This window comes from Lagenorhynchus albirostris, chromosome 15 (assembly GCF_949774975.1).
Source record: "Lagenorhynchus albirostris chromosome 15, mLagAlb1.1, whole genome shotgun sequence".
In the NCBI taxonomy this organism is placed as follows: Eukaryota; Metazoa; Chordata; class Mammalia; order Artiodactyla; family Delphinidae; genus Lagenorhynchus; species Lagenorhynchus albirostris.
Genome location: NC_083109.1, coordinates 23,904,767 through 23,962,370, shown reverse-complemented (window position 1 = coordinate 23,962,370; position 57,604 = coordinate 23,904,767). Strand labels below are relative to the sequence as shown.

The following is a 57,604-nucleotide window of genomic DNA, read 5'->3' as shown; positions in this document are numbered from 1 at the left end:
AGAAGCCACCGCAATGAGAAGCCCGCACACCATAACAAAGAGTAGCCTCCGCTCGCCGCAACTAGAGAAAAGCCCGTGCGCAGCAACAAAGACCCAACACAGCCAAAAATAAAAATAAATAAAATAAATAAAAATATAAAAAAATAATAAGAGGGAGACTGTCAACTGTAATGGAAGTTATAAAGTAATGAAGTACAAATTAAACAAATAAATAAATAAATACACTTTTTAAAAAATCAAGTAAAAATTATTTACCTGACTCTCCTAGTAAAATTGAAGTCCAGTTGTAGAGGCCTAGTGCTTGAGAAGCCCAGGATCTCCTAGAGAAACCTCCAGAGGCTACCATAGTGTGTTGTCTTGGACCAGTGGTCTTCATACTATTTTTTTCACATACGACCCAAAAAATTTTCATAGATGATGTAACCCCAAAATTAAAAGATATTTCCCTGAAAACTATCAACAAAATGAAAAGGCAGTCTACTGAATGAGAGAAGATATTTGCAAATGATATATCTGATTAGGGGTTAAAATACACCAAGAACTCCTGCAACTCAATATCAGAGAAAACAAACAACTCAATTTAAAAATGGGCAGAAGACCTGAATACACATTTTCCCAAAGAAGACATACAGATGGCCAGCAGACACATGAAAAGATGCTCAACATCACTAATCATCAGGAAATGCAAATCAAAACCACAATGAGATATCACCTCACACCTGCCCGAATGGCCATCCTCAAAAAGACAACAAATAACAAGTGTTGGTGAGGGTGTGGAGAAAAGAGAATCTTCATGAACTGTTGGTGGGAATGTAAATTGGTACAGCCACTGTGGAAAACAGTGTGGAAGTTCTCAAAAAGTTAAAAATAGAACAACCATGTGATCCAGGAATTCCACTTCTGAGTATTTTTCTGAAGAAAACAAAGACACTAATTCAAAAAGATATATACATAGCAGGATTATTTGCAATAGCCAAGATAAGGAAGCAACCTAAGTGTCCATCGATAGATGAATGGATAAAGAAGATGTGTATATATACAATGGGATATTACTCAGCCATAAAAAGAATGAAATCTTGCCATTTGTGACAACATGGATGGACGGACCTACAGGGTATTATGCTAAGTGAAATGTCGGACAGAGAAAGACAAATACCGTATGATTTCAGTTATATGTGGAATCTAAAAACAAAACAAATGAACAAACATAACAAAACAGAAACAGACTCAGAGATACAGAGAACAAACAGGTGGTTGCTAGAAGGGAGGGGGGTGTGGGGATGAGTGAAATAGGTGAGGAAAATTAAGAAGTACAAACTTCCAGTTACAAAATAAATGATTCACAGAGATGAAATGTACCGCATAGGGAATATAGTCAATAATATTGTAATAACCTTGTGTGGTGACAGATGGTAACTAGACTTATTGTGGTGACCATTTTGTAATATATAGAAATATCAAATTACTATGCTGTGCCCCTGAAACTAGCATAGTGTTGTAGGTCATTATGCTTCAATTAAAAAAGGATGTTTCCCTGAAACTGGTATTTTTAATTGTTTCTTTGTCACTTCCAGTATTATTTTTTCTTTCTCAGACTATTTTATTTTATTTTAAAATTTTTATTGCAGTACAGTTGACTTATAATGTGTTAGTTTCAGGTGTACAGCCAAGTGAATCAGTTTTATATACATATCTCCACTCTTTTTCAGATTCTTTTCCCATACAGATTATTACAGAATATTGAGTAGAGTTCCCTGTGCTTTACAGCAGGTCCTTATTAGCCATCTATTTTACATATAGTAGTGTATATATGTTAATCCCAATCTCCTAATTTATTACTTCCCCCATGTTTCCCCTTTGGTAACCATAAATTTGATTTTGAGATCTGTGAGTCTTTCTGTTTTGTAAATAAGTTCATTTGTATCATTTTTTATTAGATTCCACATATAAGTGGTATCATAAGATATTTGTCTTTGTCTGACTGGCTTCACTTGGTATGATAATCTCTAGGTCCATCCATGTTGCTGCAAATGGCATTATTTCGTTCTTTTTTATGGCTGAGTGATATTCCATTTTATATCTGTACCACATCTTCTTTATCCATTCCTCTGTCAATGGACATTTAGGTTGCTTCCATGTCTTGGCTATTGTAAATAGTGCTGCAATGAACATGGGGTGCATGTATCTTTTTGAATTCACTTCCAGTATTTTCTATTGCCCCATGCAATAAATGTATTTTTAATTGCCTCAGGCAATAGATTACCATAGTAAGATTCATGTTGACCCAGGATATGACTTTCTTATGAAGATTAGAAGAATTACAATTATGAAAGAAAAGCCAGCTTGGAGCCTCAACTCCAGGAACTTTCTCAGGTAGAATGCATATGGAAGTTGAGGACCTGGAAATTAATGCCTTTAAAATGATCAGTACATGAGAACCCCATAGAAAGTCTTCCTATACCATAGGGGTATCGCATACCTCCATTTGAAAGCCAGTGTTGCAAAGGATTAGAGGCAATCTGAAACTACTGCCAGGTTCCTGGAATCTGGAACTGACTGATGGGGTCAGCTGGACCTGATGAAATCAAACCCCCGTTTTTAAATGCCTGAAGGGTATAAGGAGATGCAGAGATAGGGATAGGTGGCTTGGGGGATACTCCAAAGGCTTTCAGGTTCAGGCATCTCCTACCGCTCCAGGGGACCATCTGAAACTATATCACGGCTCTTAGAATCAAGAGCTAGCCATCAGGGCTTGCTGGCCTCAGTGAAATTAGAGTCCAATCCAATTTAGCAACATAAAGGTGAGGTGTAACCATGAAGCAAAATAACTGATTATTTAACACACCCACCCAAACAGATCCACTCCAATTCATTCATTCTCTCAACTCCCAGGTCCTCAGCAATGTAGGAGGTTCTAGGGTTACTCGAATAAGCAAACAAGCATAACCCATAGGCCAAGACTTTGAGAAGCTTACAGGGACAGATTTTTAAACAAATCATCATAATACACTGTAATAAAGAGTTAATAAAACGATGAGCAAGATCTAGGGGAGCACTGAAGAAAGAGTGTCTTGGGTGAGAGGGTCAAAGAAAACTTCCCAAAGCATTTGAGTTATTTCTTGACAGGCATGTAGTACATCAGATGGTGGGGGAAGGATGTGGGAGGCGGAGGAAGCAGCATGCCACTTCGGCAGCCAGTGTCTAAGTTGGCACTCCAAGAACAAAGCCAGCTTCACGGGCATGTGACCTCGGCAGTCACACAGGGCCTTGCACTTAGAAGGGTCCCCGCACTTGTTTTAATGCTCTGCTGTCACCATCTTGGAATTCATAATATTTTTTAAACAAGGGGCCCTGAAATTTCATTTTGCACTGGGCCTGCAAATTACATAGCAGGTCCTGCGAGGGGGCAAGATAAAGGCAGGGAAACCTGTCAGGACACTGTAGCCCAAATAGGAGATAATGAGGGGGATAAATTAATCTTGTCATAACAGTAATATAGATGCACACTGTTCTTTTCAACACCTACCTAGTGTTTCTCTGTTTAGATGTAGCAGTTTCCCCAGTTGGAAAATATTTAGGTCGATTTTGATCTTTTGTAATTACAAAGAATGCTGCAGTGAATTATTTTGTACATCTGTCTGTGTACATATGCAAAGATTATCTGTCTAGGATAAATTCTCAAAATTAGAATTGATGAGTCAAAGTTACGCTCATTTTCAAGGTTGAAAGGCATGGCTAATTTGTGCTCCAAAGCAAGTCTACCAGTTTATATCCCTTCTCAAAGTAGTTTAATCGTGCCCTCTTTAACACTCTGTAATATTCAACTTTTTGATATTTGCAGTCTCGTGGGTAAGAAAGCAATAGCTCATTGTTCCAATTTGCCTTTCTTTGATTACAAATAAGGTCGGACTTTAGAACAAAGAATATAAGTCCATATTTCCGTTTACATTAAGCCCATTTTATCCTTTGTCATTTTTGAACTGGGTAATAGGTCCTTTGCTTCATGGTTTCTAAACAGCTGTCTTACGTTAAGAAAATTAATAATAAATATTTTACTGGTTTTTTTTTTTTTTTACTTTATTTCTGGTATTTTTTTTTGCCAAACAAATGAAGGCCTGAATTTTTGAAACTGCCCACCTAAGTGAACTGCTTTTGCTTATATCATACCGTAATAAATGCCCTCTTTTCAGGGAATTTCCTTTAGAGACTAATACACTTACTTTTTCAAAAGTTCAACTTATATTTATGTATTTTTTTTAATAGATAATATATTCACATGGTTAAAAAGTCATAGAGGTATACAGGGAGCTCTCACCCTGTCCTCAAGCCACATAGTTCCTCTCCGGGTGCCCTGGGTATCCTTCCATATTTGACATGTAAACAAGTAAATGCACACACACGCGCGCGCGCACACACACACACACACACACACACACACACACACACTCTTTTCTTCCCATTATTGCGTAAATAGTAGCATACCATAACCAGTATTCTGCACCTTCCTTTTTTGAATTTAACATCACATTTTGGAAATAATTTCCTAACAGTTCATAAAATACTTTGTCATTTTCTTAAATGACTGAGTGTGTTTTATTGAATGCACATCACTTTGAGGATGTTCTTAAAGGAAAAAAAATCTAAGTGGAAAATACCTTGGAGTCATTTGAGGCTGGATTCTGACACAGAGGCAGCGGATTGAACTGGGGCTTCTCTACATCCTGAACAATCAGACCCTTTCCTTCCTCCATGCCTTCACCCCTATTTTCTTCCAATTAAAACTTCACAGTCTTCCATTGCTTATAACTTTTAAACACATGTGTGGTAATGTTCAGTGTATATTGCATATAAAACAATTAGTTTTAAACATATTACTTGGTTAGATAGGCTCATCTCAAATGCTATTCCTTTTGGAAGGCTTCCTTGATCTCTGATTTTCCCCAGCCAGAGTGACTTCACTCCCTCTGAAATCCTATAGGATGTTGTAATGTGTTGTGGTTATTTGTCACATCTTATGTGTGCTCAGGTCTTAGCTCTTTTCCCTGAAGACAGTCTCACTTGCCACAGTACCTTCCAGAATGGCTGCTTAATAATGTTTATAGAATTTTTGAGGTGATTAATGAATGAACAAAAGAACAAGCAGATAAGGACATAAACTTTAGTGTCAGACACTTGGGCTTTATTCCCACTTTTGCCGTTTTCTAGGTGTATCATTGGGTAAATAGCTTCTCCTCTCACCCTTTCTTTGGAATCTGTCTCATAGGATAACTGTGAAGATTAAGTGATGTAACAAAGATAAATTGCTTTGCACATAATAAGCCCTCATTAAATGTCAGCTGCTGTAATAGGAATTCAGAGGAAGGAGAGAAATCAAGAAGTCTTCCTGAAATGGATCGTGCTCTCCAGCCTCCCATCTATACTTCCTTTCAGACCCCAAATCAGAACTTCACTCTCCTCTATTCACGTTTTCTCTCTTTTATAAAAATTTACTTATTTTATTTATTTTTATTTTTGGCTGTGCGGGCTTTCTCTAGTTGCGGCTAGTGGGGGCTACTCTTCGTTGCGGTGCGCGGGCTTCTCATTGCAGTGGCTTCTCTTGTTGCGGAGCATGGGCTCTAGGCGTGCGGGCTTCAGTAGTTGCAGCACACAGGCTCAGTAGTTGCGGCACACGGGCCCTAGAGTGTGCGGGCTTCAGTAATTGTGGTGCATGGGCTTAGTTGCTCTACCGCATGTGGGATCCTCCCAGACCAGGGCTTGAACCTGTGTCCCCTGCATTGGCAGGCGGATTCTCAACCACTGTGTCACCAGGGAAGTCCCTTCTTTTTCTAGTACCTCATATCCCATACATTGTATGTTTGGTCAACACTACTTTCAAAATCTATTAAGAATCCAACTACATCTCACTATCCCCACTTGGACTTGGGTCCAAGCCACCATCATCTTGCACCTGATGGATTACTGCAATAGCCTCCTAGCTGGCCTTTCTGCTTATGACTTTTCACTTGTTCTCAGCAGCAACCAAAGTGCTTCTGTTAAAGGTAAGTCAGAAGATGTCTCTTCAGTTCTCAAAAGCTTCTATTGTCTTTCTCTCTCAGGGAGAGCACCCCTTCCCTCCATAACCCTCATCTTCTAATACCCTCAACCTTCTTCCACTCCAACAACACTGGTCTCCAAGATGCTCCTCAAACCTCCCGGGCATGCTCTTGTCCCAGAACGTTTTCACTTGCTGTTCCCTCTTCTGAATTCATTTCTCTCAGATGGCTGCATGATCCACTCCCTTCTTGTTCCTTCAGTTCTTTACTGAAAACACGCCTTCTTACTGAGGTTTTCCCTGGTTATTCGATCCAAAATTACACACACACACACACACACACACACACACACACACACACAGCTTTCAGCTTTCATATCCTAGTTCCCTGCTTTTCTCAACAGCTGTTACTATTTAACATACTATATATATTAATTATTTTGCTTGTTTTCTGTCACACCTAGTATAAGTTCCATGAAAGTGGGGCGTTTGATTTGATTTGTTGACTGCTCTATCCCAGCACCTAGAATATGTAGATTATATCTATTGACAATTACCACACTAAAAATCAAAGCTAGGACATTTAAAAATATTTACATATTAATTCATTTAAAATGATAAATGCATCAACATAAATAACATTTTTATGAAAAATAACTATATTTTCCAAAACAAAACAAAAAATTTAGTGAGAAGAGTGGTATTGTTTTACAGTCTTGAAAACCTGTTTAAAGTCTGACTTAATAGAAGATAGGGTTTCACTGGTGGCGCAATGGTTAAGAATCCGCCTGCCAATGCAGGAGACATGGGTTCGAGCCCTGGTCCGGGAAGATCCCACATGCCACGGAGAAACTAAGCCCGTGCACCACAACTACTGAGCCTGCGCTCTAGAGCTGGTGAGCCACAACTACTGAGCCCGTGTGCTACAGCTACTGAAGCCCACACACCTAGAGACCACGCTCTGCAACAAGAGAAATCACTGCAGTGAGAAGCCCGCGCACCACAACAAAGAGTAGCCCCCGCTCACCACAACTAGAGAAAGCCCATGTGCAGCAACAAAGATCCAATGCAGGCAAAAATAAATTAATTAATTAAATTTTTTTAAAAAGAAAACTCCCACAAATCTCAAAAAAAAGAAAAAAAATAGGGCTTCCCTGGTGGCGCAGTGGTTGAGAGTCTGCCTGCCGATGCAGAGGACACGGGTTCGTGCCCCGGTCCAGGAAGATCCCACATGCCGCGGAGTGGCTGGGCCCGTGAGCCATGGTCACTGAGCCTGCACGTCCGGAGCCTGTGCTCCACAACGCGAGAGGTCACAACAGTGAGAGGCCCGCGTACCGCAAAAAAAAAAAAAAAATAGAAGATAGATGTCTTCTTATGTCTACTTCTGCAGTCAATCTGTCGTGACATGTCATAAAACCTCTGGACAATCACACAGTTTACTCATAAGAAAATGAGAGTTAAAAAAATAATGTCTTAGTATTATTAGGAAAATAGTTTTGATCTCACAGACCCACTAAAAGGGTCAGGACCACACTTTGAGAACTGCTGGCTTAGAACATGAAGTCCAAACTCCTTAGCATGGCATTCATATATATCCACACCTTTGTGTATATAGTTCCCTTCTCACTCTACCCAGCAAATCCCCGCTGGTCATTCAAGGCCCATCTCACCTCCTGACAGCTCTAGACAGTTGTTCCCTCCTCTCTACTGCCATAATAGTTTTCTCTTCTCTCTTATAGCACATACTACGTTATCTTCTTGGTGTCTATTTAAGTGTCTATCTCCCCAAATGACTATCTTTCTAAAGGAAGCAACTATAACTTAATTGCCTTTATATCCCCCAGCCCAGCTAACACCCAAAAGATATTTCATAAATATTTGTTGAATAAAGAAATAAGAGAGGAGGTAAAGGGAAGAGGGGGTTCCAGTTTCCCTACAGGGAGCTCTGGCACTGATATAAATAATGATTCTTGATAAGATTATCAATACCTAACTTTTTCCTAACATCGGCTCAGTTAACTATATAGTTTACAAAGTGAATCCCAAGCATTCACATGGTCCTCCCCATGAAGTGGAGAGGGCAGAGTCATTAGTTTTACTTTACAAATGAGGAAACCAAGGCTCAAAGAGATGAAACGACTTGCCCAAAGATGCACTACAAATTAGTGACAGCCAATGTTGAATCCAGGTTTCTGACTCTAAGTCCAGTGCTTTTTCCCTGGAAGAGGAGAAAAGAGAAGTCAGCGCCCTAGTGATTCCATCTTAGGCTGTTACTCTGAAGCCTGCTAAACCTCCTCTTCGGCTGGCTTTACAATGCTCTCTAGATTTTTCCTACTAGGGACCTACCTTAGGGTTACATTTTATAAGCATCCAACCTCTTCCTTCTTTATCATCAATTACCTACAGCCACTCACATCTACCACCTTTGGTAGCTGGCTCATGGCCACTACCACTTGAGCCTTACATTCTCATTAGCAGTTCAATGAGCATTTGGCATTAGGAGTAAGGATATGAATAAGACAGATCTTATTCTTAGATGCTCAGTCCAGTCTGCTTCCTTTCACTCTTTGAATGTACTATTTCCTCCTTCTGGAATATACCCTCTCTCAAATCTTCTAACTTTGAGCAGTTTATTGCTCTTTCCTCAATGTTTCCATAACACTTGGTTCTCATCACTGCCATAATTTATCACGTAACCAAAATGATTTGCTTATGTCTGTCTCCCTCCTAGACTGTGAGCTGTTCAATTCAATGGTGTGGATGCACTCTTCCATCTCTGATTTCCCTGACACTGCCAACCCCTCTCCCTCTCCTTGAAACGTTTCTCCCCCTTCCTGTATACTCCATAACCCTGATTCCTCAATCGTTTTGACCACTCTTTAAACTGAACATGTCTCAACAGGGGGCCCTCAGGCTTTTGCTCTTTCCTACTCCTATCTTTCAGTTTCAGCTATCATATTGACCTGAATGTTTCCAAAATACCTATTCTCCATCCTCCTCTGAACTCATTGCTGTACCCATCTCACGGATCTTGTGGTCACCTCAAGCTCAGCAAGCCTAAAAGCAAAGCCTTTGTCAATTCCCTCAAGCTGGTTCCTCCTTATGACAACGCCATTTCTGTGAAGACACCACCACCCATCTTTCTGGACTTGCCATTACTCCAAACTCCTTTCCCTCTTCTTCTTTGCCCAATGTGTCTTAAATTTGGCTCTTTTTTTCCCCTCCCACCCTTAAAAACCAAAATTGGGTTCTGAGGTCAGATTGCTTCAGTTCTGCCACTTATGAGTCGTGGTTAAATGAGATATAATACAGTAAAGGGCTTAACCCAGTGCCCGATACATAGTAGACATTCAATAAATGCTAATTATGTTTGTTATCATCATTTCCTTGTATGCAGAAGGTTGCAGTAATCTCCCAACTAATCTCTTTGCCTCCTCTGGTCATTATTCTATATACTGGGAGGGGAACTAATATGGAACATCTATTAAGTGCTAAGCACTTCAACCTTACAGCAACTTTATGCAGTAATATCAGCATCATTTTATAAAAATGAACAGAGCCAAGAGATTTGAACATAGATCTGACTCTAAAGCCTGTTCCCTTTCCACACCTCCAAATTACCAGGTAACCATAAAACATCATTTTCCACACACCATCTTGCTCAAAAAAACCTTCAATCACAACCACTCCCATTTCCCTTCAGAACATAACCCAAATTCATTTTCCTAGGGTTTACAGTCTTAGACTATTTCCCTACATCCCAGCACTTTCCTATGGGAACACTGTGCTTCAGAGAAACAGATCTACTGCCCCAGCCATGTCTTGTACACATATACACCCTCATCTTCCTACCTGACATCTTGCCCTTTCCATTCCCCTTCCCTTGTCTAAATCTGGCCTTTCCTTCAAGGCTTAGCTAGAGTTGCCGCCACCCAACCCCTACTGCCTGTCCTGACTTCTCCAGTCCCCCATCAAGCCTCCTCTGATCCCTGGAGCACCTGCCTGTATGCTTTTTGACACTTGGTGTTTCTTTGTACTTATGTTTTCTCACCAAGCTGTAAACATCTACACTTCAGGGAATCAGCCTCTTTTTTTTTTTCTTTTTTTTCTTTTTTTGTATCCCAAGTAGCCCAGAGCCCTACATATATATAGAAAGTGTTCAATAAATATGGGTTGTTTTGGATGAAAGATGATCTTCCCAACTGGTTGATGTCTCTCCCTCTGGGGGTAAGAGAACGAGCTTCACCTTAATTTTACCTGTTGTCTCCAGGGCTACCCCCCTGGAATGCTCTTTGGGTTTATTCTTTAGTTTCTCACCCTCCCTGCCCTCCCTTCTCCACTGCCACCCTCTCAGACTCTCTCCTCCAGGACTATTTCTTCAGCTCATTCCCTCCAACCTCACCATTACCCCAGGGCAGGTCCTCATTCCCCTCCCCCAGGCCCAGACCCCCTCCTGCAGTGTCCCGCCTCAGACCCTCTACCCCAGGACTATGCCTTTGGCTTCGGACCCCCAACCCCGGATATCCTCTCCCAGAGCCGCGGCGTGGTTCTATTTCTAGGATTATTTATTTAGCTTCTTCCCCCTCCCCCTGGGCTGCCACTCAGGCCCCCCTCCTCCAGTTCCACCCCTTTGGACCCTGCCTCCAGAGCGGGTCTTTTGGCCTCTGCGACTCCCACCCCAGGGTCGTTCCTCGGCCAGTGTCTCCGGGCTGGGCCGGAGCCGCCGGCTCCGCGGGTCCCGCCTGGGTGCTGCCCCCGCGCCCCTGGCCGTCCCCCGCCAGGGCGCGGCGCGCGGAGGCGGGGGCGCGCTGGCTGCCGAGGCGGCGGCGGCGGCGGCGGCGAAGACAGGCGGGCCGGGCGCGTGTCCGCGGCGCGGTGACTCGGCGGCTCCGCAGCGGCTGCAGCGGGAGGACCCGGCCGGAGCCGCCGCCGCCGCCGCCGCCGCCGCCGCCATCGCAGCCGGGCGGCCGGGCCCCGCCGCCGGGATGCCGAAGAGCCGGGGCGGCCGCGCCGCGCCGGGGTTGTCGTCGCCGCCGCCAGGCCTGGCCCCGCGCTGGAGCCTCTGGCGGGCCCCGGAGCGGCTGCTGCTGCTGCTGCCCGCGCTCTGCTGCCTCCCGGGCGCCGCGCGGGCGGCGGCGGCGGCGGCGGCGGCGGGGGCCGGGGACCGGGCGGCGCGGGCGGCCGAGGCGGAGGCGCCCTTCGCCGGGCAGGTGGGGCTGGCGCGCCGGGCCGGGGCGGGGGCTCGGGACCTCCGGGCAGGGCGGGGGGCGGCGCCGGGGCCGGGCCTGGGCCGGGCCGCGCCGGCCGCCCGGGGCGCAGAGGTGGAGTGCCGGGGGTCCGCGCCGGGAGTCCGGGCTAGCGGCCCAGGGCGGGGGCTGGGAAGGGCCGCGCCAGGCCCGCGGGGGCCCGGAGCCGCTTCAGCACCGCGGACAGGGGCAGCGGGCGGGGGCGGAGCGGGAGGGTCGGAACTGTGGCGGTGTGGCGTGTGGCCTGCCTGACTATGTGTGAGGGAAGCCGTACAACGCCTGGGAGTAAATAGTAAGCGCAGCCAGTCTGTTGTGGTTTGGGAGAAGGACCCGAGGATGTTCAAGCTGGAGACGAGAGGACAGGGCGGGGGGGAGCGGGGGGCAGGGAGGGCGGCAGGGGACGGGGGAAGGACTCGATCACTGTCTTCGTATCTGAAGGGCTGTCACGTGGAGGAAGGACGGCCTTGCTCTGCGTGGCCCCGCAGGACAGAACTAGGGCCAACGGGGGTGGGGGTAAGGGTCGCAAGAAGGCGAATTTCGCTCAACATGAGAAGAAGTTTGTAACAATCGGAGCTGCTCATCGCAGACATGTGCAAGCAAAAGCTCCAGGAGGGGACTGGATGCATGCATGCATAATACCTGCCTGGATACAAGCATAATAATAACAATAATGCCAGCTAGCATCGACTGAGCACTCACTATGTGCCAGGCCTGGTGCTGAGTTTTATGTGGATTATCGCGTTTAATCCTCGTAACTACGCTACGAGATATTTGTAATTATTTTCCTCATTTTACAGATGAGGATACAGACTCACAGAACTAAGTAACTTGCCCAAGATCACACAGCTAGTGAGTAATGGAGTTGGGATTCTAACCTAGGCAGGCTGACTGTAGTCTCCGCATATTTAACCATGATATTATCCTATGTCACACAAGGGGGGCGGGGGGCAGTTAGACTAGGTAATATCTCTGGTCTCTTGCAACCCACAGGTCTGCAATTCTGATAAGTGACGTTGAGACAGTGTTTTTTTTTGCTGAGGAATATCAGAGTGATTGCCTCACTTATTGTAAGAGATGGAGTGTGTTTGTTGAAGCAATCTATTTGTTCAGAAGAATCTGTCAGAACAGGAATTCTTAATTGGGCATGGGACTCAGGGAGTCTGAAATCTTGTGTAAAATTGTGTTTGTATGTGCAAATGGGTTTTTCTTGGAGAGGATCCCTCGATTTCTTCAGACTCTCAGAGGGGTACATGATCCCCCCCAAATTAGGGTGTGTAGAAAGTCTCTAGTCCTGCTGGTAGTTTTCTTCCAAATGCCTTATAATTGCTGTTGACTTTTAGTGAAAACTTTCCCTAGCTTGTTTGTGTTTTCAGCTTTATTTCCTCTCAGAGTAATGCATTTCATGAGTTTATACCCTATAAAAAGGGTATACTTTTTATATACCCTATAAAAAGTAGGATTCCTTTAGTCTTCCTGAATGCACAGGGTGAGGCTGAAAGACCCTAGCCTGGGATTTAGGTGGCCTGGGCTTCTAATCCTACCTTGGCTCCTGGTGGCTTCTGTGACCTTGAGCCATTTCCTTGCCCTCTCTAAGCCTGAATTTTACCGTCTCTAATACAAAGAGATAGGGCTAAATGATCTCAACTCTGAAACCCTTGTATTCCTATGATATTTCAAGCATTAAGAGGAGGCTTTTTGGTTGAATATGTTAGGATTGGGAGAGAAGGTAATGCTACCCTTATCTTTATCAGTTTTATAGGCTTTGATTATTCCACCTCTCTCAGCCTTTGTCTTTTCATACTTGTTTCCCCCTATAATAGGCCACCTCTAGAATAGTCACATTCATCCTCGTGAATCATTTTAATTATCCTTTTCTAGATATCCTTGGCTCCTAACTTTCAATGGATGTCAACCTGACCATTCTCCCCAGATATGGGACCTTGTCATCTTACACAAAGGAGGATGATTTCCTCTTTGATTTTTAGGTCCCTTCCTGCTTCTGCCTATCTTTTTGTCAGCCTTCCTGATCCCAACACATTAGGACACTGCCTTTAGGAAACAATCCGCAGTAGCTCCCCGATCCCTTTCCTGGGTCAAAACTGATAGCCTGGAGCACAGCACCCTATCTGTGTATTATCCTTACCGGAGTACATTGTTACCTTACATTTCCCACGTTGACATTTAGCTTCCATTTTGTGTCCCACTCAGTACCTTCCTTCAGCTCTCTCTCTCTCTCTCCCCCTCCCTCTCTCTCTCTCTCTCCTTTGGCAGAGCATGTCCCTACCTGAAAGGGCTTAGTATGATCTGCGGTCCTGAAATTTTCACTTTGCTCTACGTCTTCTGGATCACTGATAAAAAATTGAAATCAGACGGATCCCAGCATGGTCTCTTGGGGACCCCTGCATTCTTAATCTCCTTTCATTTAGAGACGTGACCAGCTCCATCTATTTATTTATTTCCACCTATTAATTTATTGCCTTCTATTGTTTATTTCCTTCTACCATTTTCTCTCTGAGTTCTCAGGCCCTCATCACCCTCAGTTCCATAGTGTCTCCATTTTCCATTTCTAATATATTGTCCAAAACTTTCTGAAAGATAATTATATCCACTCCTTCTGTGGACAATTTGCTCACTATTATCCCCTCATTGAATCCTAGTGGATCACGTGATTGAAACCTTATAGAAATATTGATGCTTTTCAGCGAGAAGATAACGTTGCTTAGTCCTCTCTCTGTCTTTTAAGGCCTCTGCAGTCTGACTCCACCCTACCGCCTCACTAGAAGCTGCCTTTCCCCCTGCTCATCCATACACATCCTTACTCCAGACAAGCTTGTCTCTCCTTTATCCTAAGATAAGCTCCCCATGTTTCCCTGGACATTTACACATGCTGTACCTCCCCCCATCCATCTGCCTCCTTTCTTAAAGTTCCAGCTCAAGCCCTGCCTCTCTAGGAAACTCTCCCTGACTTCTCTAGGCATTTATTTCTCTCTTCTCAGAAGAGCACTTTGAGGCAGCTCCAGCCAGCTTGTCATTTAATTTTTTTTTTAATACTTAAACATTATTTTCAGGAAAAGGGTTGTGGTTCTTAGGCAGGGCCTTCCCCAACCAAAGTGCTTTATGGTTTTAGATCCAGCACAGTCCTCAACTCTCAATGTTCGTTGTTAATTACTCAGAAAGCATCCAATGATTCTTCTCTTCATCCTTTAGGCCAAAAAGTTACATGCATCTGAAATAGACACTCATGGGCATGTGGTCTCAAGGTGCCTTCTAAAACCCTTCTTAGGGATAAAACTCATTGCCTGCCTGTCCTTCCTTCAATGAAAATAGAGGCTATTCCGCTTGTCAGTGGTTCCACAATGACACCCTTGAGTTCTTTCATATAGGCTGTCATCAAGTGGTAGTGATATACAATAGAGAGGAATTGAGAGGTACGGTTTAGGGTACAGGTTAGGGTACGACAACGGGTTAGGGTTAGGGTACGTGTTAGGGTATGGGTTAGTGTTAATGTATGGGTTAGAATTAGGGTACAGGTGACCTTAGAGATCCCTAAGTAAGCGCACTTAACAGATACTTTGTAAATTGCCATAAGTGAGTTGCCCAAGGTCACTAAGCCTGACAGTAGGTGATTCAGAACTAGAACTTTTCCCTGGTTTCCTGACTTCTTGGTTGAAAGCGTTTTCACTGTCTTTGGCTTTGATTTCATATTTCTGATCTTTTATTACCAAAAGACAAAGCCCCCGCCAAAATTTGTTCAATCTGTTTTCTCCTTTGCTTTCTTGAGTCTTTCTTTTGTATTTTGCACATTGAGGGGTCCCACTGATTCTCTAATTGGCTTCCTGTGTTTGGTTTATTTAAAGCATCTCTTTCTCTTATTATTAGCTGAGTAGAATGCCCCATAAATAGATTTTTGGCCCTCCTAACTTCCAATTTGATTCTGGGGAAGGTCAGTATAGGCAGAAAGAGACAAGCCAATCAGCACAGGCCACATGAGTGACAGAGTGTGACTCCAGGACCCAGGGCTTAATGGATTCCTGCTCTGTAGACTGGTTTTGAGGGGTCTGCTCTGGGCAGATGGAGAAAGTTCCTCAGTTTGCACCTGTAGTCAAGGAAAGTTAGAGCCCTAAATGAGTTTAGGCGTGGGGTAGGCCTATTAAGAAGCACTAACAGACTCCCAAGCCAAAAATGTATTTCAATGTGATCATGGCCTCCAATATATCTTCATTCTTGTCTGAAAAAAAATTCTCACTCTTAGGAAGTTCTTCCTTTTACCTAACCTGAGTCTACTCTGCTGCATTTTTAAATCATTTTCTCTTATTACTACTATGGTTTTTCCTATCACATTAATAGCCTCATATCTGTAAAGCACTTTGCATTTTCCAGATGCTTTCATGTGCCTGGCCCCACTTGATCCTGGCAACAACACCATAAGGTGGACTAGGAAGATATTGTCCTCATTTTATAGAGGAGGAAACGGAGACTCAGAGAGATGATGTGGCTTGTCCACACATTGTCCAGAGACCCATATGGAGCTAATAAACAGTAAAGCAAGGACCAGAAGCTGGGTTTTCTGTCCTAGATCTGAGGTTTTCCCTATATATGAAACTATCCTATTCTGGATTATTGTAATAGCCTTTTAGCTAATCTCCTCCACTTTCAGGTATATCCCACTCCAGTCATTGAAAGAGGTAGTTTTAGAGCAAATGAATGTAAATTATAGTTGTACCAGAGAGATTAATCTTAGAGATTAAACCTAGCCTTATGATATGGTATAGTTTAGACTCAAAATCAGAGAAAGCAATTCTTAATAGACTGCAGCCAGTGACTCCTCAGGACCTAGCACAGTGCCTGGCACATTCTAGATACTTGATAAATATTTTAAAATCGATTGTATTATCTGTGTCCCCCACCAACTTCCTTCATAGTGCTTGGCACGCAAAAGTCCGTACCTGTTTTGAAGAAAAATCAATGTATGCTAGAGGTTTAAAGGTCTGGGGAAGCACCAAAGGGGGAGGAGATGGGGTTGGGGAAGTTAGGGAATGTTCTAGGAAGAAGGTTCGTATCGAAGATGAACCTTTGAGGGAGGAAACAGACAAAGAACGGTGAGTGGGGCAGTCCAGAGGGAAGGAAAACATGAACCAAGGATCCACACACGTGCAGGGCGTATTTAGGAAATGGTAGAGGATTTGATGTGCCTGAGGCCTTGAGTTATTGCTATTTCCAGTAAGAGTGTTTGAGAAGAGGCTGGAAAGGGAGGCTGAGAGCAGACTGTGAAATTGGCTTTTGTCCAAAGACTGAGAGGAATCATGAAAGGTTTCTGAGCAGAGAAGTGACCTGTTCAGATTCTCAGAGCCGTGTTGAGGGGACGGAGGCACCGAGGCCTGTTCTGAGTTGTTCTGGGAGCTGGCTGATGCCCTGGGCGCTTTTAGCTTTCTTCACACAACTCAGGTCTGTATACCTGTTCTAGTGTGTGGATAAACGTTGAGCACCCCAGCTCTGGCCCTCCCCAGCTGAGCAATTCTGGAACAAATCATTTGGTTTCACTGGCCCTCAGGATCAATTTCATTCAAGTCCTTCCCTGGTTTTTCTTCATCATTACTCCATGCATTCATTTTCAAGGGCAACTTGGAACTAGGCTTTGATGATCTATAGGATAACAGCAAAGCCACATTTATAAAAGATAATATTTTCTCAAAAATCAGACACGTTCTTATAGCAAAGTAGGTAGAGAAAAGCAAGGCATAGTTATTAACAACTCTGTTAGCAATAATTTTTAAAATTTATTTATTTATTTTGCTACACCGGGTCTTAGTTGCAGCACGTGGGATCTTTAGTTGTGGCACGTGGGATGTTTGTTGCAGCACGCAGACTCTCGGTTGTGGCATGCATGCAGGACCTAGTTCCCCAATGAGGGATCGAACCTGGGCCCCCTGCACTGGGAGTGCAGTCTTACGCACTGGACCACCAGGGAAGTCCCAGCAATAATAATTTTAAAACTCACTTCTGTACCACAAACGCTCACATGCATACCATTCTCTGTGCCCCAAAAGCACTGGGCCAGAAAGAGCCATCCTTCAGCTGGTCTTCCTCTCACCTGCCTCAGTAGAATCAGCCGCCAGCCCAGCACTTCCACCTCCTGAACAGATCTTCCCTGTGGCCGCTTCTCTTCACCACTGTTGCCTCTACTTTAGTCTAAACTTCCATCCTGTCTCACCTGGATTCCAGAAACTTCCCACCTGATCCGCCTCTCTTGCCTGCCTCTAATCCTCCTTCCCACGGCAGCCAGAGTGACCTTTTAAAAATAAATCTAGGTGCTCTGTGATGACCTAGATGGGTGGGGTGGAGGGCGTGGGTGGGAGGGAGGTCCAAGAGGGAGGGGATGTGTGTATGCCTATGGCTGATTCACTTCACTGTGTGGCAGAAACTAACACAACATTGTAAGACAATTTTACTCCAGTAAAAAATAAATAAATAAATAAATTTAAATAAATAAATAAATCTACGCAGGGGCCAGTTATATCTGAAGCAAATATGGCAAAAGCCAAGATTTAACAAAGCTTTTTAACAAACCTTTAACAAACCTTTATCCAAGGTTTTTTTGTTGTTGTTGTTGCTTTTATTTTTGGCTGTGTTGGGTCTTCGTTTCTGTGCAAGGGCTTTCTCTTGTGGCAAGCGGGGGCCACTCTTCATCGCGGTGCGCGGGCCTCTCACTATCGCGGCCTCTCTTGTTGTGGAGCACAGGCTCCAGATGCGCAGGCTCAGTAGTTGTGGCTCACGGGCTTAGTTGCTCCATGGCATGTGGGATCTTCCCAGACCAGGGCTCGAACCCATGTCCCCTGCATTGGCAGGCAGATTCTCAACCACTGCGCCACCAGGGAAGCCCCTATCCAAGGGTTTTTTAAAAATTATTTTTATGCCTTTCTGAATGCTTATAATATTTAATTTTTTTAAATTTTTAAACAAAAAAATCTGGTATGTGACTCCCACTCTCACCTTGCTTAAAATGGCTTTTAAGGTAAAGGCTAAACTAATATTACAATACTATGGCCACTTCTCAATTTTTATTATGGAAAAATTTCAAACACACACAAAAGTAGAACAAATAGTGTCACAAGCCCCTCGTACCCAGCAACCCCCCAGGCCGCTTAATCAGGCCTCTGAGCCCCTGCATTACCGAGTCCTCCCCACCTCTCTGCTCCCTTTTATACCAGCTTCTCAGTCAACTCCAGCTGCCCTGGCCTTCTTTCTCTTTTCTTAATAAGTAGGCTCCTTCCCATCTCAGGAATTCAATAAGCTATTCTTTTCCTGGGACACTCATTATCTGACCTTCACCTTCACCTCTTCTGCTCATACACAGGTCTCAGCTGAGATGTCACATCCTCTGGGAGGCCATCCCTGATGTCACAGCCTAGATCTCCTGTCACACACTTTCTTTCCCAGCACCTTCTCCTATTCCTTTGCTTATCACCGTTAGAATGAAACATTTTGTCTTTCCATGTTTCCCTCCCCCTCCAGGCTGTAAGCTCCATGAGGAAGAGCTCAGTAGGAGAGACAGGGATGGAAACCACTACTGATAATGTACTATGAAAGATGCTGTAAGTAAGGGGTGCATATGGGAGCACAGAGGAAGTCCATTTAACTTTGAGATAGTCCTCCCAGGTGAGCTGACATTCAAGTTGCATTTCAGAGGAAATTTATCTATTAGTTCATCAGGGAGAGGCCAGTATCCACGTGGGAAAGGCCTTCTAGGGAGAGGGAATGAAAAAAGGCAGAGAGGAAGGAACTTGCAGGCTGTTTTCAGGCAACAGAAGTAGATCAGTAGCTAGAGGAGGGGGCACTTGGGGAGGGAATAGAAGGGTGGGACATACACGTCGGAGGGAAAGCCTAGAAAGGTGCATTGGCGTCAGACCGTGAGGCTTGCCGAGCGCCGTGCTGAGGAGCTTAGACTTTAAGACTGGCCGTGAGGATCAGCTCCACGCTCAATCCAATTAAGCTAAAGTAATAGAACTTTATATAATTACTGAGAGGTTATCTACTTCAGCCATCTGCCTATTTCAGTTGAGAAACTAAGGCCTGACCACGGTCTCTGTCTTCCTTCTTCCCTCTTCTAAAACTCATCAATAAGTTAAGCCCCATCGGACAGAAAATGATGGCAGATTTGCAGGAAGGCACCGGAAAGGGCAAGGAAGACTAAGGCGCCTCGCTTCTCAGAGAGTGAATGTGCGCATGGCTACCCTCCTGGCCATGGGAGGAAGCCTCCCCAGAATTGGGAAACTCAGACATCCCAGTGTCTGGCTGATCCAAAACCCCAAATGTACCACCTCCCTGGGCATGGTGATTGTCTGGCTTGTGGTGGCCTCCTGGGAGTGGGCCAAGGACACTGTGCAGAGCGCCAGGGAATTCCCGCTGGTGCACTTTCCACCCACTCGAGAGATGGTGGCAGCCAAGAGGCAATGCCGTGCCATTAAGGTGTTTGTCAAGAAGCTAAGTTGGGATTTGTGGGCGATCCTGAGGGCCCTTTTTAGACTGGCTGTGAGTGGGAAAAGACGAAAAATTTAAAAAGACACAGCCTTTGGAGGCAAACCAGAGCTAGCGTGGAGGGTGTAGCACGGCAGAGAGAACCCTCTCTGGGAGGCAGGGACACTAGCCTCCGTTTTCAGCTCCTCCACTAACTTGCTCTGTGGCTTTGGATAAGTCATTTCTCCCTGAGTTTTATTTTTCTCTTCCGCAAAATAAGCGTGTTAAATTAGATGATCCCTAAGTATTTGTTGATGAGTGCATTTTCTAGATACCTCCATGGTTAGGCCTTCACGTTTGAAGTTTTAAAAAATTAGTTATAACTCAGGTGGGTTCAGCAGCAAGGCTGAGACCTCAGTTCGGTGGGTGGAGGAGGAAGTGGGGTGTTGGTGGGACAGGAGTTGGAGGGAACTGCCACAGTGATAAGGCTGATTTCTGAGGAGTCACCAAAGGACACAGTGATTCGGTCCAGCAGTAATGACCAAAGGTGGTGGTCCATGTACTGCTGAAGATGTGGGAGAAAAATACAGACAAAAACATTGTGAGAATGCTTACTATGTGCCAGGATCTGCTAAATGCTTTACATTCATCTATTAGCTTCTTACTGCTACTGAAACAAATTACCACAAGCTTTGGGGCCTATAACAATACAAATTTATTTTCTTACAGTTCTGAAATTTATTAGTTCTTATTTAATATTATCTTACAGTCTGAAGTTTGCAATGGGACTAAAGGGACTAAAATCAAGGTGTCAGCAGGGCTGCATTATTTCTTGAGGCTGCAGGGGAGAATTCGTACCTTGCCTTTTCCAGCTTCTAGAGGCCGCCCGCATTCCTTGGCTTGTGGCCCCCTTTCGACAATGGCATTACTCTGACATCTGCTTCTGCCTTGACGTCTCCATCTCTGACTCTGATGTCCTGCCTCCCTCTTATAAGGACCGTTGTGATTACACTGAGACCACCTGGATGAGCCCGGCTAATCTCCCCACCTGAAGATCCTTAACTTAATCATACCTGTAAAGTCTCCTTTGCCCTGTAAGGCAACATAGCAGGTTTCGGGAATTAGGATGTGGACATCTTTGAAGGGCCATAATTTCAGCTAGTACTGAATCTTACTGAATCATCATCTTACTGAATCCTCCTAACAACCCTTCTTTTAATATCCTCTATGTAACGGATGAATAAAAATGATGGCTTAAAGAAGTTAGGTCATTTGCCCAAGGACACTCAGCTGGAAGGAGCAGAGTTAAGTAATATGTGGCATGTGGTGGCATCTGGGTCCCAAGTGACCTGTCTTTTCAGATACAACCTCACTCAGCTCCCAGGTGTGTAGGGACTAGAGTCTCACTCTCCGGAGGACACTGAGAACCAGGCAGGGAACCTGAGGTCCTGAGAAACAGATTAGTGTCCTTACAATCTCAGCTTAGGACCTGAGTGCCAGCCAGGGAAACTGAGGCCAAAACCCACTTGTAAGGGCTGGCTGAGGAGACAGGCAGGTGAAGGACCCAGGGATGAGAGCAGAGCCGAGGCACAGAGGGCAGGGGCTGGCTTTTGAGCCAACTTTAATAGAAGGCTTTCCTAAATGGCAACATGCTTCCTGTCCTAGCAAATCAGAGGTGATACTGAACACAACATGCCCATTCTTCGTGGCACAGGGTCATCAACTCCCAGCTGTCCTTACTGCGGTGGTTCTCAAACTTTAGTAGGCAACAGAATCACTTTAGGTGCTCTCTTTTTAAAAACGCAGATTCCGGGCTTCCCTGGTGGCGCAGTGGTTGAGAGTCCGCCTGCCGAAGCAGGGGACACCGGTTCGTGCCCCAGTTCAGGAAGATCCCACAAGCCGCGGAGCGGCTGGCCCGTGAGCCATGGCCGCTGAGCCTGCGCGTCCGGAGCCTGTGCTCCGCAACAGGAGAGGCCACGACAGTGAGAGGCCCATGTACCGCAAAAAAAAAAACCCAAAAAACGCAGATTCCCAGTTCCTAACCTCAGAGGGTCTGATTTTGTAGGTCTAAATTCACGTTTGGGAATACGTACTTTTAACAAGTTCATTGGATGAGGTGATGCTGACAGCCCGTGATGCACAAGGACTGCCCAGTGAGAAACACAGCCTCAGTGTTTGGGGCTGCAGTGCAGTGAGGGCTTTAGAGTTGTTTGTCACCTATCAGGAAAATAACAGCCATTATTATTGCTATCTTTTACTGAGCCCTCAATACCACGTATTATGTTATTTAATCTTTACAACCGCTCCATGGGGCACATGCTAAGGACATCATGCAGATGGAGCTTGATGTGAGCAGTAGCCAGGCTGAATAATTTGCTGAGGGTTGTGTAACAAGTAAATGGGAGAGTTAGGATTTGAGCCCAGCACGGTGTGTCTCCAGAGCGTGTACTCTTATCCATACCCTAAATGTCCTCTCAAGCTGCCTCGCTCCTCACTGCTCTCCACACCTCACTACCATTCATGTCCACCTGCTCAGATAAGGAAACCAGCTCTCTCTGAGCCCCATCCTAGGAGGCTATCGACTGAATGCCTAGTGCTTTCCCTAAATGCCTAGTGCAGAATTTAGGGTTGAAAGGACCCTTAGAGAATATTCAAGGCAGCCCTATATGGGAATCCCTTTATAATAGTGGTTCTCAACATAGGATAATTTTGCCCACCGTCGAGGGAACTCTTTGGCCAATGGAGACATTTCTGGTTGTCACAGCTGAGGGGGTGGTGCTGTTGGCATCTTGTTGTAGAAGCCAGGGATGCTGCTAAATGTCCTACGATGCACCGGACAGCCCTGCTACAACAGAATTATCTGGCCCAAAATACCAGTAGTGCCGGGATTGAGAAACTCTGCTCTATAGCAAATTTTGACCAGCAATGACTCATCCTCTCCCTGAGCACTTCAACTTGTTTTATTCAGTAAAGAGGTATCTATGCTGGCCCTGTGCTAGGTGTGGGGATACAATAGTGAAGAAGACAAGACTATGGGCCCCGCCCTCGGGCATTGTGTAGTCAAGCAGAGGAGACAAGCAATTCCATTGCAACGCTGTGTGATAAGAATTGTGATAAGGAGAAGGATGGGTACTGACCAGGGATGTAGAAGGAACTCCTGAGTTAAGGGGTCAAGGAAGGCTTCCCCAGAGAAAGAGAGAGGAGCGTGATCTAGACAGAAGGAACTATGTATGTCAGGGTCTGGAAGAATTAGAACACAGAGTGCTAGGTGGGGAGTGGTAAAGGAGGCTGCAGAGGTAGTCAGGGACCATATCATAAAGCCTCTTGGTTTTTTTAAAACCACTTTATTGAGGTATAATTGACATACAAAAAGCTGCACATATTTACTGCATACAACGTAATGAGTTTGGAGCTAAGTCTACACCTGTGAAACCATCACCACAATCTATGCCATAAACAAATCCATCCCCTCCAAAAGTTTCCTCCTGCCCTCTTTATTTCTATCATCATCATCATCACCACCACCGTCATCATCACCTTGTGCTAAGAACTTAATGCCTGCCCTTTTAGCAAATGTTTTAAGTGTATAATACAGTATTGTTGACTATGGGCACTATGCCATACAGTAGCTCTCCAGGACTTATTGATCTCGTGTAACTGAAATTTTGTACCCTTTGACTAATACCTCCGGTTTCCCCCTCCCTCAAATGCTCTTGACAGGAAGACTTTGAAGCTGCCTCAGGGTATTTACACTTTCTGTTCCCTCTTCCTGGAACTCTCTTGCCTCCTTCAGGTCTCTTGCTCAGATATGACTTCCTCAGAGACATCCCCTGACCATTCTCAATAAAAAAGTTGTCCCATCACTCTCCATCTCCTTACCCTACTTTATTTTTCATAGCACTTATTGCAAAATGGCTCGTCCATTAGACTGTAACTAGAAAGTAAGGAGAGTGTTTTTGTTCGATGTTCTATCCCAGAGCCTAGCCCACAGTGCCTGGACATCGTAGTAGGTCCTCAATAAATACTTATTGAATGAATAGACAGAAACAGATTCGATGTTTAGGAGGTAGAGCCTATAGTTCTTTGGTAAAAGACAATGTCGACCAAGGAGAGTGGGGAGACGTGTGTCATATGAAGCTTCGAGTTTGATAACTGGGTGGGGGGTGGTGCCGAAGCCTGGCGTAGGAATCACAGCAGAAGGGTATTGAGCTCACGGTGATCTGAGATAAGGTACAGAAAGGAGTGTGAGCTGTAGAAAGTCCTGCGAGGGGAAACGGATGCCTGTCCAGTGGTCTGACAGTGTGAAATGCCTGGTTTCAGAGACAACTGGGTTTGAATCCTGCTACTTACTAGCTTTGTGGCTCTGGATGATTATTTAAACTTTCTGAACCTCAGTTTCTTCAACTGCAAATTGGGGATCATAATTCCTACCTTGTGGGGTCGTTGCAGTCTAGACTGCCTGGCACAGTGCCAGGTATATAGTAGGAGTTCTAATAATAGTAGCTATATCCTTGTTACTATAATTAGAACATCTCTGTTAAAAAGCTGTTTATTTGAGTGAGTCAAGATCTATGTCCTGTGATCTCCTGTGCTGGTCTTAGCTTGGCCGTCTGCCAGTCTCCTTCATCCATAGCCATTTGGCTTTTTGAAGACAGTCACGTCCCCTGCAGTCCTCCCCTCTCCAGCCTAAACATCCCTCATCTTTCCTTGTGGGCTATGGTTCCTATGAATGACTCCCTCCCTCTCCTGGCCACTCTCCCTTAGTCATGCTCTAGCTTGTCGCTGTCCCTCTAGAACTGGACTTGGACTTCCCATGCATGTTGAGGTCGATGCCTTGTTCCTGTTACTCACATTGTCACCCTAGATTATGACCTCAGCTGCCCAAACTCTTTGATCAAGATCTTTGATTCTTTCTTTCTCATTCCAGCCCATGCTTCCAAATTTAACACCTTCCTGCCTGTCCCTTCTTTGTAGACTTGCCTCTGGCCTTTCTGACATTACCTTCAGACCCACTGGATTCCTGACCAAACACCAGATCCTAATCATTCCCCTGCTCCTTCTCCAGGCCTCTACAGTATGGTTTGGGTTCACATCCAACCAGATGCAATGCTCCTGAACAGCCCCAGGAGACGCTGTTTTGACCGATCCATCTCTCTCCTCCCCCATGGCCGTATCTGTTTTCCAAGAGCAAACGGCAGCACACCAGTTGATCTGCTACTTGCCGCCTCCATTGACACTTCTAATCTCACCACCGCCTCTGCTGTCTGCCGCTCTCTTCCCTCTTCGGGCCACTTTTTTTCTCCTTGTTATTCTCCGCTCTCTCCTTTGCCTGCCACTGCAGCTAAACATCTCAGCTTCGGCTTCTCGGGAACCAAAATCCCGCCTTCTGGCCAGCGGACCAATCACGCGGTGCTGTTGGTAGTCTCTCCATCTTCGGTTCAGCCCAGCTATTTTGGTCCCTGCTCGCACTCTGAGATCATTCTCACTTTCCTCTGGGTTTACACCTTTTTCAGCACTTAAAGGGTGACAGACATCTTAGAGTTGGTTAACTGATCTGTAAAGGTTAGAATTCTGACACGGCTGGTGATTGATTAATGGATCCAGGTGTAAAAAGACGAAAGGTAGGTCATTCTGTTTAAAACTGAATGGGGCTTTTTTTTTTTCCTTTAGTGGATTTTATCTTTTTTCAAATGGGACAATGGAGCCTCTTGCCTCATCAGGCAAAGAAGTCAAACCACAAAAGATTGAATTTCAGCAAAAACGGTTTTTTCAGTCCCTAATAGATACCAAGGATTGTGTTTGGTACTTTTCATGTGTATGACTCATTAAACCTTCCCAAGATGAAATCCCTTCGTTGGTACCCAGACAGTACCTCCTAGACCAACTGTTTGTTCACTCATTCATTCCTTCCTTCACTCACTCATTCATTCAGTGATTATTTATTATGCCAGACACTGTGCTAAGTACTGTAGCAGATATAAAAATAAATATGACAGTCTCTGCTCCTTGGGAACTCAGTCTAGTGGGGAAAACATATCAACCAACAGGTGTGATACACCATGGTAGTTACATTTAGAGCAACGTTTAGAGAAGTAAGCACTGCAGGAGTAGAGAGGGTGCCCCCTAGCTCTGCCAGGGAGAGTTAAGGAAGGTTTTCCAAAGGAGGTGACATTTCAGCTAGATTTTGAAGGATAAGTTTGCTAACATGCATAAAGAGAATGGGCTCTGTTGGCAGCAGGAACAGCCTGGAAGTGTGAAAGGGCAGGGAATGTTCTGGACTTGGGACTACTGGAGTGTAGAAGACTTCCTTCAACATTAGGAGCTTCTGCTCAGAGAAGTCAGAGGATTGCCTGGGTCACAGAGCAGGTGAATGGCAGAGACAGGGTTAAACAGCAGAAGTTGGAACTGTCTGCTCCCTAATGCATAGTCCTTAGCCTCCCACCCTGTAACACACACACACACACACGCACACGCACGCACGCACGCACACACACACGCACTCACGCACAGCCCGGGTCCAGTCTCAATGCCCCGTTCCCTGGCTTAGAGCTGTCCTTTGATCAGTTCCTCCCCCTCCCATTTCCCCTCTTAAGGGTCTGCCCCTGAGCTCCCAGTGAACTTGGGAGGGAAGCAGAACCCAGAGAAGGCTGATGCATTCCAATGTTTGGCCCTGAACTAGACATTTGCCTAAGACCTGAGTCCTTAGATCCTAACTCCTGACACTGCTGAGAACTTCGTAATGGATCCTGATTGGCTTTGAGATGCTCCTTGCTTGAGTATCCAAAAAAAGGAGCTGGGTAAACCAGGTTGCCCTTTACAGAGGAAGAGCTACTTTCAATTCCCCAAAGTTTTAGAAGGCTGAAGAGAGTTTATGCCAAAAATTCCCTGTTCCCTATCTCCTACCATACGTAGTAATGAGGGCAGGAGGGAAGAAGATCCTTAAATTCCATACTAGCTTGGAGGTAGGTGCTCAAAATTACTCGGTCGGTTGACTGGTTTGTCAGAATTATCTGTCGAAATTTCCCAAATGCTGTAATTCATCCTAATTGGATTTTAAGAGAACTGAGTCCACAGATAGGGAGGTATTGGATTTTAGTTTGTACCACACCTCTTTTTGGAAGGGTTTGAGGCAGTTTACAGAGTGAGGCAATGTTTTTAAGTAAGATTTTTAAGGATGAAACATAACTTGGTGGTTGGAAAGATGAAAAAAGTAATAGCTACTTCCAAGCATCACCGTGTTCAACACTTATGCTATAAATTTGACTGAAAGATTTCTGGCAGAAAGGCCAAAAATGGAAAACCACTGGGTTACCCAGTGTGCATTTTCTGAAACCAGAAAGTATGCAGAATCTCCTGTAGGGAAACCATTTTCCTCAAGCTAAAGCTTGATAGAAAGTGATTGTGTTTGGTCCCAATAAAGCTGAGCGACAGGGCGAAGAGAACAATTCAAGTCAGCTGTCATCTCTCTGAATGCAGTGTTCCCAGTGCCGTGTGAGAGATGTTCATGCCCAGAGGTCACCCGAGAGCAGGTAGACTTGACTGTGACAGATGCACTACCCTCCATAGGACCCACGAGGACTGGCTCTTGGTCCAGGGGGAGGGCAGGATGACTAGATGTCAAAAGGCAGGGAAGGAGTCAAAGACCATGTTTTCCACGTTGATTTTACAAAAGGTAACAGAGACACCGTCCAAAGGGATAACAAACGAATCACTTTTGAGTAATTATATGTCAGGTACATTTGATCATTTCACCTTAACAGCAATCCTGTGGAGGAAGGTCATTGTTTACATTTTACAAAGAAGGAAACTGAAGCTCAGTTTGTCCAAAGTCACACAGCTGGCAAGTGGTGAAGCCGGGATTCCATCTCAGGACTGTGTGCCTCTTTCCCACTATACCGCTCTGTTTATTCAACCCAACAATTCTTCATTGAAGTTTCTGTAAAGAAAGAACGGAATGTGGCATGCTGGCTGGGAGGGGCTGAGGAATACTGTGCAGGAACTTAATGCTTTGATGACATAACTGACCTGGGAATAGAAACTGGAGCTGGATGAATAGACAGGTACCTTGTCAGTTGCCCTATCATGTCCATTTCCAGATGCTTTAAATGAGCTTTTTGGCTGATCCGAGACCACAGTCAAGTCACAAGTGATTCTCTGTAAGTTGCCCACTTTGTGAACAGATAATTAATGGCAAATCATCTCTCCCCACTCCCCTCCTTTCCAATCCTCTCCACTCATCACCACACTCCTCTCCCGCAAGTTCCAGCCATTTTAAATACCGCTCAGAATGTGCTATGCATCCCAACACCTCCAGGCAATTGCACATGCTGTGCAATCCTTCAAGACTTAGCTCCACCTGGAAGCCTCCCCTGAGTTCCCCCTTGCTCCCGATCTCCACCCCTCCATGTGGATAAGGCCCCCCACCTTCGTTCTCCCATGGAACCCTCTACACACCTGATTGTTAGTGCTGTAGTTTCATGGTGGGTTTACTTGTTTGTCTGTGAGCTCCTTATTCATCATTGTATCCCCAGAGCCATGCACAGTGCCCAGCAGGTGGTCAGTGCCCAGTAATGTTTGTTGAATGGAGACAATGATCAGCTACTTTGTCAGGCACTTCCTGGGCACCGGATATAGAGAGATGATTAAAACACAGACCCTTCCCTGGAGGAACTCAGAGCTCAGAGTCTGATACATAAAGTAATGATTAGAGCCCAATATTATAAGAGCTATACCATCTGTAACAGGGGATTTAGGGAGCACAGAAGAGGAAGAAAATAACAGGCTGAGGAGTGAGACAAGTTTTTCAGAGGGAGTAATTTATGGACTGAACCTTAAAATAATGAAAGATTTTTGCCAAACTTAGAAATATGCCAGGCATAGGGACTTCCCTGATGGCACAGTGGTTAAGAATCCGCCTGCCAATGCAGGGGACAAGGGTGCAAGCCCTGGTCCGGGAAGATCCCACATGCCGCGGAGCAACTAAGCATGTGCGCCACAACTACTGAGCCCGTGCTCTAGAGCCTGAGAGACACAACTGCTGAGCCCACATGCCACAACTACTGAAGCCCGCGTGCCTAGAGCCCGTGCTCCACAAGAGAAGCCACTGCAATGAGAAGCATGTGCACTGCAATGAAGAGTAGCCCCCGCTCGCCGCAACTAGAGAAAGCCTGCGTGCGGCAACGAAGACCCAACACAGCCATAAATAAATAAATAAAGCATTTCTAAAAACTAAATAAAATGGTTACAATGGTCAATTTTAGGAAAAAAAAAAAAGAAATATGCCAGGCAGATGGGGGAAACATACAAAGGCATGAAAGAGATTCAAAGTTTGGGAAAGTGCAAGAAGTATTGAAATCCTGTGCCAAAATTTGGAATGAAAAACAGGTTTTGGATCTCAAACATGAAAGAGGTAAGGTTGTCACTCTCTTGTGGAAGTTTTAAGACTTTATTATTCTGACTGTTTTGTTTTTGGGTTTTTAAAAAATATTTATTTATGTATGTATTTGGTTGGTTGAGTCTTAGTTGTGGCAGGCAAGCTCCTTAGTTGCGGCTCATGGGCTCCTTAGCTGCAGCAGGCAGGCTCCTTAGTTGTGGCATGCAAACTCTTAGTTGTGACATGCATGTGGGATCTGTTTCCCAGGCCAGGGATTGAACTCAGGCCCCCTGCATTGGGAGCGTGGAGTCTTAACCACTGTACCACCAGGGAAGTCCCATGACTCTTCTGTTTTTACTCAGTCAGATGGATTTCATCACAAGGCAGTAAAGATGTGATAGCCACCTGGGATGAAATAAATAACAACTTGTTTATAGTTTCTGGTCTGCCTCCTTCCCAAAATGGTTTGATTTGACTGGTAACAGATGCGTCCACAATAAGACTGTTCATATAGAAACAAGAAACAAAACTATAGATGGGAAGGATATAAGCCAGCTTCCTAAGATCTTTCTGCTTCATTAGCTTACTTGATGTTCAAGATAATCCTCTGAGGAAGAGCAGCAGGTCCTGTGTGGTTTAGAGACCAGTGTGTAGGTGTGCTCCTTATAGGACATGCTTGCGGATTCCATAGATATGTGGATATTTCCCCCATTTTCCAATTGGTGCCACAGATATTTCCTGGTGCTGTGATTTCTTCTGATTTCTTCCGTTTCCATCCCTCGTGCTTGTTGGTGGAAATAATCATCTTTACTTTGCTGTCCTTCAGATTCATTGTTTGTTTGAGCTTCTTCATCCAAGCTACTTTCAGACTCTTTTGCCCTTTTAAAGTTTTTCTCCTTCTTTAAAAAAAATGACTCCATGCATAAAACTTAGAAAAGCACAGAAAAAAGTCCCCCAAGATATTATAACAAAGGATATTCAAATTAATTCTTTTTTTACTGAAAAAAATTTTGACATTATTTTAGACTTCCAGAAAAGTTTTCAAGAATAGGACAAAGAATTCCTGAATACGTTTCACCCACATTCCCCAACTCCTAACATTTAACTATATTTGTGGGGTTTTTTCTCCCTCTCTCTCCTCTCCCTCTTTCTCTCTATTTTTCCCCTGATTCTGTTGAAGAAAAAGTTGCAGACATTGTGCACCGTTATGTAAGCTGAAATACTTCAGCATGTATTCCCTAAAAACAAAGAATTCTCTTACATAACCACACTATTATTATGTTATGTGCGCCCTTCTAGGCTTTTTTCTGTGCATATATCTGTGTACTCGTATTTAAATTAAATAATACATTGTTTTGCTTATTTTGTTTATATTTATTTATAATGGCTTGCTCATTTGAAGGATTAGCAATAAAGACCACAGATAATCTCATGCCTATTAATATTCTACAACATGATTCTTCAGCAGACTGTGCCTTTGGACACAGTGGGTTTCTGGGTGGCACAGCGTTTTATCAGGCCAACTGCTTCCGAGAATGAACTGTTCTGGTGCTCTTGCATGTGTAGTCATATATCAGTGGAAAACACCTACATGGTAAAGAGGCAGGGTACTGGAAAGCCTGGAATGCAATTTAATCTTTATTCTGCAGTCAGTAGAGATCCAGTGAAAGTTTTATAGCAGAAGAGTCAGCCAACAAGAGCTGGGTTTTCTGGAGGTTAATTTGACAGTGTCTGCAGGAGGGAATGAAGGAGGCAGGAATCAGAGGCCGAGTCCATAAGTCCCTCAGGTAAAACGATCCCTGGTTTCAAGGGCAAATCTCTGCCCAGGTAGAACAGAGCCTTCTCTCGCGTAATGCATCCTTTTCTTTTCACATGTCTTTCAGAACTGGTTAAAGTCATACGGCTATCTGCTGCCCTATGACTCACGGGCATCTGCGTTGCACTCAGGGAAGGCCTTACAGTCAGCAGTCGCCACTATGCAGCAGTTTTACGGGATCCCAGTCACCGGTGTGTTGGATCAGACAACAATCGAGTAAGATTTGCATAGGACATTGTGCCTTTGAACTTTCCAGACTTACATTTGGGTTCACATTTGTCATGGCCTCATCTGTATACCATGCCCATCCTACCTTCCTATCTTTTACCCCTGCAGTGTCATCCTGGGAGGGAGTACCCCGAGGTGCCCTTTCCTATGTGAGCTGGGGATGTGCTCTGCCGTAAACTTGCTATGTGACCTTGGACAAGACTCTTAACCCTTCTGGGTCTCAGTTTCCTTATCAGCACAATAAAGGGTTTGGTTATAGATGGTCTTAAATCTCCTCTGACACTAATAACTTGTGGGTCTGTGAGTCACCCCTCTGGCATTCCTGAGATGTCCACATCTCACTTGATACAGAGACTCTAGAATAATAATGAGTTGGCAAGTCTTATTCCACTATTCACATTTATCAAGTATTTGCTGAATGCCTGCGTGTGCCAGGCACTGGGCTTGGTCCTTTGATCCCTGCCCTCCAGAGGCTCCCCATTTAGTGAAAAACACCATCTAGCTACACTGGTCTAGAACTCAGAAGGAAACACTGAGGTTCAGGGAGATACTTAGGAGGTAATGACAAGTAAGCCAAGCTACAGGGATGGTTTTTATACTCAGGGAGAGGATAAAGAGGAGGGAGAGAAGAGTGCTGGGGATGGAACTCACAAAATAAGCCGAGAGGGCTTCCCTGGTGGCGCAGTGGTTGAGAGTCCGCCTGCCGATGCAGGGCGCACGGGTTCGTGCCCCGGTCCGGGAAGATCCCACGTGCCGTGGAGCGGCTGGGCCCGTGAGCCATGGCCGCTGAGCCTGCGCGTCCGGAGCCTGTGCTCCGCAACGGGAGAGGCCACAGCAGTGAGAGGCCCGCGTACCGCAAAAAAAAAAAAAAAGCCGAGAAGGAGCAGCCTGAGAGGTGAAGGAAGCCCAGGGCGGGGATGCTATGGCCGTGAAGGGGGATGGTCAGCAGGGTCGGCTGCCATGGTGGTCAAACAGGAGACTGAAAGGTGTCTGCTGAGTTTAGTAACAAAGAGGTTGGCCGTTGAAACCTCCCTGGAGTGGTGGCAGGAAAGTCAGATTGCGGTGGGGAGAAGGGGAGGTGAGGAGTGGAGATGACAAAGGTAGGGACAACTTTCAAGAAGCTGGTCAGTGGGAGTTTCCTGATGGCCCAGTGGTTAGGATTCTGGGCATCCACTGCCATGGCCGGGGTTCAATCCCTGGTTGGAGCTAGAGAGGGATGAATTTTTGTTTGTTTAAGATGGGAGAGAGTTGAGTATATTATATATATTTTTAAGGAATAGCCATGAAAGTTATTAAAGCTGTTTAAGAAAAGCCATAGCTGCCACGAAGGCACGACCAAGAGCTGGAGTGAGTTTCCCAAGCAGTGGGGGAGGGGCAAGAGCCCGAGCTCAGGTGGAAAGAAGGAGCGGGGCTGGGGGAGGATGCAGGGAAGTCAGTGGGTGGAGAACAGGAAATCTAGCCAATTGTGGATCCAGGATCAATCCATCCCTTGGGTGAGTCACTCCTTGAGATAAGCATCTCTCTGGGCCTCATCTTGTTCATTTACACGGGGGTGGGTGGGGGAAGTGTTGGATTTTTGACTCTTAAATTCTAGATTCCATTATTCTAAGCTTTTAAAATTTAGTGAGTCTGGGGGTTTTTTGTTTTGTTTTGTTTTTTGGCTGTGTCGGGTCTTAGTTGCAGCATACGGGATTTTTCGTTGTGGTGCGCGGGCGCAGTAGTTGTGGTGCGTGGGCTTAGTTGCCTCACGACATTTGGGGTCTTAGTTCCCCGACCAGGGATCGAACCCGCATCCCCTGCATTGGAAGGCGGATTCTTTTTTTTTTTTTTTTTTAATTTATTTTTTGGCTGCATTGGGTCTTCGTTGTAGCTGTGCGCGGGCTCTCTCTAGTTGTGGCGAGCGGGGGCTACTCTTCGTTGCGGTGTGTGGGCTTCTCATTGTGGTGGCTTCTCTTGTTGTGGAGCACAGGGTCTAGGCACGTGGGCTTCGGTAGTTGTGGAACACAGGCTCAGTAGCTGTGGCTCGCAGGCTCTAGAGCGCAGGCTCAGTAGTTGTGGTGCACGGGCTTAGTTGCTCCGCGGCCTGTGGGATCTTCCCAGACCAGGGCTCGAATCCGTGTCCCCTGCATTGGCAGGCAGATTCTTAACCACTGTGCCACCAGGGAAGTCCGAGTCTGGGGTTTTATGATACTAAAATTCTGTATGAACATTTTCTATTCCTCAAATTCTCTGATTGTGAGATTGTGAAATTCTGTGATAATACATTTGACCGCTCCTATGATGCTGTGAGTACAGTGGACTCCTTGGCCCTGTGGCCTCACGAGCCAGCTGGTCAAAGAGAGCCTGACCGCCTTTCAAAGCGGAGGTTATTTTGAGGGCTTTGTGCAGGGCTCATGGCAGCGCATCCCGGGGCAGGAGCACTGGTGTGTCTGCTGAGGCACCACCTGGCCTTGGGTTTCGCTCTGTTCCAGAAGCCGCAGGCCTGTTGGACAGGCTTCAGAGAGTGGCAGGTGGCAGCAAGAGAAGGAGGCAGAGGGAAAGATCTGAGGGAGGAAGATGGCATTTCCCACTTGCCGCTCTGCCCCCAGCTCTTCGTAGGAAGGCGGGGAACGCTGTTTTGGAGGCTTGGGAAGGAGGAAGGTGCTCGCACTTAATCCCAGACCTGATGCGGAGGGTGTTTGCGGGTAGAACTTGTAGACCTTAGTTTTGGCTCCAGCTCTGTGACCTTGGGCAATCGCTGCCTCTCTCTGGGCCTGTTTCCTCCCTGGGGGCCCTTCCAGGTCTAGTTCAGCCTCCTGGAGGTGCCTCCTGGGTCTCTTCCCAGGGACTGTCAGTGAAAGGAAGCTAGATTAGCACTTTAAAATATTATTTTTGAGTGCCTACCTTGGGAAATGTCACACATTATTCACTCCTTCATTCATTCAACAAACATAGTTCCTCTAACCCAAACTTGTGCTAAGCACAGAAAAGAAAAATAAAGAAGAAAAGCCCCAGCTTTTGTTTCTCAAATTGCATTAATTAATAGTTCATTCATTCATTCAACGAAGTCCCAGTCCTACCTCACTGTTTGCTATAGTTTGCAAGTTACTCGATTTATCTCTGTACCTTTTCCCTCGTCTGTAAAATTGGGATCAATCATTTCTGATTACCTCACAGAGCTGTTTTGAGAATCAAATTTATTTTTTTTTTAAAAAGTAAGTGAACACTGTGAAAATGATAAACATTTATACCCATGCATGTTATTGTTATTATTTTGTCTTTTGTTATTGATTTCCGAGTGTGCACATTCTAGGTGATGTAAAGCATACAAAATGTGTAAGACCTGGTTAAGTCCCTCAAGTCCCTTAATATTTGGTTAAAATAGTCTCTGTCTCCTTTTCTCTCTATTGCCAAAGGCAACTGCTTTCAACAACTGCAAATAAGGCCAGACTGTTTTTCCCCCAGCGATCTCAATCTATAGTTCAGTGAGCTGGTCATTAGGGCAGCACAGAGACATGAAATGCAAGGATGGCCCTTCCAATCAGCCGTGATCTTTTAAATCTCCTATCCTGGCCCCTATTTTATATCCCCAATGAAGTCCCAGGCTCACTGTTCCCTAATGCAACTTAACCTGACAACAAACAGTTATCAGGATTTACTTAGTTCCAAGCACAGGGCTAGCTTCTAAGGACACGATGAATACAAAACAGTTCCTGTCCTCAAAGAATTTACTATTTACTAGAGACAACAGACTAATAGATTTCAAATCACAATACAGTGTAGTTAAGTGCTGCAGATAATTACACTCCAAGTCCTACAGTTGTTCAGCCACTTTTTTATTTATTTATTTTTATTTTTGGCTGTGTTGGGTCTTCGTTGCTGCACGCGGGCTTTCTCTAGTTGCGGTGAGCAGAGGCTGCTCTTTATTGTGGTGCGCGGGCTTCTCATTGTGGTGGTTTCTCTTGTTGAGGAGCACGGGCTTCAGTAGTTGTGGCACATGGGCTCAGTCGCTCTGCGGCATGTGGGATCTTCCCAGACTAGGGCTCGAACCCGTGTCCCCTGCGTTGGCAGGCGGACCCTTAACCACTGTGCCACCAGGGAAGTCCTGTTCAGCCACTTTTTGAACACCTGGAGTGAAAGAGACTTTACTGTCTTCCAAGCTATTCCTTTCTACTATGGGAAAGTTCTCATTCATTCATTCAACAAATCATTCTTGAACACCTTCTGAGTCAGGCACTGTGCTGGTACTGGGGATACAGGCAAGGTTCCTGTCCTTATGGAGTTAGAACCTGGTAAGAGAGACAAAGAATAAACAAAAAGCTAAGATATGATGTAATTTCAGGCAATGATAAAGGATATAAAGAAAAATTAAGCGGGATAAACAGATAGAGGTGGGATGGGGAGGGGGAAATTATTTTAGAGAGGATGGCAGGGAAGTCCTCTTGGAAAGGGTGACATTTGAGCAGAGACCTTCATGAAGTAAGGGAACAAACCATGTGAAGAAGAAGGGCATGGCAAGCGGAGGACACAGCAAACGCAAAACCCTGAGCTGAATGATCTTAGCATGTTCAAGGCACAGCAGGGAGGCCACTGGAGCTGGAGCAGAGTGCCTGTGGGGAAGCAGGGGGTGCCGGTGTCATCACGCGTAGGTGGGGGTTAGATCGCGGATCACGCAGGGGCTGTGGGCCAATGTGAGGAGTTTGAGTTTTATTCTAGGTGATTGGGGAGATCATTGGGAGGTTTTAAAGCAGGGAGTGATGTGATCTAATTTCATTTACAGAGCATTTCCGCGTGCATTCCCTCCTTGGAGGCTCCCCACAAGCTAAGACCAGCGAGAACTAGAATTCTCACGTTGCCGATGAGGAAACTGAGGCTCACATTGACTCAGTCGCTTGCCCGGGCTCCTATGATTAGTGACGGAGCTGGAACTAGCAAGCCCGTGTCTTCTGACTCCCAGTCTCTCATGCAGCAGCGCTTCTTCATATGCAGTTAGGAGTGAATGAAGCGATGAATCGAGCAGTCGATCGTGTTCCTCTCGGGGACCCCATCAGAGCCAGGGGCCCAGAGTCTGGGTTGAGTGTGCATGTTGCCATTCAGCCTGGGACCGGGGAGCTGCAGTGCCTTCCTAGAGTGTCCAGGGACCACAGTGTTGGTGTGTGTGTGTGTGTGTGTGTGTCCTCTCTCTGCCCAGGTGGATGAAGAAACCCCGATGTGGCGTCCCTGATCACCCGCACTTGAGCCGCAGGCGGAGAAACAAGCGCTATGCCCTGACAGGACAGAAGTGGCGGCAGAAGCACATCACCTACAGGTGCCTCAACTCCCTTTCCTCCTCCTTGGCTTTGGCTCCACCCTCACTCTGATTTTTCCCGGCCTGAGTTTCTGAGGCTCACACTGTAGGTGGGTCCGTGATCAGGGCCAGGCTCTGAGACCCCCTGACTTTGCTCTCCTTGTAGCGTCCAGAGGATGCTACGTCTCCAGCTTCAGGTTTCTTTGGTCCTTTAGGGGCTCATGAGTTATGCTCTGTTCAGATTCCTAGAGTTTTTAGTTACAAGAAGTGGGGTATGTTCGGTAACTTTCACCTGGGATAAAGAACCATGGCTGAAGCCATCCTCCCTACCGCTGCTTGCCAAACCCCACTCCCTCTGACCTGGATCCCTTCCCCGCTTAGCCTGATGGATGGACTTCAGCCGAGATTCCCAGTACAGAGTTCCAGTTGTTTCTTAAGGAGCATAAAGAGCTGGGAACTGAATTGCAACAGTTGTCATCCCTTGACTGTCTGGGCAAAGCAGGATCAGCCTCCAAGTCAGCCCAGTGACCAAGGGCAGGGATGAAGGAACCCATCACAGCAGATGCAGACATCAGGATTCAGAGGGGGTAGGGTCAGGGCCAGGCATAGGGCAGGCTCAGCTGGGCCCTGTTTGGCACCTCTCAAGTCTCTGATTCCATCTCAGGTGGATCCCTGGGTTCAGGAGTATGATCTGAGACAAAGGTCCTTTGGGTTGAGCTAAGGACTCTCCTGCTCACAAGCTGTAGAGACCAGAACAGGATGTTTTCAGAAATCTGACAAGAGGAGGAAACTTAAGAAGAATCTGGGTTAGTAACTGCATAGACTTAGTCTCCTCAAGAGTAGAGTTAGAAGTGGCTTCTAACCCAATTCTAACCTGAACTTCTACCACGCAGCCTCTCTGGGCTTCAGTTTCCTTACCTGTAGAATGGGTGAATAGTCTTTGCCCCAGGTGTTCTTGGGGCAGAGCAGCCAGAAGTAGTGACACTCCATCGTGGAGAACCATGCAATATGGATACCGTAAGCTTGAATAGTTAAACCTATAACTGATTTAATCACATGCCACCCTATACCAGCTTCTATGTACACAAACAGTAGTAGTTGGTGCCAAAGATTTTTTTACAGGATATTTGACTTAAACGTTCCACTGTTTAAGTGGGTTTTTAAAAAATATTTATTTATTTAATTTATTTATTTGGTTGTGCTGGGTCTTAGCTGCAGCTCACGGGCTCCTTAGTTGCGGCAGGCGGACTCCTTAGTTGTGGCATGTGAACTCTTAGTTGCGACATGTGAGATCTAGTTCCCTGACCAAGGATCAAACCCGGGCACCCTGCATTGGAAGCATGGAGTCTTAACCACCGCACCACCAGGAAAGTCCCTGTTTAAGTGTTTCTATAAATTTTATAAATGTACATTTTTATGTATTGGGAGAAAAACTTAAAATTTAGGAAATGCCATGCACAACTTAATCTTTTTTCTACAAATTCAACACAAGCTTTTTCAGAGATCAAATATAAAAACACTAAGTAAAAAGGCAGGGGTGGGGACCCAGAGCCCTGCCCACCCAACCTCTTCATCAACCCCTGAGGTACCTCAGCAGAATTCTAGGCCCACATGGCCTCTGGTGTTCCTTTTAGCTCTGCTGGTCTCTGATTCTTGGTCTGTTCCTCCCTATCAATCCTCCCCTCTCTCACCAGCATTCACAACTACACCCCAAAGGTGGGTGAGTTAGACACGCGGAAAGCTATTCGCCAGGCTTTCGATGTGTGGCAGAAGGTGACCCCGCTGACCTTTGAAGAGGTGCCCTACCATGAAATCAAAAGTGACCGGAAGGAGGCCGACATCATGATCTTCTTTGCTTCTGGCTTCCATGGAGACAGCTCCCCGTTTGATGGCGAAGGGGGATTCCTGGCTCATGCCTACTTCCCTGGCCCAGGGATTGGTGGAGACACTCACTTTGATTCAGACGAGCCATGGACGTTAGGAAATGCCAACCACGATGGTAAGGTCATGAGGGGACAGGGGGTTACTTGGCTGTCAGGGAAAGAAGCCCTGAGGAAGAGCTTGGAGGATACCACAGTTGAGTTTCCTGGTTTCTAGAGCTTCTTGTCCAAGAACTAAGACCCTAAGAGGGTGGGAACTGTGGTCTCTGATAATATTCAACAGTTGATCCATCAGGGCCAGGGCCAGGGAGATGGGTCAGATCACTTAGTAAATGGTCTACTTGGACAGAGTTAGGAGGAAAGTCTAGGCCATGAATAAGACGGTAAAGTAATGGATCAGAGGCTGGAGGAAAAGGTTAAAAGGCTTAAAGCTGAAAGTGGTAGGCTCTGGCCTGACTGATGAGGGCTTCAAAGGCCATGCTGTGGGAAAACATGACAGACTCTCTCCCTTATGTCAACCTCACAAGTGAATAATAGGCCCCGTAATTACTCTAGCATCCTGTCTGCAGTAATCGTAACAATACTCCTCAGGTTGCAAGAGCTCTTCATCAGTACTTACTTGCAAGGCAACTGCTTAGTAAGTAGGCAACTGCACATCATTATGCCCTTTTTTAAGATGAAGAGTTTGAGGCTCAGATGGCATAGCGGGTAGGCAGCAGTGCCAGGGCTCAGACTGTGGTTCAACCACTGGCCATGTGATGAGGGGCGCATCATTCACCCTCAGTCTCCTCATCTGTCAGATGAGGGGCTGGATTAGGTGACTTCTAAAGTCCCTTCCGACTCTAATGGAACATGATGCACGTGTTTGAACATTTAAAAAAGACACAGTCTCTGCCCTTTGGAAGTCCAGAGTCGAGTCGGGGAGACAGATGTATACATAAGTCACCCTGTCGCAAGGCAGACTGTACTGAAGGACACAGCAGAAGTACCAAGAAAATGCAGTAGGACTCTGGAGGAAAGAGGGACAGAGGATTCGATTCAATTCTATTTTAGATTATAATAGATTAGAATTAGTATGTTAATATGCTAAGGCCCATGTCAAGTGTTTTCCACATACTGTATAATATGTATATGTTATTATCATCCCCATTTTACAGATAGGTAAACTGAGGTGTAGAGAAACAGTAAGTAACCTACTAAGGTCCCACAGTTGGTGAATGGGGAAATACGTTTTCAAACCCGGACATGATGATTCCAGAGCCCATACTCTTTGCTACCATGTTGTTTCCATGGCTCTCCAACTGCAGGGCACGACAGAATCACCTAGAAACCTTTTTTAAGAATTCAGATTCCAGGCTCCAGGCCCCTAACCTCTTGCTATTCTGATTCTCTGGTTCTGGGTTCAGGCCTGGGAATCTGCACATGGTCTCATAAATTCCCCAAGTGCTTCTGAGGCCGGCGTCCATTACCTTGAGAAACACTGTCTTAATCCCCAGAGTTTCCCTGACTTGCCTGATCATAAGAATCAACCAGGTTCTTGTTATAAACATGGATTCCCAGGCCCTTCCCCTGGAAATTCCAATTCTTAAGCTTAGGCAAGTTGGGGAAACACTAGGCCTTCTTTTTCCTTGGAGATGCTTCAGGCTGAGAGCAGCCTTTAAAGCCCATTTCCTCTGAGGCTGTGTCTGCTGTCTGTAGGTGGGGACTGCCTCCTTAAAAGCATTTCATACCATTGCATGAATCAGGGATCACGACTCTTGGCCTGTCTGTCAAAGGGTGGTTCAGGAGGTGATGCGGCCAAGGCTCAGCCTAGGCGAAGTTATGAAACTGCTCCATTTTTCTTTGTCCCCTACCCTCTTCTTTGGTCTTCTTTCCTATCTAGCTCCATTTCCTCAGCCCAGGAATCCTCTCCCTTATGTCTTGGATGTGTTTCCTGGTTTTCTGAACACCTATTCTTTATCTTGTTCTTATTCTTGGATCAGTGTCAACCAATGGTTGTCTGTGCTAACTGATAAAGTGTGACGAGAGGAGAACTAACATTTTTGAGCCACTGTTATGTGCCAGGCACTGTTAGCTGATAACAGTCATAGCCCTGATAGAGATACATGAATTATTAAGGACATTCCTCCTCTACCCTGCCTTTCCCAGCCCTGGGTGTGCACTTCCCACAACCGCTCCTTGCTGGTGGAGACCTTGGACCAGTCTCAAAATCCTGAGAACTTTTGGTGGTGTGTGTGGGAAGGAGCTGGGACCTGTGGATGGGCTCCATCCCAGCACCCTCTCATCCGTCCCACCCCATCCTGACGAATGACCAAGAATTCGGATAGAAATTCCAAGATAGCTAATGTCTTCTTTGGACAAGAGTCAGGACTTTAGAAAAAAAAAAAAGAAAAAGAAAAAAAAGAGTCAGGACTTTGCTCTGGAAAACCAAGCAGAACTATCCAGTTGCAGCTCATAACCCCAGCAATAGACTGCTAGGAACCGGAAGGCAGCCATTGCCATTGGACGGCCTTTGGAAGGAGAGGAAAGGAAACAAGATTGATTGAGCACCTATATGTTATCTCGTTTAATTTCCACATAAACTCAGCGAGGGCGTGAGCGCGGCCTCCCGGGAATTTTTTGTTTATTAGCTTTCTTCTCTATTCTAAATTTCCATTACAGAAAATTTTAAACTTACCAAGTAGGGAGAATGAGAATGTGAACGCCCCCAGGCACCCATCACCCTGCTTCAGCAGTTATCAGCATTACGTCAGTGCTGTTTCATCTACCCTCCCTGACCTCCTTTGTTTTTTGGTGATGTATTTTAAGGAAAATCTCAGGTCTCACCTCTAAATACTCTATTACATACCTCTAACAGATTATCTTTAACACAACCACAAAATCATGACCAACCCGACAAAATTAGCAATAATTTTCTTAAAATCCAATACCCAGTGTTCATTTTCCCAAATTACCTCAAAAATGTCTTTAACGGTTGTTTGCTTGCAACAGGATCCAAAGAGCGTCCACACATCATTCGTCTCTTAAGGCCCTTTTCATTTACAGCAGTCACCTTGCTTCTCTTTTCTCCCTATATCTGTTGAAGAAATTAGTTATCTATTTTATATATAGCAGTGTGTATATGTCGATCCCAATCTTCCAATTTACCCCTCGTCCCTTCTTACCGCATGGTAACCATAAGTTTATTTTCTACATCTATAACTATGTCTGTTTTGTAGATAAGTTCATTTGTACCCTTTTTTTTAGATTCCACATATAAGCAATATCATATGATATTTGTCTTTCTCTGTCTGACTTAGGTTCACTTTTACCATGTCTCTCTTCTCCGTGTAGCCTGAGTAGATCTACAGGCCTGACTGGATTGACTTTTTTGGCGAGGATGCTTCCCAGGTGGTGCTGGTCCCCCCTGTTGCATCACGTTAGGAAGCACGTGTGACACAGGCCGTCCCCCTCTTAGCGACGTGAAGTTTGAGCAGTTGCTTCAGGTGTGTCAGCCTGACCCAACCACTATAAAATTCCCTCGGGGGACTTTATTTTAAAAAGATTGCCTAAGCCCTAACCGCAAACTCCTGAATCAGAATCCCCTCCACCTGTGTGTTGAAAAGGCTCTCCTGGAGAACCACTAGAATGTAAAGGGGATTCTGATTCTCCACTTCTTTGGAGTCTGTGCGAAGGGCGATCTGGCCCACCACACCTTTAAGCTGATTTCGGGGAGTCTCCCAGGCACCCTGTGTCCTCATCCATTTCCAATGGGTCAAGCAGTGAATTCAGCAGAATTCACTAAGCTCTGCTGGGGAGGGAGCCCAGCCCTGGGGAAGGTGACAAGACGGGAAGCATCATGGGGACCAGCCCTTCACAGGGGACAGTCCTTCCGCAGTTACTACAGTGGTTCCTCCCCACCCTGGGAGCTAGACTGGGCAGGGTGGTGAGGAAAGGAAAGTTCTGAGTGGTTGAGACGTTCACACAGTAAGCGGCAGAAGAACAGAGAAGAAAGCCAACAAACAAAAATTCCCGGGAGGCTGCATCACGCCCTCGCTGAGTTTATGTGGAAATTAAACGAGATAATGTACAGGTGCTCAATCAATCTTGGTTCCTTTGCTGTCCTTCCAAAAACCATCCTAGGGCAATGGCTGCGTCCCAGTTCCTAGCAATCTATTGCTGGGGTTATGAACTGCGTCTGGATAGTTCATGCTTGGTTTTCCAGAGCAAAGTCCTGACCCTCATCCAAAGAAGACATTACTTGTGTCAAACCCAGGACTCTGAATTTTTAACAAGCACCCCAGTTGGTTCTGCTGCAGATGGTCCAAAGACAACACCTGGAAAAAATACTGAACATTTGGCACTGTTCCATCCTGGCTTGTCCAGCACAGAGCTTTCCCTCAAGGAGCTCATAGTCCTGGAGCAGAAGACAGTGTGTGCTCCTGGCTATGATGTAGGGTGGAAAGTGGTCAGGGCCATAAAGATGATACAGATACACTGCTGGGAAAGTGTATAGGAGGAAGCAGTCATTGCTGGTTAGGGAAATCAAGGAAGGCTCCCTGGAGGATGTGGCATTCAGCTGAACTTTGAAGGAGTAAGGTTATTCCAGGTAGAGGGGACAGCATTGGCAAAAGAATAGAGGCGAAAGGAAATGTTGTAACCTTTGGGAGGGTTTCAGGAGTCAATGAGATGGGACTCACCAAAGATGGAGGTCCCAAGAGAAGGAAATGAAGCAGAGACAAGATACACTGGAGTAGCCAAGTAGACTGTTGGGTGCTTGCTAGGAAGCCCAAGGACTTGAGCTCCCAGCTCAAGGGAACTCTCTCTGTTGAGGATGCTGGTCCTTCATACATAGCTTAACGTGAACTTGCTAATTAACCGTGATAGTTCTGTGCCTGGAGGTGGTGTGAGTGCTTTCTGTACCTTGCCTCATTAATCATCACCCCATTCTTATGACGAAGGTACCATTAATCCCTTTATTTTACAGAGGAAGAGATTTAAAATGTCACACTGCTAGGACATGGCAGAGCCGGGAGTCACGGCAGCCAGACCCCCAGGGACTACACTTCTGACCACTCTGCTTCTCTGCCTTTCATCCTCTTGGGTGGTGAAGCCCTTACCAGCCTCCTGCCCATTAAGCATGTGGGTCTTCTCCATCCCTCTGCTTTTCCTGGAGTTCTCCTTTCCCTCCACACTCTCCTTCCATCTCCCCAGAGCAGCCCCCACTTAACAGGTCTCTTGGGTTTCTGTGCAGTAGGATGCCAGCTCCCCAGCTCTCCTCTGCCTTTTGGTCCCTGGAACAAACCCACAGACCCCTTTCCTTCAAGGGCTTACTCCTGTTCTCTGCAGAGACCCAGCACAGAGGCTTACAGAGTAATAGACACAGGCTGAGGACAAAGGTTTAGAGTCTAGCCAGGCGCCCAGAGCCCTGCTCCCTGGTTCTCAGCTGAAATCCCTGCGGATGCTCCCTGAGGAAGAGCCTAGTCAGGAGACAGAGGCCCAAACAGCTTGTTCCGGGTCACAGAACGGGCCAGGAGCAGAGCCAGGACCGGACCCCAGGAAGCAGGGCTGCCTTCCATTGGCGCGAGCAGCCGCCTTTGTTTGGGATGGAGCTCAGAGATGAGCTCACCCTTCCCCGCTGCCAGAGGGGCCAGGACCTGAGGAAGGAACTGGGGGAGGCCTGGCCTCCTCATGCCAGCCTGCCCTGCCCCAGCAGAAGGCCAGCCCCAGGCTCTTGGCCAAACTTCCCCTGATCTTGCCCATCCACCCTTCGCTGAAGGTACTGGTGGTGTCCGCGGAGCGGCCGGCATGCATGTGTGTGCGACTGAGTCTGCCCCATAGGGCTATTCTCTCTTCCCAAGACCTTAGCCAGGAAGGCCAGACACAATCCCCAGGCTCATCTGACCCTCGTGGGGCCCTCAGCCGGGCTGGGGTACGGCAGCTTGGCCAGTGCCACTGGGGCCAGAGTGAGCACTAGGACCCTGACCACCTCCTGGGCTCTTGGCAGCCCCCCCTGCACTTCAAGGTGGCAGGACTGGACTGTGACATGCATTAGCGCTGGACAACAGAGGCAGGGCTCAAGGGACATTCAAATGCCACAGGTCAAGGCAAGCAGGAGTCTATAACTGGACGTAATATGAGTCAGGACTGTTGATTCGACGGCCTGCTCAACTCCCTGCCCTACATTTCTTCCCCCGAGCCAGGGCTGCTTAATCCCCTCGAAGTCAGGCCTTGCCCTGTCCCAGGCCTGACCCAGAAGTTCAGGGGAGTTGGCTTTAAGAGGATCTGGTTGCTGGGACCCTAAGTGCCTCGTGCTTCCTTTCTGGTCAACGGGCTTGTTCCAGGGACCAAGCTCCTGTCTTATGCATGGTGACAACAGCTGCCATGCAGCATCATGCCCTTTACACATCTTATCCTATCCGGTCCTCACACAACCCTCTGAAGTAGGTACGACCTCCGCATTGTGCAAATAAGGAAATTGGGGCTCAGAGGGTAGACCTTCTGACCGAATTCACAAAGCTCACTGGGGTAGAGCTGGAAATGAACGAGACCTGTCCTATTCAGGGGCCCAGGCTCACGACCACTCTGCTGTGTTGCTGCCTCAGCTTCACCCTCGGGACCCCGTGTCCCACTTTCAGTACCTGGACCTTTCGTTTTCACTCGCATTTGAATCCCTGCGTTGATCTTGGCCATAGCTCAGTCCTTTCAGGACCGAGGGCTGCTGCACGACCAAGGCTCCGCCTGCCCCCGGGTCTCTGAAGATGACCGCCAGCCTGCCGCCCCCAGGACTCCCCTCTGCCTGTCACACCCCCTCTGCCTTAGCTCAGGCTCTTTTCATCTCTCACCGGGACCCTCATACTGGCTTCCAGACCAACCCACTGATCCCCCTGCCTCTGGTCTCATCACCCCCTAATCCTTCCTCCAACTGCAGCCAGAGTGATTTCATCATGTCACCACCAGCCCCCCCGTCCCCGACACCAACCTGCTTAAACCCCCCACTGGCCAAGAAGCCAATCCAAATTCCTTTGCATGGCATCACAAGCCCTGCATGCCAGCCTGGCTGACCTCATCTCCTCTGGCCCTCCCCCCCTGCTTTGTTCCGGAGCCAAGTGGCATGAAACTGCTTGTCCCTGGACGTTGCTCATAGCATTCTCTCAGCCAGCAATGCCACCTCCGCCCCTCTCCCTCTCCTTCCCACTGAATCCATTCTGCTGACCAACTTCTTATCTTTCTAGACTCATCTTAAGCTTCACCTTCATGAAGCTTTCCCTGAACATCTTCCTTCAAGCGTAAATGACTCCTCCTTCCTCGGAATCCTCACTCGACCCTTATAGACAGCTGTAGAAGCACCTGGAACACTAATTTCACTTATTTTGTTTCTCTGTCCCTATCCACCACTATATGGAGAGTTCTGGAAGGTAGGGGTGTGTATGTCCCAGTGTCCGGGACAGGGCCTGGCACAAAGCTTATGCTAGGTGTTTGCTGAAGTAATGGATGGACTGACTGACACCTGAGCGGGTGCCCTGGGCACCTCCCCATCTCCCCCTCCACAGGGAACGACCTCTTCCTGGTGGCCGTGCATGAGCTGGGCCACGCGCTGGGACTGGAGCACTCCAACGACCCCAGCGCCATCATGGCACCCTTCTACCAGTACATGGAGACACACAACTTCAAGCTGCCTCAGGATGATCTCCAGGGCATCCAGAAGATCTACGGTGTGTGGCAGGGGGGAGGGGCCACCGTTGCTTCCTCGGGCTGGGCCATGACTGCCTGCCTGTCGGGGCGGAGGGTTGGGGGGCGGCTGGGGACCTGGGCCTCTGACTGCTGTCTGCAAGGCTCCTCCCCCACCCCCCTCCTTCCCTGCACACTTGGGAAACCCAGGGGAGGGTCTGAGCTGCAACTGGGAGGGACAAAAGTGAACAGAGAGCCTCCCACTCCCCCTACTCTACCCGCCTCCCCCCTCCACACACCTCCCTCTCACCTCCTGTGGTTCCCTCTCAAGGGGTCCCACCTCTAGCCAAGAGAGTCACCCATCTGCCCAAGTAATGGTGATACAATAGGATAAGTATTATTACCAGAGCTTTTTTCTTAAACAAGAAAAAGACAAACTAGGCTGATATCTTGATAAGATTTGAGGGGCCTGCTACCATGCCACCCCATTCTCTGTTCACACTGGTGTGGGAAGTTCTTGTTCTCGTCAAATCGGTGGAGATGGGAAGACCAGTTTATTACGGCAAATGCATGTCCACGTGGCACGGCCCCTACAGCCCCCAGGCTGTGCAGTACGGGAGGAGGGCTCTTCTTGGAGGCCCTGAGGACCTCACAGAGGAGGTCGCCCCACCCAAAGCCTGGAGGATGGGCAGGATCTCCACAGGTGAGGCAGCAGAGGACTGGACAGGTAGTGGGGACTAGGAGGTCTTTTGAAAATAAAATGGACGCTATTTGCTGATAGATTAGACACAGGGGTGAGGTTTCTGGCTTTTGTAACTGTGGAGCAATAGATTGACCTCTGTAGCTCAGAGATGTGGGCTGGAATATTGATCTGAGATCTCTGGTGTTCAATACGGTAGCCACTAGCCACATGTGGCTATTTAAATTTATATTAATTAGAATTAAATAAAATTAAAACTTCAGTTCTTCTGCCGCACTAATAACTAGTCGCTCATTTCAAGTGCTCAATAGGCACACGTGGCTAGAGGCTCCTGTATTGGACAGTGCAGATACATAGGACATGTATGTCATCATAGAACGTTCTGTGGGACGGCTTGAACGGAGGTCTTTAAAGCCATGAACCTGGAAGAGATCCCTTCGGGTAGTGATTCTCAACTTGGCAGTGCATTGGAATCACCTTGGGATTTCAATTTTAAAAAATACTGGGGCTTCCCTGGTGGCGCAGTGGTTGAGAGTCCACCTGCCGATGCAGGGGACACAGGGTCGTGCCCCGGTCTGGGAGGATCCCACATGCCGCGGAGCGGCTGGGCCCGTGAGCCATGGCCGCTGAGCCTGCGTGTCCGGAGCCTGTGCTCCGCAACGGGAGAGGCCACAACAGTGAGAGGCCCGCGTACCACAAAAAAAAAAAAAAAAAAAATACTGATACCCAGCCTTCACCCCCAGAAATTTGGTTTTAATTGGTCTGGGGTGACTTCTGAACATCGGGGTAGGGGGTTTTAAAAGTTCCCCAGGTGATCCTAATATGCAACCCAAGTTGAGACGCACTGACCTAGGACCAAAATAGAGAGAGAAAGAGAGAGAGACAGAGACAGACAGACAGACAGAGAAGGGGACGGGAGGGGAGAGGAGAGAACCCAGGGTCATGCCGACCTTTAGAGCCGGGTGGATGAGGAAAGGCCGCCAGCAAAGCAGGCTGAGAAGGAACAGTACACGAGGTAGGAGGAAAACCGAGAGTGCAGGGTTCTGGAAAAGAGAGAAGAGTGTTTCAAGGAAAGTGTTTGTATGATCTTGCTACTCAAAGTGTGGGCCTCAGACCAGTAACTCTGGCATCACCTGAGAGCTTGAAGAAACACAGAATCTAAGGCCCCACCCCAGACCCTCTGAGTCACAATCTGCATTTTATCAAGATCCCTGAATGATTCATATGGACGTCAAAGTTTGGGTCAAGTAATGTTGGATTTGGCAACATGGAGGTCATTGGTGATCTTGATAGCAGTTTCAATGGGTGACGAGGCAGAGGCCATGCTGGAGCAGGATAAAGAATGGGGGGAGCAGACAGAGAGCGTAGGGGACACTGAGCCTAAGAAGGGACATGTCCTCTCTCATAACAGGAGAGAAGAAAGAGAAGATACCAGATTTGGGGGTGGAAAGATGGGAGTTCCCATTTAATGGCTCTTTTCATGGATTTTCTCAAAGACTGGGGGAGTAAACAATGGGAGGGGGGGACAGGAGGCTGGAGTGTGACAGGCTTGTCTCAGAGCTGCCCGGGTGAGGATGAGGCAATGGCAGCGGGGGGCAGGGCACGCCTGGCCCTTCTCTAAGATGCAGCCCCTCTCTCCAGGACCCCCCGCAGAGCCCCTGGAGCCCACAAGGCCCCTCCCCACACTCCCCGTCCGCAGGATCCACTCACCGTCTGAGAGGAAGCATGAGCGCCAGCCCAGGCCCCCTCGGCCGCCCCTGGGGGACCGGCCAGCCACACCAGGCGCCAAACCCAACATCTGTGACGGCAACTTCAACACGGTGGCCCTCTTCCGGGGCGAGATGTTTGTGTTCAAGGTAGGACCTCGGGGCTCCCCTTCCACTCCTTCCCCCACCTGGGGCGGGAGAGAGCTGCTGCTCTGGGATTAGGCCTGCTGTGGGGCCTGGAGGGGAGCTAGCCCAGCAGCCAGGCCATGAGGTCTCTTCCTGGTGCTGCTGGGTGAATGGACTTGTTTCCAAGAGGGAGGTGGGAAGCGGTGACCCTGCCCCTTCCTGAGGGTTAACAGTGGGGGAAAAGTGCTGGAGACCGGCCTCCACTCTGTGACTCTGAGCAAGTCACCTCCCTTGTCTGGACCTCAGTTTCTCCATCTGAGGGCTGGGAGGGTCATTTCTCTAATGAAGGGTGTGTGCAGATCAAAGGAGTCATGGCTGTGAAGACGTTGGCTTGGAGTAGGGGCTGGCACAGCAGTGGCTGCATCTGTCTCCAGATCCCGCCAGGGCTGGTTCAGAGGACCGCCTGACAGGAAGCTGGCCAGGCTACATCTTGTCCCCTGGTCTGTTCCTGTCCCTCTAGCCATGGGTTGCAGGGTGGCAGCCTGCTCAGTGTGTTGCAGTTGGGTTCTCAGGGAAGCAGGCTCTGGGACAGTATTTGGGATGCAAGATTTTGACCAGGGAGCACCTCTGGGATCCACATCTGTGGGAAGGAGGGGAGGGAAGCACGATGGGGCAGGAGAAGATAAGCAGCAACTAGACCCACTGCAGACCCGGCCACGCCCACAGCGAGTTCCGGAGCTAGAATGGCCCGTCAGAGTTGTCCCGTGTTGGGCCCCAAATGGCTGAAACTATTCAGTCAATGGGTGAGGGGGGGCATGACCTTGAGGGAGCTCTCTGGAGCTAGGCCATCCCCAGCGAGGTTGACAGTTGAAAACTGCCTGCTGACCACACTCCCGGCCACCAGCACAAGAGGCCCTCTGCTGACAGCGTGTCTCTGTCACACTGGCTGGTTGTGGAGAGCTGCCCCACTCACCTTGTGGAATTCTCGCCAGCAAGCTTTGAGCTCTGACCAAGAATCAGGCGACAGGGGTCAGCCCCAGTCCTGCTCTCACTGCGTGGCTCAAGGAGAGTCACTTGGCCTTCCCTAAGACTCTGTGTATCTCAGATCTACTTAACAGGAGTTGTGAAAGTCAAAATAAGGTTTAAAAAACTGGATGTGAAAGTGCTTCGTAAAACACCTAAAAAAAAAAAACTTTTCTAGCTTTTGTACCTTTTTTTTTTTGGCTGCGTTGGGTCTTCGTTGCTGCGCGCGAGCTTTCTCTAGTTGCGGTGAGCGGGGGCTACTCTTCGTTGTGATGCGCGGGCTTCTCATTGTGGTGGCTTCTCTTGTTGCAGAGCACGGGCTCTAGGCATGTGGGCTTCACTAGTTGTGGCATGCGGGCTCAGTAGTTGTGGCTCGTGGGCTCTAGAGCGTAGGCTCAGTAGTTGTGGTGCACAGGCTTAGTTGCTCCGCGGCCTGTGGAATCTTCCCGGACCAGGGCTTGAACCCGTGTTCCCTGCATTGGCAGGCGGATTCTTAACCACTGTGCCACCAGGGAAGCCCCTGTACCATTTTTATGTATCATGTTCATTCTTCTGCACCCTTGGATCCTCCAACTGAACGGTTCCTAAGCAAGTCTGGGTTTTATCATTCCCATTCACACGTAAGAAAACCGAGGTCCTAGGAGGTTACAGGCCTCGCCCAGACTGCCTACCAACCAGGGCTGCAGTGGGACCAGGCACCAATTTGAGGAGGAGGGCTTTTTTCACATTCTTGGCCTATTGAGCTGCCATTTACTTAACGTTGACTATGTGCCCTCTACTGTTCTAGGCACTTCACCTATAATCTCTCATCTGACCCCCACTATTACCCCCCTTTGCAGGTGAGGCTCTTTAAGTACTGAGCCCCAGGTCACGCAACTGTAAGAGGAGGAAACTGAATTCACACCCGGGGCTTGGGGGAATTTCCACGGCTTGCTTCCCACAGACCTTACCCTGCTGGCTGGAGCCAGCCGTGAGGAGGGCACTCTGCCCGGGCTCAGTGACCAACCCCTGCTTCCCACCAGCCTGGGGAGGGGCCCCGCTGACGTCGGTGACTCTCTGCTGCCCTCATGTGGTCATCCCGGACCCTGCATCATCCCTTCCAGCTCCCCCCCCACCCCACGACGCCTCCTCTGCCCACCAGGCCTGTCTGCTAGCTCTGTCTCATGGCCCCTTGGGCAGCAAGAGCCATCAGGACCCTTATGTGAAGAGAGTTGATGGGCATTTTATCTTCCTCATTGGGCTTTGAAAGATAGAAGCAGACATCAGGGAGGGTTGCAAGGCTGGGCCCAGGGGAACGTGTTGGGTTGTTGGGGCCTGAGCCCCAGGGCCGAGATCACTGGGTTCAAAGGCTATGCCTCTTTCTTTCCTTGCCTTAACCCCCAGGATCGCTGGTTCTGGCGCCTGCGCAATAACCGGGTACAGGAGGGCTACCCCATGCAGATCGAGCAGTTCTGGAAAGGCCTGCCCGCCCGCATAGACGCAGCCTATGAAAGGGCTGATGGAAGATTTGTCTTCTTCAAAGGTAACGTGGCCTGTGCAGAAGGACCTGGCACGCTTTCCTGCCCTTCTCGGGACCCCGTTTTTCCACCTGTAAACTGGAAGAGGCAGGGTGGGAGGCAGATGAGCTGCAAGGGTCCTTCTAGCCCTAACAGAAACACTGCCATCTGACAGGACAGATCCCTGCAGGCAGAGAAATTAAGTCAGGGAGTGACTGCTGAGGGTCTGTATGTGCCGAAGTTGGTGGGGTGACAAGCCTCACCCCCACAAAGTAGAGGGAGGTGCAGACAACTGAAGACCATCCAGTGCTCCATGGAAGGCCACCCTGTGAGTTCTGTAAGAGCCTGGAGGGGAGGAGGTCACGCAGGCTGCAGAGGCCAGGGGTGGAGGGGGAACTAGCTGTATGGCAGGCCCACCCTGTGCTAGGTTGTTTCACTTCAATTATCTTGACTTGGGCCAGGCCTCAGAAGAGTAAGATTCAGATAGTGAGGAGTGAGAAAAGCATTCCAAGGGGAAGGAACAGCATGGGCAAAGGAGTAGTTCAAAGGGCTTTAGAAGACCCACCAGACAGCCCTGGAGCCCCACCGGAGAGCTGTGAGAAGTGACCTGGAAAAGTAGTTTAGGGGAGAGTCCTGAGGAGCCCTGGCTGCCCAGCCGGACTGTGGTCTTAACCCATCAGGGCAATGCTGGAAGTTCACTGTTTGTTTCTGAGCAGCAGAGAGCCAGAGGGCAGGCGGCAATCCAGGCAGAGGCAGGAGGCCGTTTCTGAGACGGCTGCTGGAGTTGAGGAGAGCGATGTCTGTAAGGCCTGTACCAGGGAGGAGCAGTGAGGCTAGGAGGCTGACAAGGCCTTGTGAGAGGCTAAGTGCTGAGAGGAGAAGGAAAGAGAGGGTGATGCCACCTTCTTGGGGACACTGGGAGGCAGACAGGTGGTGAGGGAGGGAGCCCCTGGGGTGGAGAGGAGGAACTCCGGAAGCCGACCTGGAAATGCCCAGAGGACGGTGGGCAATCAGGGTCCTGGGCCTGGTGCCCAGGTCCACTGGGAGAGCGGCAGTCTCAGAGTTGGGTGTCACTGGTAGAAGGTTGGGGGAGTACTAGTGTGTGTGTGAAGCCGTGAGAGGCTGAGGTCACCCGGAAAGGAAAAAGGAGCAAGTCACACGAAAGGAAAAGAGGGTGGGGCACGGAGCCTGGGCAGCGTGGGGCGAGTTGCCCAGGATCTGAGACTGGATTCTGGCTTCTTGCCCCCTAAGCTCTGCCTGAGCCAAGAGGCCTCAGCCTCCTCCGCCACAGGGATCAAGCAGGACCAGGGCCGTCTCCCCCTGACACTGGCTCCATGAGTGACTTTGGTCCCAGTGGATGATGGGCAAGTGGCTCTATCCACAACCTCCAGCGTGAATGACCGAGGAAGGCTAATCCTGGGTTCCTCTTGGCCACAGGTGACAAGTACTGGGTGTTTAAGGAGGTGACGGTGGAGCCTGGGTACCCCCACAGCCTGGGGGAGCTGGGCAGCTGTCTGCCCCGAGAAGGCATTGACACAGCTCTGCGCTGGGAACCTGTGGGCAAGACCTACTTTTTCAAAGGCGAGCGGTACTGGCGCTACAGCGAGGAGCGGCGGGCCACGGACCCTGGCTATCCCAAGCCCATCACCGTGTGGAAGGGCATCCCCCAGGCTCCCCAAGGGGCCTTCATCAGCAAGGAAGGATGTACGTAAGAAACCGGCCGGGTTTTGTGAGGGGGAGTCTGATTTTACGTGGGTCTCACCGGGGCCCACGGGCATACTCTCAAGGTATCCAGGTTTGAGAAACACCGCCTGGTGGTAAAGACAAGTGCCTCATATCGACCCATGTTTACACAGTAAATTAATCCTCTCTTACCAGCGGCCAAGTCACAATTTCTCATCTGTAGGGATCATTCGCAATTGAGAGATGTTTTCATAGACTGACTTCATTCCCTCAGATAGCATTTTTCAAACAGTGGTCCTCAGGTGTACTCTAGGAGTCCCTCAAGGTAACAGATCTGAAATGATGGATGTGGTGGTTCAAAGGTGCTTTTTCACAGGACTTAAAGATAAAAGAGAAGCATTTTCTAATTATGAAACATTTCCTAAGCTCCTCCTGGAGGCCAGGCTGACTCACAGCCTCTCGCTGCTCCGGACTAGAAGCTTCTCAAGAAGAGGGGCTGGGACTTGCCAGGTGCAGAGTGGCTATCCATGGCTATTTGTTGAATCCATCTCTGCTCATCTGGTCAAAAGCACAGACCCTGGAGCCAGCCTGGCTGGTTTCATATCCCACCTCCACTGCTTACTAAGTTTTAGCTGTTATCATCATTATCATCTTGTTGGGGTGTTTTAGTTTTTATGGAATGTCAGGTGTCATTCATTTACTCCACAATAATTGCTGAGAGCCAGGTTGTGTGGGAGGGCTGGGGATGGAGCTTAGAACAAGACTTGCCTTGCATCCCTGGCTCCCAGTCTAGAGGCAAAAAACAAAGTGGCAACAAATGCAATAAGGGAAAGCATTTGCCAGAGAGCATCTAGGGAGAGGGCCATGTGAGAGAGGGTCGTCAGGAAGGGCTCTCCAAGGAGACGTCACCGGTAAGAAAGCCAGCAGCCACAGGGGCAGAGCTGCTATTTGGTGGCTCTCCTGTGTACCTGATGCTTTACACACATGGTCTCACTTTCTGGGGAGCCTCAGAGACAGGTGACATCAAGAACTTCAGCCAATGAAAATCCCAGCCAAGGTGGGGAGCCGGCCAATAGGAGAGTGTGAGTTGCTCTGTGTCTGTGGACTGGCGGGGCGATAAGGCTGCTGCAGGAAGCCTTGTGGTGGTTGCCAAGCCCTGCTGCCTCTTTTCTTTCCAGCCCCTCCCCCAGCAGGGTCCCAGCGACCCTGCAATCTGTGTTGCACAGTCACGTGTGCCAAGCCAAAAAAAGTCCATGATAACTGCGAAGAGGTGGTGCCCTCCGTCAACGGGAGAAATCTTTCTCCCTGCCTCCCTTGGCTCAGGCAGGAGCTGGCTCAGCCCTAGAGCTACGGAGACAGTGCCATCCAAGCCTTAAGTTGGGGGCTTGATCTGACTCACATGGGGGAAGGGCGAGGCTATGGGCACAGGATGGCAGAGCTGAGACCCAGGGCTGAGAAGAGTCCTGTCTGGGAAGCACAAAATGAGCTTACCAATGCTACTTCCAGCCCCTCAGTGGCTTCCCAGCACCTTTGAGATGACAGGGTGGGCTGCTCCAGGTCCCAGGTGCCTCTCTGCAGCTGGGCAGGTCGTCCTCCACGACCAGCCACACCACTTGCAGGGTGTGCAAGGCACCGCATGCCTACCTCCAAGAGTTCCAACACGCCCCCACCACGTCACGTGCCCACCCGCCTTTCAGAGCTCCTCTTGGGCTCCTCCCAGGTGGGAGAGGCGCCCCTCCTCCACGCTGCCACAGCACCCTGGGCCCTCACGCTGGTGCAGAACAGGTGCAGGGAAGTGTCTGGGATGGTGATGATGGGCCGTGTTTCTGCAGATTACACCTACTTCTACAAGGGCCGGGACTACTGGAAATTCGACAACCAGAAACTAAGCGTGGAGCCAGGCTACCCGCGCAACATCCTGCGTGACTGGATGGGCTGCAACCAGAAGGAGGTGGAGAGGCGCAAGGAGCGGCGGCTGCCCCAGGACGATGTGGACATCATGGTGACCATCAACGACGTGCCAGGCTCTGTGAATGCAGTGGCCGTGGTCATCCCCTGCATCCTGTCCCTCTGCATCCTGGTGCTGGTCTACACCATCTTCCAGTTCAAGAACAAGGCAGGCCCTCAGCCTGTCACCTACTATAAGCGGCCAGTCCAGGAGTGGGTGTGAGCAGCCCAGAGCCCTCTCTGTCCACTCGGTCTGGCCAGCCAGGCCCTTCCTCACCAGGGTCTGAGGGGCAGCTCTGGCCACTGCCCACCGGGGCCAGCATGGCCCTAGGCCAGGGGTCATGTAGCCGAAGTGGTGGTGCATTGGCCTAGGCTGAGCATGGGGCAGGGAGTGATGGCAGCTGTGCCCCAGGGTGGGTGTCTGGCACCCAGCTGCCAGCCTTCTGTCCTGGGTAAACTGCTCCCTACTCAAGGGAATAGGCCAGGCCCCATCAGGAGGCAGGGACCATGCCAGGAGGAGGCCCGTGGTCACTGCGCCCTGTGGCGTCCACGAGGCACCACAGCGCCATCTGTACCTGGCTGGACCCAGCACCTTCTGTGGGAAGCCAGCGCTAGCGGTCTCAGCCCCATCTGGGAGATGCCACCAGTCCTGGTCCCCCATTGCCAACACCTGCTGGTCAGATGTCCCCCCACCCCTACCCCACCGTCCTCCAAGGCTACAGGACCCCTGCTGCCGACACAGTGGGCAACAAGCCTGGGTTTCCTCTGCTGGCAACAGCAGATCCCTCAGGAAACCTGCTCCACACGTCAGGGTCTCCTGAGACCCAGGATTTAGGGTCACATGCTGCAGGCAGGGCTGTGGCCCAGCTGGGTCTGACAAGGACCCAGCTGTCATGTCGTGAATATTTCAATGTCCTGTCACTATTGTTTAAAGTCCCATTCTGCAAAGGCTGCTTGAGGCTTTAGGTGAATTAGAGGTGACTGTCTTGGTGATGAGGCCAGCCCTCCCCCCAGCGATAAGGACCAAGGTGCTGTTAAGGCCACTCTAGTGCCCAGACACGCCAGGAGCTGGGCCCCGCTAATGAGGCTAAAGGGCTGGAGCAGGAGCTGACCCCATCTCGGAGGCTGATCTGAGTTTGTAGCTGTCCTCCACTCTCCCGTTCCTCTCCCCATCCCCCAAGTCCCTGGCCCTGCTCCAGCCTGTCGCTTGTGGCCTGAGGACTCAGCCTGACTAGTGAGGTGAGACGGAAATAGCTCTGGGCCAACATTCTCACGGCCTTGGGTTAAGGGGCCCAGGGCAGCCTTCTGAAGTGCTCAGAGCCCACACCCCTAGCTACCCTGAGACCACTTCAATCTCTCAGCCCAGAAGCAGTGTTTATACCATGAGCTTGGCCCCTGCTAACCCAGCTCTCTGGGCCCATCACCCTGCATTGCTCTTCGGAAAGGGGCAGCCACAACTGGTAACAACCCCAAGCCTAGGGGCCCGCCCCTCACTGTCTCTGGCAGGAATTCCTAGGGCTCAGCTTGCCTCACTCCAACCCAGTAAGAGGCAGCCCTGCTTGTCACTACGGAGCCGGAGGCAAAACCAATGGGTTCAACTATGTCCACTGGCTCCCTGCCAAATCCAAGCAGAGGTGTCAGTCTCCAGGGTGCTGGCAGGGCCTCTGAGCCTGCATGGGCCTTGCCCCCACCCCGTGGCCTCTGGGCTTTGAGTCTGCTTAACCTGTAGCAGACAGGGACTCTGGGAGCTGTCTTGAACAAAATCTCTCATCCCAGAGACACCTATATGGGTCCACTGTGTTCCCTGTCATCATCCTGTTTTTTCTCATTTTGGCCAAGGGCGGGCTCCCTGGGGCGGGTGGGGAACAACTGCAGAGATATTAGTGATTCATAGGTTTGTACAGTGTTTTATACTTTGCAAAGCACTTTATTAGCTCACCCCTGTCCGCTCACATGTAACTCATGCAGTCCCTGGGAGGCCAAGGGTAACTCTCACTGTGCCCTCAAATGAAGCACAGAGAGGCTGTTACTTGCCCAGGCCACCCAGTGGGCCTGCTAGACCCCTCTAGGGTCCAAGATGAGATCAGAAGTGTCTCTTTTATCCATCTTTTCTTGGCCTCCCTTCTCCCCTTCCGGGTCCCTCTCCACTCCTCAGGTTGGTGCTCTCACTTCTTGAAAGCTCTAGGCCCCCCAGGCTCCCCACTGGCTCCTGGTACTACCGAGGTCAGCTGAGAAAGAGCAGGAGATGGAGGCAGGCAGCCCAGGCTGCAGATGTGAGGGATGCAGGGCCAGGCCCAGAGAGGGCTCAGCCTGGAGCCTTCCAATCATGGATTCTCCTGCCTTGTGGTCATCCGTTTGTCCATCATCCCAGGACAGGGCAGACAGAGGGGCAAAGCACTGGAAGCCCCAGAGCCCAGCTTCCCCTCAGTCTGGGGAACATCACAGCATTTCAGTGTCAGTCACATTTTAAACTGATCAGCCTTTGTATAATGTTTTTTAAATCATTTCTAAATAAAACAAAAATACAGAGTGTGTCATTTCCCTGGGATGTGGGAACAAGGATCAGGTTCTGGGTGGCCTTAAGAAGCTTCTGGGTGACAGGGTGCTTTGCGGTGTCTGGGAGGTGCCCCATGCATCTCATCTGCCGGCCCAAAAATCAGATGCCCCCTCTCTCCAAAAGGCTGGCCCTGGAGGCCCTCTGTTACTGGGGTCTCAGGAAAACAGCCAGATAATGCCAGGGTGGCACCCAGGATGGCAGAGCAACCCCTCCCAGGAGAGGTATGGGCAGGTTCACTGTGGCAAGGTCTTTTCTCAAGTCAAGGCACATGGTGCCATGACCAAGGACAAAAGCAAGAGCCCAGTTCTTGGCAACAGGGAAAAATGTGGTGAGATTAGGTCAGCAGCCTTGGGGTCTTCTTACCAAGAGCCCTGGCCTGGTTCTGGAAGCCAGTGACAGGAAAGGCTGCCCCAGCACCCAGA

General features: G+C 48.2%; 1 protein-coding gene across 1 annotated transcript; it reads left to right on the top strand.

Annotated features, from left to right (window-relative positions):
• The first annotated feature begins 11,016 nt into the window (after positions 1–11,016).
• Positions 11,017–57,211, top strand: MMP24 (matrix metallopeptidase 24). The gene is made up of 9 exons (XM_060124710.1): positions 11,017–11,241; positions 30,988–31,136; positions 36,319–36,435; positions 38,109–38,413; positions 45,827–45,988; positions 48,286–48,500; positions 50,883–51,021; positions 52,433–52,699; positions 54,511–57,211. The coding sequence occupies exons 1-9, from the start codon at positions 11,017–11,019 to the stop codon at positions 54,846–54,848; spliced, it is 1,917 nt and encodes a 638-aa protein (XP_059980693.1). The 3' UTR covers positions 54,849–57,211.
• The last annotated feature ends 393 nt before the right edge of the window (positions 57,212–57,604 follow it).

Excerpts from the sequence above, each read along its gene's own strand:
- MMP24 (XM_060124710.1), top strand. The coding sequence starts at position 11,017 with ATGCCGAAGAGCCGGGGCGGCCGCGCCGCGCCGGGGTTGTCGTCGCCG. Across the intron at positions 45,989-48,285 it reads GGGCATCCAGAAGATCTACG|GACCCCCCGCAGAGCCCCTG; the intron begins GTGTGTGGCAGG and ends CCCTCTCTCCAG. Across the intron at positions 48,501-50,882 it reads GCGAGATGTTTGTGTTCAAG|GATCGCTGGTTCTGGCGCCT; the intron begins GTAGGACCTCGG and ends CTTAACCCCCAG.